Genomic DNA, 72089 nt, shown 5'->3' with positions numbered 1-72089 from the left:
TCTCTGAAAAAACAAATGTGTCAATTATTTACTCTTTGAGCCTCTTCTGATGAGAGTAAGATTCACACAATGATACTCCCCCTCACTAAATTCCCTCAGATATGGTGTATTTTCTATGCCTCTTCCTGGAATGTAGTTTCCCTCTTTTTATCATTCCTTCCCCTTTTTCTGAAATGACCTCCTTCCCTTTAGTACACCCCCCTTTTTTCTTTTATATCAGTAAAATCAAATTATTCATGAGTACTTTTTATATACCCACAACAGAGTTACAGTTCTCAAGGGTTCTGTGTACCTTTTTCTGTTTCTCTTCCGTCTTGTGGATGTAGATCAAATTTTTTGTTTAAGTCTGGTTTTTTTCTTAGAAACATATGGAATTCCTCTATTTCATTGATTGACCATCTTCTTCCATGGAAAAAGATGCTAAACTTAGCTGGGTAGTTCATTCTTGGTTGCAGTCCTTCATCTTTTGCCTTACTGAATATCAGGTTCCAGGCCCTTCTATCTTTTACTGTGGAAGCAGCCAGATCTTCTGTGACCCTTATTGTGGCACCTTCGTATTTAAATTGTTTTTTTCTAGCTGCTTGCAGGATTTTCTCCTTTGTGTGGTAATTCTGCAGCTTAGCCACAATATTCCGTGGTGTTCTTTTTTTAGGGTCTATTTCAGAAGGAGTTCGATGAATTCTTTCCACATCTACTTTCCCTTCTGTTTCTATTATCTCTGGACAGTTCTCTTTGATAATTTCCTGTAAAATAGAATCTAGGCTCTTTTTTTGGTCATAGTTTTCTGGAAGTCCAATGATCCGCAGATTATCTCTCCTAGATCTATTTTCCAGGTCTATAGATTTTCCCAGTAAGTATTTGACATTGTTCTCCAGCTTCTCATTTTTTTTTTTTTTTTTTGTTTTGTTTGACTGATTCTTGGGTTCTCAATGAATCATTCATTCTATTTGTTTCATCCTGACTTTTAAAGAGTTATTTTCCTTTTTCACAGTTTTTAGTTCTTTTTGTAAATGCCCAATTTCATTTTTAAATGAATTATTTTGCTCTATTGAATTTTTTTCCATTTCCCTAATTTTTTTCTGAGAATTATTTTCTTTTTCCAATTCAGAAATCCTATTTTCTTGAGACTTTTTTTATCTTCTCCAATTCAGAAATCCTACTTTCCTGTGATTTTTTAACCTTTTCTAATTCACTAATTTTGTTTCCCTGCATCTCCTGTGAATTCTTAATTTTTTCCAACTCCAATTTCATAGTTTCCCTTTCCTTTCCCCATTTTTCTTCAAACTTTCTTAACTTTTTAATAGTCTCTTCTAGGAGAGAGTTATGTGATGGGTGGCAGGAATCATTCCCCTTTAGGTTGTTATCTGCTGACTCTCTGCTGTTAACTTCCTCGGGGTTGAATACCCGCTCTTTCTCTGTGTAGAAGGAATCTATGGTTTTTCTGGGCTTTTTGCTCATACTTGAAAAATCTTTTGGGGTCTGTCCCTGGGATAGGATATTATTTATTTATTTATTTACCAGCTTCTTCCCAGACAGGATGGATGCAGCGGCTCCTGCGCCTGAGCTAAGAGAGAGCTCTGGGAGAGAGTTCCCCACCCCCTCCCTGGAAGTGCCTCATAGGTGACTAGCACTGCTGTGCCTTGAGGGCACTGTGTTCTAGCGGCTTCCCTGAGGTTTGAGATTGAACAGTAAAGATGGCACAAAGCCCAGCCTATGCTTCCCGGTGGGGTGTGGATGTCTGCAGCAGGTGACGTGAAAAGCCCCTGTGCTCAAACTGGAAGTGTCTGCCAGAAACTGTGGTCCCTAGTTCAAAGGGGCTGAGTCCTACACCCTCCAGCTGATCTAGGAAGTGTGTGTTGCCTTGGGCCGTATCTGCCCACTTCTCAATCTCTTAACTTGTCTCAGGTGGCAGCTAGGGGCCACACCCCTCAGTGCAGAGATCTGCTGAGTCACTTCTAGGATCCGGGAAAATCTAATCTATCTTTGAATTTTTAAAGTAGTTTAGATTTCTCTTCTGAACTTCTATATTATAAGCAGAGAAGAGCTAACAGCCTGTGCCAGATTCCTTTATCTCAGTGGCTTCTCTAATCCCAGAGCCCCTCCCTGCCTGATCAGCACAGTATGCTAGCACCCAGCCGTTTGTGCTGGCCTCTCTTCTTCCTCCCCTGGGAACTGACCTTTTCTGTTGAAACTCCAGATTCTCTTCAGCTGGTAAGTCGTGTTTCCAGTCCTTGTGGTATCTATCAGTCCAACACTATTTCTGAGGCTGATTTATCTAATTGGTTGTGAGGGAGTAAGGATGTTCATAGAGTCGTGTGTTTCTTCTCCGCCATCTTGGCTCCGCCCCCCAATTAAGCACTATTTTTGAGGCTAAATTCAAAAATTAGTAGTGAGGGCATGAGAGGAGCTTAAAGAGTGTGTGCCTTCTCTGCCATCTTGGCTCTGCCCCCAGCTCTATCTAGACTCTCTTTCCAAGCTTCCCTATCCTTTCCCCATTTTTCTTCTAGCTCTTTTGTGAGAGTCTTTTTAATTTCTTCTATGAGAGCCTTGTGTGTTGAAGACCAGATCATATCCCCCTTTGGGGAATTCATCTGGAGACAGTCTGTTTTTAGTCTCCTCAGGGTCTCTATCCATATAGAAGCTATCAATAGTTAGAGTCCATTTTAATTTTTTGCTCATTTTGTCAAAGAAGAATCAAAGAAAATAAACTAACAATAACCAAAAAAATGCAGTCTGCCTTTTTTTTTTTTGGGGGGGGGAGGCTGGATGGTATTACCAAGCTTCCTCTACAGAGTGCAGGCACAGCGTTGGGGTACTAGAAGGACAGTAATGTCTGTGCTGCATCTGTGCTCTGAGATTATGAGAGCATGCTGAGACACTCTGGGTGGGTGTAGCCAGGTCCTGAGAGACCCTAGCTTTTTGGGATTATAGTCTTTACCCCCTGTGTTTATAGCTTCTCTGCTGATCTACTGGCTTGCTTCTAGGGCAAAGTAACCACACTCTGATGAAGTTCTCCCCGCTAGATATGGCTGAGATCACATCCCATTCCCCCTCAGGTCTTCTCAATGTGAGCTGCCTGCCTTTCTCTCACTGTTTGATGTGCTGCTGCTGCCTGCCTTCAAGGCCTGCCCTCTAGCAAAAACAGACATTTTCTGGCAAATTTTGAGGATATCTTCTGTTGGTAATTATTTGTATATATTTTTTTCAGTCAAGCGCTAATTTCAAGGCCTTGTCATGAAATAAAGTATTCTGAGAGAAAAGATGGAGCTTAAATAGATGTGTGTGTCCTTTCCACCATCTTGGCTGGAAGTCTTTATGTAATTCTTTAAAGCCAATTGTATTAAGTTATATGTATAGAATGTTTCTTTAGGAATTGAATCAGGACATTATCATTGTAATATTCAATTAATTGCTCTCCTACTAGTTTCCACTTGTCTGCCTCTAATTCTTCTTCCTTAGAGAACCATGTAGAGGCGCAAAAGAACTATTACAAATAAGAGAAATGAGGGAGGAGGGTGAGCATTTTCTGAGGGTAGATCTCATCATTTTTCTTCAAAAAGGGAAAAAAACTTAATCATTCAATTGGATATAGAAATTGATTCTATCTTATAAAGAAATAGGCGGAGAAAGAAGATATTAAAAAAGGGGTTGGATAGAAGGGAGGGCAGGAAGTGGGTGAAGTTGGTTAAAAAACAAAACATTACTATGAATGGAAAGAGAAAACAAAACTATACATAGGGGAAAAAACTAGGATAGGGGGAAACACAGAGCTGATAATCATAACTGTGAATGTAAATGGAATGAACTCTCCCATATAGTGGAAGTTAATAGCAGAGTGGATTAAAAGACAGAAGCCTAAATGTATTGTTTACGAGAAATACATTAAATACTGATAATTACAGAGTAAAGGTAAAAGGCTGGAGCAAAATTTATTATGCTTCAATGGATGTAAAAAAAAAAAGAAATGAGCAGCCATTCTGACAAAGCAAATGTAAAAAATACCTCTAATTAAAAGAGATAAGAAAAAAAATCATATTTTTTTACCATAAATAATGAAGTAGTAATAATACTAAATGTATATGCACCATGTGGCAGAGCACCCAAATTCCTACAGAAGATATTAAGACTGTTAGAAGAAGAAACAAACTACAAAACTATATTACTGGGTGACCTCAACATTCCCTTCACAGAATCAAAGAAATCTAACCACAAAATAAACAAACCTGGGGAGATAATAGAATCCTAGGAAACCTAGATATGATAGATGGCTGGAGAAAATTGAATAGTGTAAGAAAGGAATACACCTTTTTCTCAGCAGTACATGGTACCTACCCAAAAACTGCCTGTGTATTAGGCCACAAAAATATCACAATTAAAGGAAGAAACAGTAAATGCTCCATTTTCAGATCATGATACAATAAAATTATATTCAATACAGGGTCATGGAAAGATAGATTAAAAACCAATTGCAAATTACATACTAAATAATGAGTGGGTCAAGCAACAATTCACAGAAACAATCCAATGACAATGAGACAATATATCAAAACCTATGGGATGCAGCCCACAGTTCTTAGGGGAAATCTTATAACTATATATGTTACATGAATAAATAGAGACAGAGGAGATCAATGAATTGGATGTACAACTGAAAATGTTAGAAAAATCAATTAAAAACCCTCAATTAAATGATAAAATAGAAATTTTGAAACTCAAAGGAGAGCAATAAAATTGAAACTAAGAAAACTGTTGAATTAATAAAACTAAGAATGGCTTTATGAATAAAAAAACAATATAGATGAGCCTTTGGTTAATTTGATTAGAAAAAAAAAAACATTACTAACATCAAAAGTGAAAGAGAAACTTGCCACCAATAAAAAAATTAATAATAAAGCAATACTTAGGAGCTATTTTGCCTAATTGTATGCCAGCAACTCTGATAATATAACTGATAGATGAATGTGTAGAAAAATGTAAGTTGCCCAGAATAACAGAAGAGTAAATTAATTACTTAGTCACAATTTAGAAAAATAAATTGAACAAGCTATCATTGTTCCTTCTAAGAAAAAATCTGCAAGATCAGATAGATATACAAGTAAATTCTACCAAACGTTTAAAGAACCATTAATTCCAATACTATATAAACTATGTAAAATTTTGGAAAAATTGTAAAGAAGGAGTCCTTCCAAATATGTTTGGACTCAAATATGTTTCTGATAAGTAAGCCAGGAAAAGCCAAAACAGAGGAGGGAAAGTACAGACTAATCTCCCTAGTGAATATTGATGCCAAAATTAAAAAAAAAAAATTCCAGTAAAAATTTTACAAAAATATATCAGTAGGACAGTACATTATGACCAAGTAGAATTTATATCAGGAATGCAGCACTGGTTGGATATCAGGAAAACTATTTCCATAATCGACCATCAATCAGAAAACCAACAGAAATCACATGATAATCTCAATAGATTCAGAAAAAAAAAGCTTTTGACAAAATACCATACCTATTCCTATTAAATACTCTAGAGAGAATAGAGTCAAAGGCAGTTTTCCTGAAAATATAAGTGGTAGCTATCAAAAACCAACAGCAAGCATCATTTGTAATGGAGAAAAGTTGTACGAATTTCAAATAAGATCACTGGTGAAACAATGATGCCTGTTTACACCACTGTGAGTCCACATTGTACTAGAAATGCTAGCTTTAGAAATGAGAAAGAAATTAAAAGAATTAGAAAAGGCAATGAAGAGATAAAACTATCACTCTTTGCAGATAACATGTTGATACAGTTAGAGAAATCTAGAAATATCACCCAAAAAACTATTTGAAACAATTAACAGCTTTAGTAAGATTGCAGAATATAAAATAAACCCACACAAATCATCAGCATTTCTATATATTATTGACAAAGACCAGCAGCAAGAGAGAGAAATTCTATTTAAAATAGCTGTAGACAAAATATTTGAGAAGATAGTTATAAGCAATGTCTAAGAGAGGTCAATCAATTTGATAATTGAGAGAATACCTTTGGAGGGGTAGTTGCAGTTCAATAATAAGTTTGAAAGCCAGGTTAAAGAGGCTTATGCTGAGATTGATGAGAGAATAAACAGAGGTAATGAGCATAGTGGCTTTTCCCCTGAGTTTAGTTGAGAAAAGGATGGGAAATAAAACAAAACTAGATGACAGTTGTGAGGACAATTAGATCAGTGAGGGATTTTAAAAGATGTGACCAACATAAAAATGTTTGCAAAAAAGGGAATATAGATAGTGAAAGACTAAAGTTTGGAAAGAGTGCAGATGATGGATGGGGAAACCTTCAGAAGAAGAAAAGTAGATCAAGGGAGCATTCTAGAAGGATAGATCTTGGCAAAGAGAAGTGTTTGCCTTATCATCCAAAATAGAAAAAGAGATAGTGGAAGAAGATTCTTGAGTAATGTGAAATAATAAAAGGGAGTAAAGGGAGTTTTAAGTTAATAACCTTAGGTTGTTTTTTTTTTTTCAATAAAGGTGAGTTCCTCGGAAGAGAGAGTGAGTATAATAGGGGATACTATAGAATTCTTGAGAAGAACAGAGAAATATCATTACAACTGGCTGTGATTATGAACAAGATACAAGTCGATTGATTGTCTTGTCATTGCTCCTAAGTGTTCTTTAATCTTCCAGGACAAAATTCCCCAAATCTTTGTGATCTCATTAGAGATGTAGCAGCAATTTCCAAAAATTCAGTGATCCTGGGTCTTAGCATCTTTGGGTTCCATTATTCTCTGGAGTCAAAATTTTTCAGTACCTTACAAATAACTTGGGATATATCAAATACATGATTACATGCAAAGCAGACATTATGTATATATTATATACACACATTAGCAACTTCTTCTGAGCATATATATAACTGTCATTCCTAATTTTTCTTAGGATGCTTTGTGAACCTGGTTCCTTTTGAATCTGTTCTTTTATAAACTACTAATCTTTCTGCCTATTTATCTAAATAGATTATTTTATAGGCTTGTTATCCTGATATAAACTGCTTATAAATATAATTTGATTCATGTTAGCCATTCTCTAGGATTTTCTGGTAGGAGATTTGTAGGGGGTTTCCAGACTCTTTCAAATGGCTTTAGTCCTCACAGATGGTATTCACTCCATTGTTGTATAGACAAGTCTCCTGTATCTTGGTTCAATTTGGTTATAAACTGTTGGATCAGCTTTTACAAAGAAATATTTACTTCAAATGTATAATAAAAAATAGACAAACTTACTCCAAAACATGTGTGTAGCCTAATGCTTCTCTTATACCACCTCACACTCTAGGATAGAGAAGAAGAGTAGGTTCATCCTTTAGCTCATTTCCTACAGGGTATGGTTTCAAATTGCAAGTGTAATCCCCACCTTAGATTTAAGTGTCAAGCATGTATTTCTTTGGACTTCTCTACTGGACTGGTTGGCTGCTATATTCCATTTTGTCATTGCTTAAACTCCTAGCTCTGTTGGGGACTTTATGACTTCTGCCTAGAAATCGAGTAAGCCAAATAAAACAGAATAGAAATGAGCAGCCCATTTCTTAAAGACAGAAGGTAAAAGGAAAGAGAGAGGCAGGTATCTCCCACCTTAGCTTGTAATGCCCACATGTGGGTCAATTGTTTGTGATCTTTACCCTTTGTGAGTATTGGTTTTTGAAGAGGCATCCTCTTCCAACATTGCAGCCAAATGTGGAGATACAATGCATTTGAAATTCACCTACTATTTTACACTTATGGCAGATAAATTTTGGATGTATTACTTCCATATTTGGCAACCTGTCATGCTCTTAATCTCTATTATAAGATCATCATCAGTATTTCTGGGCTTTATGAATTATTTTTAAATCTAATGATTGGGGCAGCTAGGTGGTACAGTGGATAGAGCACCAGCCCTGAAGTCAGGAGGACCTGAGTTCAAATCTGATCTCAGACACTTAATATTTCCCATCTGTCAGCTGTGTGGTCCTGAGCAAGTCACTTAATCCCAATTGCCTTAGCAAGAAAAACAACAACAACAAAACTAATGATCATAATAGTTGAGAATCTAGGAAGGGAAATTGCCTCTGGATTCAACCTCGATCTTTGGTGGGATGCTTTGCAGTCCTATGTAAAGTTATTAAATTAGGACCCACAATGATCTTCACTTGGGACAGTAATTATTAAGTTCTTATATGACTCCGGTAGTTTTGTAAGCAGATTATTGTTGCTGTTGTTTTCCCCTCTGAGTTTTAGTCAATTGTCATGCTTTTCTTTCTGTTTCCAGGAAGTTCAGTTATCTTTCCTTTGAAAAAAAGTTTCAAGGAATTGTCCTTATGGAACTTCTGGGACTATTCTATAAACTAGCAAATTATGTTGTTTTTGAACAATTTGTTGTGGAGTAGATTTTTTTCAAAACAAACATTAAAGGCCAAGTCAATAGGTAGGTCGGGATCATACCCAAACATTACCAAGTACATTATAAAACTTGTGGTTTAATTTCGTCTTGACTTTTATGCATATATTAATTTTCTACATATTTACTCCACTGAGATTTTTATTCAGGTCTCTGTATTCCCAATACAAAGTATTTTACTGATTTAATGGTTCAAATTATGAGAGAGGGAATGATTAAATTACTGATATCTTAGTTTCTAAATACCTTTTAAGATGTTTTGGTCATTTATATGCTAGGAATTATTCTTTTAAATTTATATCTAAATTTGTCAAAGCTTTTTGTGTTAGGTAAAATTCCTGTGAGCAATATCTTGATGAATTGCATTTTCAATCCATTTAATAACATTTTTATCTTTTAATTAGATATTATTGTTATATCCAACAACTGTTCGTTTTTGAAAGAAGGAAATATAGTTTTCATTTCACTAATATTATTTCTCTCTTTCTTACACACACATATCTTACATATCTCAAAACTATGACCACCACCACAATCACAACCACTAAATACAATTCCTATGTCTTACATTATTCACAATAATTTCACTCTTCTGGCCTTCTAGGCATTTTAAATAGGAGTAGTATTCTGTGATTTCCTCTTATCCTCACTCTTTACTCTTTGCCTTGTTTATTTTTATTTTTTGCTCATTTTTGATCACTTTGTCCCATAATCACCTTATTTCTCTGCTTCCTTCCTTGGTTCCCTCTATCATCCAATTATGAAGCAAACACTGTTAATTACCCCTATTATTTATCCCTATGCTAACTAATTAAAATATGGATTAGTTAATTGTAAGGTATAAGAAAAACAATGCTTTTGTTATTCATCTAGGGGTGATGCATCTTAGACTCTGAAATCTCATTGGTTTTGCTTTTTTTTTAATTTTTGAAATTATATTTTATTTGGTTTTCTATTTTAGAAACAGCCTTCAGGTTCTCTCTAGGTATCACAAATGATTAAAACTTGTGTGATTTCTCAAGTAGTGCTGTTTTTCTTGTTTCCAAAGGAATTTTTAATGTGGCTAGGTTACATATTTGGGTTCAAAGTATACAAATATTTGACTATTGGCTTACAATCAGGTATTTCCATTTTCCATTTCTGATTTTACCAAAAAACTTTATAGGATTATAGGTGGAAGTAGAAGATGCTTTAGGATCATTGAGTCTAACTCCATTTGAATACTTATGTTTTTTAAAAGACTTTTCTCCTAATTTTCCAATGATGTAAAATGGGAAAAATGTAATGATGTAAATGGGAAGATGTCTGAATATCATCAAATACTAAATTAAAAAGTACTAAATTAAAAAGTAGGAGTTTTAGATGCATTAGCCAATTTATTACTCTTACATCAGGGGGAAAATCTTTGCTTCTCTAAAATAAAAAAAAAGCAATATATGCACCATGCTTCAATGACATGACTTTCATCTCTTAGGAAATGAAAATATAAATATTCTAAATATGAGTGTTCTTCACTGTCTTAAACCAATTCATTTTGTTTTAAACTTCTTAACTTTTAACTCTTGTCTCAAAGTATCCATTGGTGAATGTGAGAATCCCAGGTTTGTTTTTGTTTTGTTTTGTTTTGTTTTGTTTTGTTTTGTTTTAATAAGATTCTAGTAAGAAGAGAAACAAAGGAAGGAAGAAAAAAGTAGGAAATCTAAGAACCATAAATTTGGTTCTAGCAGGATGGGGGTAAAACTATAAATTCTTACTAGGAAACCAGACTAAGGATGTCTGAATAAACAGAAGTAAATATATCAATTAGGTCTCCATGAGAGTCTTATCTTTTGGAATGTTTAGAGGGGGTTTCCTGCTGCCCTAATGGGCAGGAAAAAAGCCAGGGGTTTCATGCTGACTCAGGACAATAGGACAAGGGAGACATAATTTAGGGAAATTAATGCAGGAAAACTGAGGTAGAACAGTCCAAGTAGACTGTAACATAACAGAACTAAAGCTAATCATTTTGATAAACCGGTTTCAAAGGTTATGAAAAGCTAACTATAATGTCCCATAATATCTCAATTCAGATGTCTAATTTTAATTGTTACATTATATCTAGAATATTTTTTTCCGGGTTTATCTTGTTTTAACATTTCTCGTAATATATTATATAATACCAAGAAAATCATGAGACATATATGTTTGGAACACAATATGTAACTTTGGTTTATCTCTGGTAGACCTTTTCTTCTCTTCTTGGGAGAGGATGATGGTTTAAAGAGTCTGAGAGGCAGTTGCTGTTCTCTGACCTTCCCATTGAGGGGCCCTTGCATTATCGGACCTTTCTTCTCTTCCCTTCTGCCTTTAATTTATTTTCCCAGTCCACAAGCAGCACCTGTCTCAGTAAAGGCTGCTTTGCAACTTCTTCAGATGTTCACAGCTGTGGCGGCTCTCTGAGAATTGAACTACCCCTTACAATGCACTTACATATGGTCCTTCACATATAAATTTATCAGTATTTATTTACAAGTAATTAACCAATAGCCTTTAAAATTTCATGGGTTAGCTGCACAATATTTTTAATCAAAATAAATGATCTTATCTAAAATTAATATCTAGTTGATTTTTATCATTTTTATCATTCTCGTTTCTTTCATGTCAGGATTTTTACATTGAAAAATAATATATTTTACCTGCTGGAAATTCACATTTCTAATTTATCTCAATGAAAATAAATTTGAAATTCATTTCAAAATGCAAAATACTTTACAGGTGATATTATTTAAAGACCTACAGTTCTTTTTACATTCTCATTTTTATATTTATATATTTGCTTTCTTAAATGACTACATTCATTGATTAATTTTTCAATTCTCTCTTCTGCAAGAGATCTTGTTTTTCAGTATCAGCACAAAGGTTCATGGAGAGAGATCCCTAAACTCTACCAGGACATGATTTGATATCATTACTTTATTTATTTTTTATTTCCAGATGTTTTATTTTTGGACAATTTCTTATCTCCTAAAAAATGCTGACTCAAGAAAAGTAATTTTTTCCAGACCTCTGAAGGTACAGATAATTTTCAGAAATGCAGACAGTCATAAAATATTATTTTTTTAAATTTAATAGTTTTAATTTACCAGATATATGCATGGGTAATTTTGCAACATTGACAATTCCCAAACCTTTTGTTCTATTTTTCCCCTCCTTCTCTCCCCCCCCCTCGAAGATGACAAGTTGATCAATACATATTAATTATGTTAAAGTATAAATTAAATAAAATATATGTATACATGTCCAAACAGTTGTTTTGCTGTGCAAAAAGAATTGGATTTTGAAATAGTATACAATTAGTCTGTGAAGGAAATAACAAATGCAGGTGGACAAAAACAGAGGGACTGGGAATTCCATGTAGTGGTTCATAGTCATCCAGAGTTCTTTCACTGGGTGTAGCTGGTTCAGTTCATTACTGCTCAATTGGAACTGATTTGGTTCATCTTATTGTTGAAGATGTCCTCATCCATTAGAATTGATCATCATATAGTATTGTTGTTGAAGATACAACGATCTCCTGGTCCTGCTCATTTCACTCAGCATCAGATCATGTAAGTCTCTCCAGGCCTTTCTGAAATCATCCTATTGGCCATTTCTTACAGAACAATAATATTCCATAATATTTATATACCACAATTTATTCAACCATTCTCCAATTGATGGGCATCTACTTAGTTTCCAGTTTCTGGCCACTACAAAGAGGGCTGTCACAAACATTCTTGCACATACAGGTCCCTTTCCCTTCTTTAATATCTCTTTGGGATATAAGCCCAGTCATAACATTGCTGGGTCAAAAGGTATGCACAGTTGGATAACTTTTTGAACATAGTTCCAAATTGCTCTCCAGAATGGCTGGATGTATTCACAATTCCACCAACAATGTATCACTGTCCCTGTTTTCCCACATCCCCTCCAACATTGCACATTATCTTTCCCTGTCATTCTAGCCAATCTGAGAGGTATATAGTGATACCATTACTTTAAAGACACATTTATTTTCAGCATCTTCAAGCTATTGTCAAAGCAAATTTCACTGTTTTGGGGTTAAAGTCTCTTGCACGGACTCTTCTTTGAGAATAGATCTTTTCAGGTTTTTTTTTTTTTTTTTTTTTTTTTTTTTTTTTTTTTGCATTTGATATGTGCATTCAAATTCCTTTGCTTTATAATTGGTCTGGTTTAATTCTCTCTATAGTTTTTTTAGTTATTATCTTATCTCTCAGGGAATCATAATTGGTATAATTAATTTTCAGCTTTAGAAAGCTTTTCAGACAGGATGCCAATCTTATATATTGGTTTGTCCTTTAAAATAAGTCACTTATCTCATTCTTGCTGAAAGGTATGTGTCAGATCTAGTTTTGATGTCTGACTTTATTCAAGATCAAGAATACCAGAACTTACATGGAAATGTACCAAGACACCAAAGACAACTTTGTGTGGGCATCTACAAGCTGTTGTTGAGGTAACCTCTTCCCCTTGTTCATTACAAGCACACGACATTAGGTCAGTCTGTTCAGGAAGCTGAGGGCAATAGCCTCTAAACCCCAAGCAGATGTCCTGGATAAATGGGCCAGAATGGGGCTGATGGCCATTAATGCTCTTTACTCTGGGTTCTTGGCACTTTCTAATAAAGTACTAAGTTGACTAATTCCTCAGTTTCAGGCCGTGTGATGAAGTCTTGGGAGATGCCATCTTGAGGGTGAAGGAAGAGGAAAAGATCCTATATGCACAAAAATGTTTAGAGCAGATTTTCTTGGTAATGTCAAAGATTTGGAAAGTTAAGGAATGCTCATAAATTAGGGAATGGCTGAACAAGTTTGGTCAATAAATGTAACAAGTTTGTGATATTAAAAAAAATGGAAAAATGATTTGAAAATAACCTAGGGTGGTTTATATGTTACTGACAAGTTGTAGAACAATTTGTATTTTGTCAATAGCATTATTAAATAAAATGGTTTCAAAAATTAAAATGTTTTAAAAGCACAACATTTTGGAATGCTGAGACATTATATACATATTTACATATAATTTAATATTCACATTTATGTCACCATAAATTTTACAACTTTTTTTGGCAACAATCTGTTTAATACTATTACTTCTTGGTTTTCTTTTTTTATTATTATTTCTTGTTAGATTTATTTAACTCTAGGAGATTCATGACCAGTGGTAATGTATTATGGACAAAAACTCTGAAACAAGGATTCTTACAAGGTGCTAATTCAGTGAAATTGATGAGACAATGGTTATCTAGTTTAGCATGGTGATTAATAGTTCTCTAAATTCAGTATGATTGATTTTATCTTAAAACAAATAATGATTTCCTAGTGTTATGATTGGTTTATACTTAGTGTAGAGCATATAAGCTGGGACTCAGAGCCAGAGACAGACTCAGAAGGGACTCAAAGATTCACTCACTTCATCTCACAGCACTGTGGCTAACCTGGCCTCCTGCACTTCCCCCACTGAGACCAAGACTGGTCTGAATGGCTCTCTAGAAAGCTGATCTGGGTTATAGGCAAAAAAAAAAAAAAAAAAACCTAGATTGTTAAAGAGATAATTACTTTAACACCTGGCTATTCTTGTGGTGATTACTGAACTGAAATTAAGACTGTTCCAAGATCTCCAGAAAACCAAAAAGAACATTACAATTATTTACTTTGTATGACTCTGGAAAAAAGAGTAAGACAGATGACTTCGCACAGTTGTGCCTCACTCCAAATTTACTTGCTAGCCAACATGCCATTTTCCTGATGTCATTGCTCCTCTTTGAGAAAATGAGCAACTTTAATTACATTATATTGTTTTTGCACAAACAAAACCCACTGAAACAAGATTAAAAGGGACATACAAAGCTTTTAAAATGCCATAGCCAGTGTTTCTGATAAAGTTCTTATTTCTAAAATCTAAAAGGAGCCATGTCAAATTTATAAGAATACAAGTCATTTGCCAGTTGATAAATGATCAAAGGACATGAACAGATAAGATAATTTGTAAGAATTGGAAAATGAATAGATAAACATCAATTGGAGAATGTCTGAAAAAAAAAGTTCTGCTATATGAAGGTAGTGGAATATTATTCTTGTACAAAAAGTGAGGAACAAGATAATTTTAGAAAGGCCTAGAAAGAATTACATGAACTGATTCTGAGTAAAAGCAGCAGAACCAGGGATACATTGTACACAGTAACAGCAAGAATGTGCAATGATCAACTATGACAGACTTGATTCTTTTCAGAGGTTCAGTGATTCAAAAAAAAAATCCCAATAGGTTTTGAACAAAAAAATGTCATCTGCTTCCAGAAAAAAAAATGTTATGTTCCCTTCTTTTTTCTGTTGTTTTTTTAAAAATATATATTTCCCATGGCTTTTCCCTTTTGCTCTGATTTTTCTCTCCCATCATGATTCATAAAGCAATGTGTATTGAAGAAAATTCAATTTACAACAAAAAAGAATGTAATTGGGATGAACTCTCCAGTAAAATGTAAGCAGATAACAGAGTGGATTAAAAACCATACATTGTTTACAAAAAAACCATTTGAAACAGAACAATGGAGAACATGGGTATAAGGCTGGAGCAGAATATATTATGAAACAAAAAAAAAAAGTGGAGTAGCAATTAAGATCTCAGACAAAGTAAAAAGTTAAAGTAGATTTAATAAAAGAAATTAAACAGAAAGCTACATCTTGGTAAAATGTTCTAAAGCATAAAAATCTAACAAACAAATGCAGGAAAATAATAAATGCATCCTTTTCAGATAAAATGCAATAAAAATATATTTAACAAAAGTCCAGGGAAAGATAGACTAAAATATTGCAAATTAAATAATCCAATCCTAAAGAATGAGTGAATCAAATAAGAAATCATAGAAAAAAAGAGTTTCTTCATTACAATTCAAGAGAATGACAACAATGAGACAACATACAAAAACTTATAAGGTACAGCCAAGGCAGTTCATAGGGGAAAATTTATATCTCTAAATGTTTACATGAAAAAAAAAATGAGAAAGTGGATCATGTAAGTATAAGGGCTGGACAAAGAACAAATAAACAAAGCTCAAATATCAAATTGGAAATTCTAAAAATCAAGGGAGAGATGAAAATACAATTGGAAGGAAGAAAACTATTGAACTAATTTTTTTTGTTTCTTTTGTTATTTCAAGTTTTTTGTTTTATATTTATACCTTTTTTTGATAGTACATATGAGTGTATAATATTTTACAACACTATCCTTGCAGTCACTTCTGTTCCGATTTTTCCCTTCCTTCCCTCCACCCCTTTCCCTAGATGGCAGGCAGTCTTATACATGTTAGATATGTTATAGTATATCCTAGATACAATATATGTGTGCAAAACCGAATTTCTTGTTGCACAGGAAAGAATTGGATTCAGAAGGTAAAAATAACCTGGGAAGAAAAACAAAAATGCAAAAAGTTTACACTCATTTCTCAGTGTTCCTTCTCTGGGAACTGATTCTGTCCATCATTGATCAATTGCAATTGATTTAGATCTTCTCTTTGTTGAAGATATCCACTTCCATCAGAATACATCCTTATACAATATTGTTGTTGAAGTGTATAATGATCTCCTGGTGCTGCTAATTTCACTCAGCATCAGTTCATGCAAGTCTCTCCAGGCCTTTCTATATTCATTCTGCTGGTCATTTCTTACAGAACAATAATATTCCATGACATTCATATACCACAATTTACCCAACCATTCTCCAATTGATGGGCATCTATTCATTTTCCAGTTTCTAGCCACTACAAAAAGGGCTGCCACAAACATTTTGGCACATTCAGGTCCCTTTCCCTTCTTTATTATTTCTTTGGGATATAAGCCCAGTAGGAACACTACTAGAACAAAGGGTATGCACAGTTTGATAACTTTTTGGGAATAATTTCAGATTGCTCTCCAGAATGGTTGGATTCATTCAGAACTCCACCAACAACTATTGAAATAATTAATAAAATTAAGAGTTGGTTTTATGAAAAACCTAACAAAATTGATAAACATTATTGTTATTTTAATTACAAAAAGAAAAGAAAACCATGGTGGTATTCACCATGAAAAATGAAAAGTTTTAACTTACCCAAAGAAGAAACTAAAGCAATAATTGGGCTATATTCTGTCAAACTGTATGTCAACAAATCTGACAATGTAAAATGGTTGAACATTTACAAAATATTAAGTGCCCAGATTAACAGAAGACAAAATAAAATATTAGATATTCCCATTTAAAAATATAGAACAAGTCATTAGTGAACTCCCTAAAGAAAGAAAAATTCCCCAGATCCAGATGAATTTATAAATCAATTCTACCAAACATTTAAAAAACAATTCCAATATTATATAAACTATTGGAAGGATAGAGAAAGAAAGAGTCCTTCCAACTTTTATGACATAAATATGTTGCTGATACCTAAACAAGGGGAAGCCAAAACAGATAAAGAAAATTATAGACCAATTTCCTGAATATTTATTTATGCAAAAATTTAACTAAAATATTACCTAAAAGATTACAACAATTTATCAACAGGACAATACATTATAACCAAGTATGAAATATGCAAGGACTGCAGAACTGGTTCAATATAAAGAAAATTATTGCCATAATTAACCATATCAAGAAAAAAGCTAACAGAAATTATATAATAATCTCAATCAATGCGGGAAAAGCTTTGGATAGAATACAGCACCATATGAATAAATACAATTTATTTTAAAATGATATGCAGCATCTTCCTAAAACCATCAGCAAGCATTATTTGTAATGTAGAGAAACTAGATGCATTCCCAATTAGATCAGGAGTGAAAAAATGCCATTTATTATCATAATTATTCAATTTTGTACTAGAAATGTAGGTTCCAGCAATAAGAAAACAAAAAGAAAGAATTAGAGCAGGAAATGAAGAAAGAAAACTATCAATTTTTAGAGATAAAATGATGGTATACTTAGATAATCAACCAAAAAAGTATTTGACACAATTAACTTTAGCAAAGTTGAAAGATATAAAATAAACCCAAATAAATCATCAGTGTTTCTATATATTAGCAAAAATTATCAGTAACAAGAGATACAAAGAAAAATTCTATTTAATATAACTTTAGACACAATAAAATTTTGGACTGTTTATGTGCCAAAACAAACCCAGGAACTATATGAACAAAATTACCAATCAGTTTTCATTCAAACAAAAATCTAGACCATTGGGAAAATGTCAGTTGTTCTTTGTTAGACCAAGTTAATATAATAACAATGACGATTCTAGATAAATTAATCTATTTATCCATGGGTATACAAATCAAATTTCCCCAAAATTATTTTATAAAGCATGAAAAAATAACAAAATTGATCTCGAAAAAGAAAATTCAAGAATATTAAGGGAATTAATGGAGAAAAGTGGAAAGAATGGTGGGTTACCATTACCAGTCCTAAAAATCATTTATATAGGAGCAATCATCAAAACTATACAGTATTGCCTAAGAAATAGAGTGGTAGAGAAGCAGATTAGATTGGGTAGGAAAGACACAATAGTCAATGATTATAGTAAGATGCTGTTTGATTAAACCCAAAAACTCTAGCTTCTGGGATAAGAATTTACTCTTTGTCCAAAATTGCTGAGAACAGTGGAATATAATATGCTAAAAACTGGCACATACCTACATATCACACCTTGACCATCTTTATTTTTTTTTTGCATATCTATTTTTATATTGAGGCTTTTTTATTTTTGAAATATATGTCAGGATAATTTTTCGACATTGACGCTTGCAAAATCTTATATTCCAATGTTTCCCCCACTCCCCCCCACCCTCTCCCCTAGATGACAAGTAATGCAATATATGTTAAACATGGAAAAAAATGCGTTGAATCCAATATATGTATATTTTACACATATATATGCATGTACATATAATCATCTTGCTGCACAAGAAAAATCATATTAAAAAGAAAAAGAAAAAAAGGGGGAGAAAAAATAAAATGTGTCCATGCGGGGCCCTAGAGTGCTGCTCTTCAGGCTGGGCATCGCCTGTGAGTTCACAGAATGTTCACAGAGAGTAGTTTTAAAGGGCTGCAAGAGACTTGAAAGATTATCAAGTAGAATGTCTTCATTTTAGAAAAGAAACCGAATCCCATCATTAGAAAAGTAAGCAACAGAACAGGTGTCGAGATTCGAACGCGAGTCCTGTTGCTCACCCATGCTCTCTACCGCGAACTTTACACTGTGTGCTGACAGCTAAAGACCAGGCTCCCATGCACTAACCAATGTGTGACTTGACCTTTTATCACAGCCGCGTGAGCAGAGGACTTGATAAACGCACGCGCAGTTCAGTTTTTCTCTTCAGTTGCCAGGGTTGCAGTCAACTCTAGGACTAAATCGGTTATAACTGCTGCGGGCTCTCCGGCCTCAGGTTATTGATATTTCCCCTTTTAGTTCCGACCTTAATTTTCCCTTTAATTCCCCCCTTCCAGAAGGCTGGGGTGCCTGAGAGAAGTCTCTCCTGCGAGTTCTCTCTCCTGGTGGTGAAGCCTGCCTCCGAGATGAAGAAGATTTTCAACTTCGGCAAGAAGAAGGGGCAGTCTCCATCTCGCCCCTTCATCAGGCTGCCAAGTTACTTTGGGGTCCAAACACCCTATCCCACCGAAGGATATCAAATCCAGAGCAAGGACCTTGGGAAGATCCACAAAGCTGCCTTGCTCGGTGATGTGGCGAAGGTGCAGCAGCTGCTGCTGCTTGGAAAAAGCACCGTAAATGATCTGGATAAAATGAAGCGGTAAGAGCAAAGGTTGGCGGTGGGGGAGAGAAGGAAAAGCCCCCACTGGAGGATTCTGCCTAACATTCCCCCCATCCCTCCACGTGAGTCTGTGTATCCCATCCCCCATTAACGATTGGAAAATAAAACTCAGCATCTGGGACAGGGTCAGGGTCAGGTTTTGGCTTGTAGAGATTGGAAAGCAAGTCCCAAAAATTGGTTTCACCTCCCCGTCCTGCCTGTTCATTTTTGATGAATTGGAAACTCCTTCATTTTACTAATAGCTAGAGTCCAATTAACTTATTCTTTATCAATAAATAGTAACGTGGGAGCAAACACTACTTACTTCTGCTGAATTGTTGACATGTTTAAAACAACTGCGTCAGACAAGTTAGTGGAATGATTTGCCATTTCCTTCTTCAGTTCATTTTGACAGATGGGGAAATTGAGGCAAACAAGGTTAAGTAACCTGACCAGGATCACACAGTGGTAAGTATGTGATATCAGATTTGAATACACGAAGATAAGTCTTACACAAAGATAAGTCTTCCTGATTATAAGCCCAGAACTCTTATTCATTGTGCCACTTAGATGTCCCAGCCAGTGAAATATGGACATTATATTTGAAGTGTAAAAGTTTCAAGGCAGAAAATAAATTGCTACTTTAATTAAGATCTACTCTATGTTTCAGGCACAAGGCTAACAGCAACAGATACAAAGGAGTTAGAGAGCAAGGATTATCCCAATTCTAGGAGATTAATCTAGTAAGGGACTTAATAAGAAAGGGAGACTGAGAAGCAGAGGATCTGATACTGGAGAAGAGAACCAGGAGAGAAGAGGGTTACAAAACTTAAGAGAGAAAGGAATATTAAGGAGAAAATGGTTGCAGTTTCAAAGACTTCAGAGAGGTAAAAATAAATAAAGGATGAGAAAAGATTATTATATTTGGTAATTAAGAGGAGAGATGTGGGATGATATTGGCCATGAATTGAACAAGTGAAGTTTCTTTGGGGAATAGGGAAGAAGACATGGGGATGTTTGCAGGCAAGCAGGGAAATAGCCAGGATACAATGAAAGATGAATGTGAAGAATGATGGGTAAAATAGAATGGTATCACTTGTATATGTAAAGGCATTTTCATTTACAAGGAAAAGGGCTATCAATTCTTTTGAGATAGCTGAAGGAAAAATAGTGGGAGAAGACATTTAGATGAATTAGGTGAGAAGGAGGTTAGACGTGGGAGATCTCAGGGAATGGTCTTTTTTTTTTTTTTTTTTTTTTTTTTGTTTTGTTTTTGTTTGTTTGTGTGTTTGTTTTTTCCCTAGTAAAATATGAGCTGAGAATTTTTAACTGAAAAGATGCAGAAAGTGTATCATGGAAGGTTTGAGAAGGGATGAAAAGGTTTGAAAGAGCTGCTGTGCTAAGTGGCATGGTGAATTATTTAGGGAGGTAAAATATAAAAGGGTTGCCTAGGATCAGTGAGAGCCCAATTGAGGTTATGTGACATAAATTTGTAGTGGCTCTTGTAAGCACAGTTGCATGATTTTCTCCAGCCTTATTGGGCATCATGTGCATAGAAAGCCTGAGGCTTAGGACAACACTGTTGGCAATACAATTAAGAGGGCAATGGACTCAAGGGAAGACAATGTTGAGTTGAAAAACCACAGTGAATGATTCACCAAGGTATCAAGATTACACAAGGATGAGAACATCTACATATAAAGAAGATACATATAAGCTGAATTGGAGTAGTCTCAGAGGGATAGCACTAGTTTTAAGGAAGATGGAAAAAGCTTCTTGTAAAATGAAAGACTTTTGCTTAGACTTGAAGGAAGACAGGAGGTGGAAGTGAGGAGCATTACAGGTGTGGACATATCAGTCAAGTTACTTATTGTCAGATGATGGAGTGCTATGTGTGAGGAACTGTCAGTCAACAAATAATAAGTGTCTACTTTGTAACTTGACACTGCTAAGAGCTGAGAATACAGAGAATGGTAAAAGAGAGGCTCTGCTGTCAGAGCACTAACATTTCAATAGTGAACCAATATGAAAACAGCAAGTATAAACATGATACTACATACAGGATAAACTAGGAATAATGAACAGAGGAAGACATCAGTATTAAGGGAGATTGGGAAAACATTTTGCAGAAAGTAGGATTTTAGCTGGGACTTGAGCATGCCACGTAGGGCTAGAGGAAGAGGGGACAGAAATTATTCCATGAATGGAGAGGATATTTAATGAAAATGTCTGGAATCAAGAGGTAGAGGCAGGGGTGTCTTCTGATAGGAGGGGCAAACAGTGTCTAATTCACACTTAATCTCTCAACCAAACTACTGGACACAACAGGCTAAATCTATTGTACATAGCATAGAGCAGGAGATGCTAGTAATAAGAAAAAATGCAACTCAACATACAATTTGCTCAAAATATTTTATATTCAAAAGCTTATCATCTCTTCAATTTGTTTTTCTTTGAATAATTATAATAAGAATTCTCCTATAATTCAATTATCCTAATGCTTTGAAAATATTTTAATCTATTTGTTTAAGTTAAATAATTAGAACATGATTTCCATATAAAGGTAGGTAAACAAACATATATGAAGTTATAAGTATAATATAAGAAAACTGGTCTTTCATGTGTAGTTTATAGAATCAGTTTCATTACACTCTCAGCATACTTGATATGTCTATCTAATGAAAAGTGTATGTTGAGTTTCTCATGAGATAAAGTCTGGATGTGTGGTTGTATTAATAAGAGAGAATTCCCTTGACTACTGCAAGTAAGTATCTTCTCTGCAATTTCAAATTTTAGAAAATTGCTTTAGTCAGTGAAAGTTAAACTGATTTGCCCAGGGTCACATATAGCCAGTGTGTGTAAGAGGTAGTACTTGAACGTAGTAGATCTTGGAAACTTCTAGGCTAGCTTTCTGTCCACCAAACTGTGCTGCCTGACTTGATTTTAATAAACAATATATACAAGAATATCTTGAATGATGAGTGACAAAAATTATACATAGGGAAGTTAAATTTCATATGTATTTTTCTTTTTTTATTAATTTTATAATTATAATTTTTGACAGTACATATGCATGAGTAATTTCTTTTTTAACAACATTATCCCTTGTATTCATTTTTCCCATTTTCCCCTCTCTCCCTCTACTACCTCCCCTAGATGACAGGCAATCCCATACATCATAAATGTGTTACAGTATAACCTAGATACAATATATGTTTGTAAATCCAATTTTCTTGTTGCACGGTAAGAATTGGATTCTGAAAGTACAAGTAACCTAGGTAGAAAGACAGTAGTGCAAAAACATTACATTCAATTCCTGGTATTCCTTCACTGGGTGTAGTTGTTTCTGTCTATCATTGATCAACTAGAAGTGAGTTGGATCTTCTTTATGTTGAAGATATTCACTTCAATCAGAATATATCTTCATACAATATTGTTCTTGAAGTGTATAGTGATCTCCTTGTTCTGCTCATTTCACTCAGCATCAGTTCATGCAAGTCTCTCCAAACTTCTCTGTATTCATCCTGCTGGTCATTTCTTACAGAGCAATAATATTCCATAACATTCATATACCGTAATTTACCCAACCATTCTCCAGTTGATGGGCATCTATTCATTTTCCAGTTTCTAGCCACTACAAAAAGAGCTGCCACAAACATTTTGGCACATACAGGTCCCTTTCCCATCTTTAGTATTTCCTTGGGATATAAACCCAGTAGTAGCACTGCTAGATCAAATGGTATGCACAGTTTGATAACTTTTTGGGCATAGATCCAAATTGCTCTCCAGAATGGCTGGATTCTTTCACAACTCCACCAACAATGCATCAGTATCCCCGTTTTCCCACATCCCCTCCAACATTCATCATTATCTTTTCCTGCCATCTTAGGCAATCTGACAGGTGTGTAGTGGTATTTCAGAGTTGGCTTAATTTGCATTTCTCTGATCAGTAGTGATTTGAAACATTCTTTCATATGAGTGGAAATAGTTTCAATTTCATCATCTGAAAATTGTCTGTTTATATCCTTTGACCATTTATCAATTGGAGAATGGTTTGATTTCTTATAAATTAGGGTCAATTCTCTATATATTTTGGAAATGAGACATTTATCAGAACCTTTAACTGTAAAAATATTTTCCCAATCTGTTGCTTCCCTTCTAATCTTGTTTGCATTAATTTTGTTTGCACAAAAGCTTTTTGATTTGATGTAATCAAAATCTTCTATTTTGTGATAAATAATGATCTCTAGTTATCTTTTGGTCATAAATTCCTTCCTCCTCCTCCACAGGTCTGAGAAGTAGACTATCCTCTGTTCCTCTAATCTATTTATGATCTCATTATTTATGCCTAAATCATGGACCTATTTTGATCTTATCTTGGTGTATGGTGTTAAGTGTCGGTCCATATCTAATTTCTGCCATACTAATTTCCAGTTTTCCCAGCAGTTTTTATTCAAATAATGAATTCTTATCCCAAATGTTGTTATCTTTGGGTTTGTCAAACACTAGATTGCTATAGTTGTACCCTTTTTTGTCCTGTGTACCTAATCTGTTCCACTGATCGACTAGTCTATTTCTTAGCCAATACCAAATGGTTTTGGTGACTGCTGCTTTATAATATAGCTTTAAACCAGGAACAGCTAGACCACCTTCATCTGACATTTTTTCATTAATTCTCTTGAAATTCTCGGCTTTTTATTCTTCCGTATGAATTTTGTTGTTATTTTTCTAGGTCATTAAAACAGTTTCTTGGGAGTCTGAAATAGATTAGTTTGGGGAGTATTATCACCTTTATTGGATTTGCTCGGCCTATCCAAGAGCAATTAATGTCTTTCCAATTATTTAAATCTGACTTTATTTTTGTGGCAAGTGTTTTGTAATTTTGCTCATATAATTCCTGACTTTTCCTTGGTAGATGTATTCCCAAATATTTTATACTCTCAACATTTGTTTGGAATGGAATTTCTCTTTGTATCTCTTGCTGTTGCATTTTGTTGGTGATGTATAAAAATGCTGAGGATTTATGTGGATTTATTTTGTATCCAGCAACTTTGCTAAAGTTGTAAATTATTTCTAATAACTTTTTATTAGAATCTCTGGGATTCTCTAAGTATATAATCATATTATCTGCCAAGAATGATAGTTTGATTTCCTCATTACCTACTCTTATTCCTTTAATCTTTTTCTAGACTCTTATTGCCAAGGCTAGTATTTCTAATACAATATTGAATAGTAATTCTGATAGTGGGCAACCTGGTTTCACTCCTGATCTTACTGGGAAAAGGTTCCAGTTTATCTCCATTACATATTATGCTTACTGACAGTCTTGCATATATGCTGCTGACTATTTTAAGGAATAGTCCATTTATTCTTATTCTCTCAAGTGTTTTTAATAGGAATGGATGTTGTATTTTATCAAATGCTTTTTTCTGCATCTATTGAAATGATCATATGTTTTTTTTAATTTTATTATTAATATGGTCAATTATACTAATAGTTTTCCTAATATTAAGCCAGCCCTGCATTTCTGATATAAATCCTACTTGATCATAGTACATTATCCTGGGGATGATTTTCTAAAATCTTTTTGCTAATATCTCATTTAAGATTTTAGCATCAATATTTATTAAGGATATTAGCCTATAGTTTTCTTTCTGAGTTTTCAACCTAGGTATCAGTACCATGTTTGTGTTATAAAAGGAGTTTTGTAGGACTCCTTCATCCCCTAGTTTTTTTCAAATACTTTATATAACATTGGGGCTAATTGTCCTTTAAATGTTTGGTGGAATTCACATGTAAATCCATCTGGTCCTGGGGATTTTTTCCTAGGGAGTTGATTAATAGCTTGTTCTATTTCTTTTTCTGAAATGGGACTATTTAAGCAGTATACCTCCTCCTCTGTTAATCTCAGAAGCCTATATTTTTGGAGGTAGTCATCCATTTCACTTAAGCTATCAAATTAAGTGCCATAAAGTTGGGCAAAGTAACTCTTTATTATTTCTCTTAATTCCTCCTCATTGGTGGAAAAATCCCCCTTTTCATTTTTAAGACTCACAATTTGATTTTCCTCTTTCCTTTTTCTGATCAGATTTACCAAAGTTTTATCTATTTTACTGGTTTTTTTCATAAAACCAGCTCTTAGGTTTATTTATTAATTCAAAATTTTTTTTAACTTTCAATATTATTGATTTATCCTTTTAATTTTAGAATTCCAAGTTTAGTTTTTGGTTAAGGGTTTTTAATTTGGTCTTTTTCTAACTTTTTAAGTTGCAGTCCCAATTCATTGATCTTCTCTTTCTCTATTTTATTCAAGTAAGCCTCTAAAGATATAAAATTTACCCTTATTACCGCTTTATCTGCATCCCACAAATTTTGGTATGATGTTTCATCGTTGTCATTATCTTGGGTGAAATCATTAATTCTTTCTATAATTTTCTGTTTCACCCAGTCATTTTTTAAGAGGAGATTATTTAGTTTCCAATTACTTTTTGGTCTATTTACCCCTAACTTCTTGTTGAATGTAGTTTTTATTGCATTGTGATCTGAAAAGAAGGCATTTACTATTTCTGCCTTCCTGCATCTGATTTTGAGATCTTTGTGTCCCAATATATGGTCAATTTTTGTATAGGTTCCATGAACTGCTGAGAAGAAAGTATACTCCTTTCTATCACCATTCAATTTTCTCCAAAGGTCTATCATACCTAGTTTTTCTAATGTTCTATTTACCTCTTTGACTTCTTTCTTATTTATTTTGTGGTTTGATTTATCTAATTCTGAGAGTGCAAGGTTGAGATCTCCCAGTATTATAGTTTTGCTGTCTATTTCTTCTTGAAGCTCTCTTAATTTCTCTTTTAAGAATTTAGATGCTGCACCACTTGGTGAGTATATGTTTAGTATTGATATGGCTTCATTGTCTATGCTACTTTTTAGCAGGATATAGTTTCCTTCCTTATCTATTTTAATTAGATCAATTTCTGCTTTTGATTGATCTCAGATTAGGATGGCTACCTCTGGTTTTTTGGCTTCACCTGAAGCATAATAGGTTCTGCTCCAACCTTTTACCTTTATTCTGTATGTATCATCACAATATCATTGGAACACACCTGAGTCATATCTTTGTTGAAAAGACTCATGTCCATTAGAATTGATCATCATATAATCTTGTTATTTCCATGTACAATGATCCCCTGGGTTGACTCATTTCACATAGCATCAATTCATGTAAGTCTCTGCAAGTGTTCCTAAAATCATCCTGTGGGTCATTTTTTACAGTTCAATAATATTCCATAATATTCATATACCTTAGCTTATTCAGCCATTATCCACCTGAAAGTCATTCCCTCAGTTTCCAGTTTCTTGCCAGTACAAAAAGGGCTGCCACAAACATTTTTGCACATTGTGGGCCCTTTTCCCTCTTTTAACATCTCTTTGGGATATAAGCCCAGTAAAAATACTGCTGAATCAAAGGGCATGCACAGTTTTATAATCCTTTGGGCATAGTTCAAAATTATTGTCCAGAATGATAGGGTCCATTCACAATTCCACCAACAATGTATTAGTATCCCCTTTTTCCCACATCCCCTCCAACATTTATTTATCTTTTTTTTTTCTGGCATCTTCCCCAATCTGGGAGATGTGTAATGGTACCTTACAGTTGTCTTTTAATTTACATCTTGAGTTCTATTAATTCTCTCTGGGCAAGGTGCCGTTTTATGCTACTCCTTGGGGTTAGAAGCTTTTTTCTAGATGAACTTTATTATTATTTTTTATAGATCTGTTAAAAAAAATTCTTGGCACTGAATAATTAGATTAATTTAGGTAGAATTGTCTGTCATTTTTTATTATGTTCGCTTGGCCTCACACGTATTTGCTATTTTTCCAGTTGATTAGATTTGACTTTATCTGTATGGGAAGTGTTTTTTGTTGTGTTCATAAAATTCCTGACTTTGACAGATAGACTCCCAAATATTTTATATTATCAACAGTTATTTTAAATGGAATTTTTCTTTGTATTTCTGGCAGCTGGATTTTGTAGATAATATATAAAAGTGCTGTTGATTTATGCAAATTTATTTTGGATATTGCAACACTGCTCAAGTTGTAAATTGTTTCTAGTAGTTTTTTAGTTGTTTCTCTCAAGTTCCCCAAGTATGCCATCATATCATCTGCAAAAAGTGATTATTTGATTTCATTATCTGCTCTTAATTCCTTTAATCTCTTTTTTCTTTTCTTATTGCCAAAGCTAACATTTCTAATACAATTTTGTTTGTATCTTGTTTTCATCCCTAATCTTATTTGGGAATAGTTCTAGTTTATCACCATTACATATGATGTTTGCTGATAGTTTTAAAAAATTGCTATCAATCCTTAAAGAAAAGGGCATCTAGTCCTATATTCTCTAGTGTTTTTAATAGGAAATGGGTATGGGACTTTATCAAATGCTTTTTTAATGCATCTATTGAGATAATCTTAAGATTTTTCTTAGTATGATTATTGATTTATAGTCAATTATGCCAATAGTTTCCTAATATTGAACCAGCCCTGCATTCTTATTATATATCCTGTTTTTGGTCACAGTGTATTATCCTGGGGATTACTTTCTGTAATCTATTTGCTAATATTCTAAGATTGTTGCATCAATATTCATTAGGGAAATTGGTTTACAATTTTCTTTAGGTATCAGTACCATATCTGTGTGATAAAAGGAAATTTGTAGGATTTCTTTTCCTTATCTTTCAAATAATTTGCATACTATGGGAATTATTTGTTCTTTAAATGTTGGGTAGAATTCACAAATAAATCCATCTGGCCCTAGAGATTTTTTCTTAGGGAATTAAGTAACAGCTTGGGACTATTGAAATAAATTTATTCCTCTTCTGTTAACTTGTGTAATCTATATTTTGTAGATATTCCTCATTTCATTTAGGTTATCAACTTTATTGACCTGTAATTGAACAAAATAACTCATAATGATTGCTCTGATTTCCTTTTTCATTGGTGGAAAGGTTTCCCTTTTAATTTTTGAGACTAACAATTTTATTTTCTTCTTTCCTTTTTCTAATCAAATTAACTAAAAGCTTGTCTATTTTGTTGGGTTTTTTCATAAAACCAATTCTCAGTTTTATTTATTAATTCAATAGTTTTCTTTACATTTTATTAATTTTCCCTTTTTTTCAGAATTTCAAATTTAGTATATAATTGGGAGGGTTGGTTAATTCCTTGCCTAGCTTTTTCAGATGCAAGCCCAATTCATTGATCTTCTCTTTCTCTATTTTGTGCAAATAAGCATCTAGAGATATAAAATTTCCCCTAATAACTGCTTTGGCTGCATCCCACAAATTTTTGTATGTTGTATCATTATTGTAATTCTCTAGGATAAAATGATGTATTATGTCTGTGTTTTGTTGCTTCACCCATTCATTCTTTGGATTAGATTATGTAGTTTCCAATTAATTTTTGGTAATTTTTACTTGTCCTTTTATTGGGCATAATTTTTAGTGTGTTATGATCTGAAAAAAGGCATGAACTATTTATTACTTTCTGTATTTGATTTTGAGGTTTTTGTGCCCCAATACATGATCAATTTTTACAAAAGTTCCATGAATCAATGAGAAAAAAGTATATTACTTTGTCTCCATTCAATTTTCTCCAAAGATCTATAATACCTAACTTTTCTAAAACTAGGTTTATCTCTTTAACTTCTTTATTATTTATTGTGGCTCAATTTATCTAGTTCTAAGAGAGCAAGGGGCAAGGGTGTGATCCCCCACTAGAATTGTTTAGCTATCTCTTCTTGCAACTCTCAATTAATTCTCTAGAAATTTGAATGCTATATCATTTGAAGCATATATGTTTAATATTGATATTAGTTAATTATCCATGATACCCTTAAGCAACATATAGTTTTCTTCCTTATAATCTTTTAATTAGATCTATTATTTTCCTTTTGCTTAATTTGAGATCAGGTGCTACCCCTGCTCTTTGTTTTTCTTTACTTCACCTGAAGCATAATACATTCTGCTCCAATCTTTTACCTTTGTTCTGTATATATCATTCTGCTTTAGATCTGTGTCTTGTAAACATTGTATTATAGGGTTCTGGCTTTTAATTCAGTCTGCTCTCCACTTCTGTTTTATGGGAGAGTTTATCCCATTCACATTCACTGTGTAAATGACTACTTCTGTGTTTCCCCATATCTTATTTATCCCATGTTATGCTTTTCTTTTTACTTTGCCCTTTCCCCTACTTCTTCCCTATAAGAGAAGTTTCTCTGTGAAACCAAATATGTCTGATATTATCTCAGCCAAATCTTGTGAAATAAGATTCACACTGTTCATTTCCCTCCATTTTCCCTCAATTATAATAGGTTTTCTTTGCCTCTGCCTGAGATGCATTTTTCCTCCATTTTCCTTTTTTTCCAGTAGAATCTCCTTCCCACCTCCAGTTTCTTTTTCATTATCACAATAAAAATCAAACTATTCCTGAATTCCTAAGTATACCAGAGATATAGTTCTCAAGAATTCTTTCTTTTGTCTCTTTTTATGCTTTTCTTGACTTCTGTATTTGGAGATCAAAATTTTTGTTCAAATATAGTCTTTTCATCAGAAATAAATGAAATTCACTTTTATCTTTGAGTGTCTATCATTTTCCCTGAAAGATAATGCTCAATTTAGCTGGATAGTTGATTATTGGGCTGCAATCCAAATATATTTACCTTTCAGGATATCAGACTACAGAACCTTTGATCCTTTAATGTGGAAGCTGCTAGGTCCTAGGTAATCCCGATTGTGGCTCCTAGATATTTGAATTGTTTCTTTCTGGCGGCTTACAATATTTTTTCATTGATCTGATAATTCTGAAATTAACTACAATATTCCTCAGAATTTTAATTTTGGGTTCTCTTTCAGGAGGTGATCAGTGAATTCTTTCAATGGTTATTTAACCATTAATGGTTCTAGGACATCAGGGCACTTTTCCTTGATGATTTCCTGAAAGATGATGTCTAGGCTCTTTTTTTTCTTTTTTTTTTTTTTCATCATGGTTTTCGTGAAGTGCAATAATCCTTAACTTGTCTCTCCTAGATCTATTTTCCAGGTAAGTTGTTTTTCAAAAAAAAATTCAAATGTTCTTCATTTTTTTGGTTTTGTTTAACTGATTCTTGAGGTCTCATTGATTCATTCATTTCCATTTGTTCAATTCTAATTTTTAGTGAATTGTTTTCTTCAGTTAGCTATTTTATCTCCTTTTGCATTTGGCCAATTGAACTTTTATATGAAGTGTTTCCACTTCAGACAGGTTAATCCCAGCCTGGGGTCTTTCCTCAGATTTTGTTTCCTAGTATCAGGAGGACCCTATTCCAAGTCCTCTTGTTTTTTCACCAGGCTGTGTTTTCCCACATACAAAAATGTGTTCTATTTGTGGAGAAAATAGGGAGAGAGTAAAATTTACCAACCTGTTCCACCATTTTCCCAGTATCCTCCCCCCACCAAAAGTTTTCTTAGAAAAAATAAAATCCTGCCCCTAAGGTAGACATATCATTTCCAATATCAGTCCTTCATTAGATTTCAAAATTAAAAATGACAAGTGTAATATTTTTCCTTATCCCAAAAGCCAAGAAATAAAGACATTGGCAAGGTACTTGTGTAGATAAGGACCATATATCAGCGTACCTGTCTTAACATTTACAAAACCAAAATGAGAACAACCCCATAGGTCAGAGAAACTAAGGTATGAGCTCACTGAAATGATTGAAGCCAAAGGTTTTTATAGTTGGCTGACTATCCTTACTTATCTTCTTTTGGTAGACTGACTGACCAATTTGCAATTTAATTAGGTTCAGAGTATACAACTAAGTAAATGTGTATGTGTGTGTGTGTGTGTGTGTGTGTGTTTGATATGTTTATTCATTTAAATTATAGTGATGGTAATGAAAATGAGTGTAGGTAACCATAGGTTTAAAATAGAAATATTTTCTAAAACCAAAGAAAAATGAAAATCCTATAATCATTCAGTATGATAGTTTAAAGAAAATGTTAGGCCCTTTTCAAGGCTGAGATACTTTTAAATGTGATCAGAGAATCCCTTCCAATTGAGCCTAAACAGAGTATCACTCTTTATTATTTACCAATTTTAAGTTTGACTACACTTAATATATAGTCATACTCAAAATGATAGACATTGTATCTGTAAGCATCAGCTACTTAGTGAACTCACTGAAAACTCTCGCAGATTATTTTCCTCTCCCCTCTACTTTTATGTTTAATATTCTCTCCTAAAATGCAGAGCAACCAAGTTGCTCTAGGAACTTGTTACCACTCAGCATGATGGCTTACCATGTATATTTTAACCCTATTTTCCTCTAATATAAACATTTGACACAGCTTTGTTTTCTTTCTTTCACTAGTCATAAGTTAATTTCCTGCTTAAACAATTTCATAAATAAACCCCTTTTAAAATTTTTCCCATTTTCTGAAAAAATATTTCCCCCCCAAATCATGATTTTACCATGTCTTCCTTTAATTTTGCTTATCCCTTTTCTGAGCAAAAAAGCATACCTGTATATCATAGCTAATAAGCAATGAGAACACCTGGATTAAGAAAGATAAAATTAGTGGTGTAAATTGAATTTACTAATCTCATTTTTAAGGTTTCCTTCATAATCTCAATAAAAGGCTTTAGCTCATCTCCTCTTTTTCTAATTAAACTTTAAAAATTAAGTTAATTCTTGAGATGCAAAATTCTTATTGAATTGTTTTTTTATTTTGTTTAATTATTAAATTAACTAGTCATTTGAACGAGTTACTCCAAAAGACCTGAATTCATATTCAACCTCATATACTTTCTAGTTGTGTGACCCTGAACAAATGTGTTTCTCAATTTCCTCAAGTATGAAATGAGGATAATACCCACTTCCCAGGGTTATTACAAAGACCAAATGAGGGAATATTTTTAAAGTGCTGAACACAGTGTCTGGGACCTAGTAGACACATAATAGATGCTAGTTTTCCTCCTTATCAAGTTACATCTAATCATCTCAATAATTGCAGTTGGGAGAATGGGGAAGGAGGAAATCTCTTCCCCTTTACCTACCTTAGACACTCTGGAAGAAGGAATAAGGAAAAAAAAAGGAAAAGGGGTAGTCCTAAAAAAACAAGAAAAAAACTAAAATATACATATATGAATATTTATATACACATCCATTTCTTCAATAGTACATGATTTGGTGTAATAGATATTTCCTCTATCAATTCATAACATTACCTCTTTACAACTTGGTAGATGGTCAGCTATGGACTTCAAGGTTTTCAGTGGATAGAATGCTGGGCCTCGAATGAGGAAGACTCATCTTTGTGAATTCAAGTTTGGCCTCAGATACTAGCAGCATGTCTCTGGGCAAGTCACTCAATCTTGTTTCTCTCCTTTCCTCATCTGTAAAATGAGCTAGAGAAGGAAATGGCAAACCATTCCAATATCTTTACCAAGAATAGCCAACATGAGGTGACAGTTGAACAGAAATGAAATGACTAAACCAAAAAGGTGGACTTTGAAATGCACTATCAATAAAAAAAATAAATAAATCATCTTCCTTTAACCAAATTGGTGATATCTTTATGACGTTAGGTTGGTCCATGGACATACCAAGCTCTTACTGAAAACCTTTCTAGAATGGTAGAACTATGAAAACACAGTACTAGAATAGCCTGTAGCAGCACAGAACTACTTCAACCGTATAATGCTGCATTTCAGTGAGCTTTAGTGCAGAATGCACACACTTGTCTATGTATATGTACAAAGGTACAATATACAAATATGTAAGGGTTTTTTTCCCCTGAGGCAGCTGCTTTGCTAAATATTTTGTAATTGTGGATGGATATTTTTATTGGGAAAAGTTATTAGATTTGACAACCAGGCAGGGTGAAGCCCATCTGTAATCCCGGTTACCAGGGAGGCTGTGGCTGACATCTCTTGAACTCATGAGTTCTGAGCTGCAGTGGGTCAGGCCAGTAAGAACTCTGCTCTGTTTGACATCAGTATGGTTAGTCCCAAGGTATAATTGCCTCAGGAGAAGTGAATTAGCTGAGGTTAGAAACTGAGAGAAGTTCCCTTGCTAATCTCTAGTAAAATCTAAATCTACCTACTGGATATATTCATTCTCCTCTCCCCCACTCCTGGTGATTTTGTCTATCATATCAGTTTTGTATTTCTTTAGGTAGTCATTTATTTTGGAAGTGATTTACAGTTAAGGGATAAGAATTATAATGCATGTTATAATTACAATTATCCTAAGAATATTACATTTTTGATTGTTGTAGTACATTATCAAACAGTCACATTACTCTCTCATTTCTGTAGAACACCTCTTCACTTGGCTTGTGCTAATGGATATGCAGATGTTGTGTCTCTCTTAGTAGAGAGAAAATGCGAACTAAACTTGTTAGATAATGACAGTCGAACACCTTTAATGAAGGTATGCATTAGTTAACTACGCTGTTCAATGAAATGTATTTTTATTTCTTTCGTTGATTAAGAAAATTTAAAGTTAATAAGCCTTACTAACTTATTTAAATATCACTAATGATACTGGGATATACTAAATTCTATATTACATTATTATTTCTTTGTATTTATTATACTGACAGGCAATAGAGTGTCAGCAGGAGGAGTGTGCAACAATCCTGCTAGAAAATGGTGCAGACCCTAATCTTGGGGATAGCAAGAACAACAATGCACTTCACTATATTACCTCTGGTCGGACCAAATTCATGGCAGAAAAACTGATTAAGCACAAAATTGATATTGAAGCAAAAAACAAGGTAGAAACTAGCCTCTTGTATAATAAAGCAAATTATCACCTAAAAATAATATAGTGTACAATTCATATATTTTTATTCATATATTTATTTTTTTAATAGAAATAACAAAATCATTTCATACTCAAAAGTTTATTAGCCTTCAGGATTTTCTAAAGCAGAATGGAGGGGTGAGGGACATGGTAAATGGGCATGACACTGGAAGAGATTGCTTTCAAATGAATTCACATTCATATTCATTTGTATTCATTCTATTCATTTAAAAAAAATTCCCTCTACTGATTTAGACAAGCACTTGCTTTGTGTTTTAAATTACAGCATGGATTCTTTAGAATTTTTAAAAGGACTGTAATAAGTGTATAATTACTTAATGTAATTGGTTTTGCTTGCTTTCTACATATTTTAGGCATTTAAAAGCATTACTCTGAAAAGGGATCCATGACACAAAAAAGTTAAGAAATCTTGTGTTAGGGAGAGTCCTGGAGTACTGCTGGGTCACCAAGTCAGTATATATGTGTCAGCAGCAGGCCCTGAGTCTAGATCTCACTGACTTTGAAGCTAGCTATTTCATCACATCTGTCTTTCCAGAATCATCTTTGAGGGATGTATTATGTCTGCTCTCCAGAATGCAATAATTCCACCAGATATTGTGCATAATGCTTTTTCTACATTTAAACCTTTATAATATGAATTTGACATGAATAAATGTCATAATATTTTAGGAAAAAAAATTTTGAAATTTGTTCCTACTAGGTATAACTACATAGAGAAAGCATTTTCACAAAAACAAATTGTTAAGTACATGTGTCTTTATCCTAATGACTACTCATTTAAAATCATTTTCTCTATAACTACTGAGTGATTCTTGATTTTTTTTGAGTTAAAGTTTAATTCCTAGTCATTGGCACTTGAGAAAAAAACAAAGAACATATTATTAATATTATTTATCCATGGAATATTAGGAAGGTTGGTAAGAGAGGGAAAAATGCTAGGTGAATGACTTTCTTCCAGGTTTAAACCTCTCAAGGAAATTTTTTTTTTAATTATTTGTTGTAGTTTTGGTTGTGGTTGCTTTGAGTTTATATACCCCAAAGGGATGGGCAAAGATAACTAGTCAACCTCAAACCCAGCTAATATATAATTTTATTTTAGGAGAATTCTGAGAAAATAAGTTTGGCTGCATTTGCACAACAATTGATTATTAAAATGAAAATGGCAAGAAAGGAAGACACCTATAATACAAAATGGTCTGTTACAAATTCTGGATTTCTATCTTCTTATTATATATTAATAGCTAGAAGGAATCCCAAAAGTATCTACTTTCATTATATCATTTTAGATGTAAGAAAATTTAGGTCCAAGAGAGGTGAAATAATTTGCTTAATGATCACACAGGAATTAACTAATAGATGCAGGATTTATGCTTTGGTCCTCTAACTCTAATGATCCATTGTGCCATACTTCGTTAACAAATTCATAAGATGTTCACAAAATGTCATAAGCTTAATTCCAATACATATAGAATGCTTGCTTAATATAATACTATCTTTTTTTTTTTTCCTTTGCAGGAAGGCCTTACACCGCTCTTGCTTGCAATTACAACAATGAACACTGAAATGGCAGATTTTCTCTTAAAGAATGGAGCAAATGTGAATGCATTGGATAGCTGTAAAAGGTACAATAATTATACCTTAATTTTTTTTAAAGTAACATTTCTAGAGGAATAAGTTAAATCATGGAACACTTAGCGAACAACAGTAATTGAAATTGAATGTCATTGCAAAAATATGAAAAATGTCAACAAATATCAGCTACCAAAAGAAAACCTCTTATGATTCTGCAAGAGAAAAGACTCCATGTGGGCATATTAATCAATCTTTATTGGTGATTGTTATTTGAAGTTTCTTTATTGATTTTAAATTAAGATTATTCCGTAGAAATTTTGAAATCTCATGAATCAGTTGATTCTCTTTATGAAATAATCTTAGTCACCCATGAGGATTGTAGCATGTATTTTCTGCTCCTCCTTGTTTCAGTTTCCCTTAAGAATATGATACATTGACAAATGCAAATAAATAAAAGAATGATATGAAATACTTTGATGGATCCTTGCTCTTATTGTGAATACATATGACACTGATTCTTATTTTAATCCTACTATCCAATCTCCTCCTATAGGACTTTTGTCATTGTTCATAAAGAATCCAGGAAACATGATGAATTATTCCCTTGGTTCTTTTAGTACTTGTGGACCAGTGTAAGCTTTTATTTTCAATACAAGATTAGCCCACCTCTTTTCCTGTTCATGCATGTTTTTGACATCACTTACTATATCAAAAATTATTATTGCCTACTTTCATTCATCACACATATGTCCATGGATCATTGTGATAAGGTACAATTTTGATTCTTCTAAGATTATATGTTTGTGTTTGAGATTTTAAAAATTTATTGTAGCCAAATATCATTCCTGAAAGAATATTAATGTTTAAAATGAATTTTTGTGGCAGTGTCATCATTAGAAGTGTTCTGTAGTTTCTCAAATGAAATCCAATTGGATCTCCTTTCCCCAAAAGTGCATTTTGAGACCAGTGAACTGTTGTTGTTCAGTGTCTATGAAGGATTTGGTGAGTGTTCTGTAGTTTCTCAAATGAGATCCAATTGGATCTCCTTTCCCCAAAAGTGCATTTTGAGACCAGTGAACTGTTGTTGTTCAGTGTCTATGAAGGATTTGGTGTACGCATGCATGTCTATGCATATATCCACTTCTACAAAGACATAAATACACCAATTGGATGTAGCTGCCCATTAAACTACATAGAATCTGCAAAATACTCACTTTTCATCTACTTTTTCAGTGTGGAGTCTTTGCCCGACCTCTTTTTACCAAATGTGGGCCGTTTTCATGTTCCTCCAAGGCTTGATGCAGAAGAATTTGGAAATAATTTCCATCATCTACAAATCTATTCTAGTTGGATGTTGTGTAGAACATCCTACAGAATACTGGCAAACATTTTAAATGAGCATATACCTCAATATTTACACCTAGCTTAATACTAATAGTTACAGAAAAAAGTATTCCTTTGAATGGAATTTGTTGGATCTTGTATGATTTTAACATTTGCATGAAAGAAAAAATTTTGATATCACCAAAAACAAAAACAAAAACAAAAAACAACCACAATCCAAACTCAAACATAAAACTGACATTATCCTAACAGACAAAAATGACTCATTACCATTGTTGGCATAATTTCAGAATTATTTTTATTTTCATTCAGATCTTGGTTGGCCAGAGTTAAAGTGCGAATTAATGCAAATGAGGAGAAAGCCTAAATATGAAACAGACAGTGATTATAACAATTATAATCTGCTGTGATTAAATAAGGTATCAACTCAACAAAATGGGAAATACTAAACCATTGTCCAAAAGAGGAGGCCAAAATAGCCCCAAAACTGCATCAAAATGGAAAAATCATCTCTGTCAAAAAGAGAAATGTTGTGGATAATATTAACTGAAGGTTAGAATATGTCATTTGTAAAAAAACAAATTGAAGATAGATGATGAAGACTAGTATTGCTTCACAATGAAATGAAAAGCCATTAAGGAGAGAACAATCCTGTAAGTTCATTTACATGAAAAAAATAGTCAGATCATCTTGTGAGCATTTGTCTATGAAACAGAGAGAGTGACAATGAATAAATATGAAATCGAACAGAAGTATCAGTTATAATTAATAATTCAAAAGTTTGATTCAGGAAGAGTGGCTAGATCAGAATTAGATAAGCTTACAGAAAAAAAATACATAACAGAGAAAGAAAAAAAATATTTTTAAAGTATTTGAAAGAAGGGAAGATTCCAAAATAATGGGAAAGATAATGAAATAAAAATGTACAAATATTGAAGTTTAATAGATCAGATATTCATTTAGCTGAAATTTCAAAAGATGTTTATAATGTATTTTTGAGGCTTTATTCTGAATATATTAACTTTATTTTAATAGGATTTTATGTTTTACCAAATACATGTCAAGAAAATTTTAGCATTCACTTTTACAAAATTTTGAGTTTCAAATTTTTTCTCCTTCCTTGCAAGATGATATAGGTTCTAATATCATAGAAAACTTATTTTCACACTAGGCACATTCATTTTCAAACAGGTCAAAAGGAAAAATAACAAAAATTACAAAGAATTGAAGTAAATGAAAAAGTATGCTCCAGTCTCCAGAGTCCATCTGTTATTTGGATGTGAACAGTGTTTTCCTTCCTGAGTTCATTCTATTTCTCTTGGACAATTGTGTTGCTGAGAAGAGTTGTGTCATATAGTTTGTCATCACACAGTGTTTTTTCTATTGTGTACAATATTTTCCTTTTTTCTCATTTCACTTTGCTTAAGTTTATATAAGTCTTCCCATGTTTGTATGAAGTCTGCCCTTTCAACATTTCTTATTGCTCAATAGTATCCCATTATTACATTCATGTAACAGTTAGTCCAACCAATCTCCAGCTGCAGGGCATTTGTTCAGTTTTCAATTATTTTGTGCCACAAAAAGAGCTGCTATAAATATTTCTATCCATGGAGGTCCTTTTCCTTTTTTAATACTCATGTGGAGTACACACTTAATAGTGCTGATATTCAGTTTTCTTATTCTTTGGGCATAGTTCCAAATGGCTCTCCAAAATAATTGGATCAGTTCACAACTCCACCAACAGTGCATTAATGTCCCAATTTTCCTATATGATCTTTAATTTTTATTATATTTCTTTTATAGTCTATAATTTTCTTTCTCTGTGTAGCTTTGACTTAGGTATAGCACCATATTTATGCCATAAAAGGAATTTAGTAAGACTACTATTTCATCTATTTATACAAACAATTTATATAGCATTTAAATGAAGTTTTTTTTTTTTGAATGTTTATTAGAATTCTCAAATGAATCCGTCTGGCACTGGAGATTTTTTTTTCTTAAGGAGTTTAATAATGGCTTACTCAATTTATTTTTCTAAGATGCAGTTATTTAATTAGACGTACTATGTCCTGATCTGTTAATCTGGATAATTCATATTTTCTTAAATATTCATTGATTTCCTCATATGGTCAGATTTAATGGCATATAATTGGGCAAAATATTTCCCAATAATTGATTTAATTTCTTCATTGGTGATAATTTCACTCTTTTATTTTTTGATAGTGGACATTTCGTTTTCACCATTTTAAAAAATCTAACTAATGGCTTCTCATTGCTGTTTTGTTAAAGAGCTATTAGATTTATTTACATTTTTTCTTATACTTTAAATCTTTTGAATGTCATATTTGATTGTGAGGATTTCCAAGTTGGTCGTGAATTGATGATTTCTGAATTTATTCTCTTACTAGGTTGTTTTGCTTTGTTTTGTTTTTAGTTTTAGTTTCAGGTCTAGTTCATTGTTCTGTTCTTTTCCTATTTCAATAATAGAAGAATTTAGAGAAGCAAATTTTACCTTAAGTACTGTTTTGACTGCTTCTCACAAATTTTGGTATGTTATCTCATTGTTATCATTCTCTTTTATGTGCATTTATTTTATAGCCTGCAGCTTTGCCCAAGTTAATTATTTCTAGTTTGGTTTTATTGCTGCTGTTGTTATAAACATCATAGCATCAGCAAAGAGGGATAGTTTTGTTTTCTCATTACCTACTCTTTATTCCTTCAATTTCTTTTTTTACTTGTATTGCTAAAGTTAACATTTGTAATACAATATTAAATAGTAGTGGGGATGAGGGGCAACCTCATTCCACCCCTGATCTTATTGGCAATGCTTCTATATTTCTTATTCTCACTGTGTATAAAGTTTGATAATGGTTTAAGATAGATGGCATTTATCATTTTAAGGAAAACTTACTTTATTTTAAAACTTTATTCCTATGCAATGTTGTTGGTGGAGTTTTTTTTTTTTTTGTTTTGTTTTGTTTTTTTTGCTAATAGAAATGGGTATTGTATTTTGTCAAATGCTTTTTTCTTCATCTATTGAGATAATTATATAATTTCTATTAGTTTGGTTATTGATAAAGTCAATTATGCTGATTGTTTTTCTGATATTGAGCCGGCCCTGTATTTTCATATAAATACCACTTGGCCATTTTGTATTATCCTGGTTATAAGTTCCTATAATTTCTCTTTTTTAAAATTTAGTTATCATTATTTGCCAATTACATTTTAAAATTTACATTTCTTTTTAAAAGTTTTGAATTCCTAATTTATAAAAATACAAGCCATTTGCCAGTTGATTAGTGGTCAAATAATATAAACAGACAATTTTCAGATGAAGAAATTAAAACCATTTCTAGTCATATGAAAAAAATGATCTAAATCACTATTGGTCAGAGAAATGCAAATTAAGACAACTCTGACTTACCACTCATTACATACCTCTCAGATTGGCCAAGATGAAAAGAAAAATTATTGATGAATGTTGGAGGGAATTCGTGAAAACTGGGAGACTAATATATTAAGGGTGCAGTTGTGAACTGATACAACCATTCTGGAGAGAAATATGGAACTATGCTCAAAAAGCTATCAAACTGTGCATACCCTTTGAACCAGTAGGATTTCTAGTCACTTATATCACAAAAAAGATGCATAAAAAAGGGAAAAGGATTGACCCACACTTAACACTCTCTACCATGACAAAGTCAAATGGCTTCATGATTTAGGCATAAAGAATGATACTATTAGCAAATTAGAAGAGCAAAGGATAATCTATCAGATCTATGGAGAAGAAAAATGTATGGCCAAAGAACAACTAGAGTACATTGTGGAATACAAAATAGATATTTTTGATTACATTAAGTTAAAAAGTTTCTGAATAAATAAAACCAATAAATATAAGATTAACAGAGGAAAAAAATTACATCCAAAGGTCCTGATAAAGGCCTAATTTCTAAAATACATAGGCAATTAATTCAAATTTATTAGAATATAAAGTTATTCTCCAGTTGACAAATGGTAAAAGGAGATGAACACATAAATTACAGATAAAGAAATTGTAACCATTTCTAGCCTATAACTTATTATTGGTCAGAGACATGCCAATTAAGACAACTCTGAGATACAACTATATACCTCTCAGATTGGCTGGGATGACAGGAAATGACAATGATGAATATTGGAGAGGATGTTGGTGGAGTTGTAAACTGATCCTACCATTCTGGAGAACAATATCAAACTAGGCCCAACGAGCTATGACACTCTGCATACCTTTTGAAATAGCAAGATCTCTATTGGGCCTGTATCCCAAAGAGATCACAAAAAAGAGAAAAGGATCTGTGCGTACAAAAATATTTGTAGCAGCTCTTTTTGTAGTATCAAAGAAGTGAAAATTGAATGAATGCCCATCAGTTGGAAAATAGCTGAATTAGTTATGGTATATGAAAGTTATGGAATATTATTGTTGTATAATAAAGCATTATTAGGATGATTTCAGAGCAGTTTTGAGAGACTTGCTTGAACTGATGTTAAGTGAAGTGAGCAAAATAATATCACATTGTACACAGCAACAAGCAACAAGATTATATGATGATCAATTCTGACAGACATGGCTCTTTTCAATAGTGAAAAGTCAGTTCCAATGGAAAGAGCTATTTGCCCCCAGGCAGAGGACCATGGCAATAGGGTATTGATTACAACATAGTATTTTCCTTTTTATTGTTGTTTACTTTATTTTCTTTCTATTTTTTTTTCCTTTTTGATCTGGTTTTCTTTTACAGCATGATAATTGTGCAAATATGTATAGAAGAATTGATGTTTAATATGTATTGGATTACTGCTGTGTGGGGAGGGAATGAGGAGAAGGGTAGGAAAAAATTGAAACAAGATTTTGCAAGGGAGAATGTTGAAACTATCTATGTATATGTTTTAACAATAAAAATAAAAATAAAAAACTTTTAAAATAAATTTAATTCAATTCAATTTAAGTTAATTAAAAATAAAACAAAAAAATTGACTTCTAGATTCTCTCCCTTGTTCCTAATCACAGCTTCCATTAGGAAACCACATGTGAAGTTATGCAAAACATTTCCATAAGAGACATGTCGAGAAAGAAAATATATCTCTCCTATCATTAAAAAAAACAACAAAAAACAAAATAACAAGCAACTTTAAAGAAATATAAATTTAAAAGAAAAAAGAGTAACATTGGAAGAAAGATGAGAAAGAGAGATGAGAAAAGAAGAAGATAGAGAGAAAACTTCATTCTTTATTCAAATATATCAAACCAGTTTCTTATAAATCCTTCAGAGTATACATGAATCATTATACTACTGAGAATAGCAAAGTGATTTACAGCTGATCATTGCAAACCATGTATGTTAATTTGTATATCTACAATACATTTCATGGAGGACTTTCAAAGTTTATTTATGAGAGCATCCTGCCCAACATTTCATAATATTCCATGACAAATAACATGCCACAATTTAAACAGCCCTCCCCCAACTGATAGACACCTATTTTTTTTTTTTTTGTGAGATTTTGTGCCTTTTTTCCCAATTGGTCAATATTCCTTTTTAATGCATTCTCCTCATTAGCTTTTTTTATTTTGTATTTTATTTTGCATTCCTTCCTTTTTACACCATTATTTTTTATTTTCCCTATTTTTATTCTTTTTCAATTTTAAAGATCCCCCAATTTAAATTTTTCTTGGAAGCTTTGGATATAGGGCCTTTGATAGTTATCTTCTTCTGAGTATGTGTTTTGATTCTCTTTGTCACCATTTTATTATTTATGGTCAGAAACTATTTTTGCTCTCTGCTCATGTCCTCATTTTCCTATTACTCAGGTTTTAACTCTTTGTTAGAATAGGAGTCTTTTTCCAGGGTAAAGGGTGTATTGCCCCAAGTTTCACTATTTGTCTTGTGTGGTTGTGTTCAAGGTATCACAGTTTATCTGCTATTCCACTGATTTCAAAACCAGAACAGAGTCCAAAACTGCTGTATTTTGTATCCCTGTGAATGGGACCTCTGGCCTGGGGCTCCCTGTACCCCCTGACTATTGAGACAAACCTTCCCTGAAGTCCCTCCAAAATAACTTCTACTTGAAATTTGTTATATTCAAAATATTTATAATTTCTGTCACTCCTAAACCCATTCAGAGGCTTAATCTGATCTTGATTCTGAGGGAAGCCAGGAATAGCTCAGGCAAAGATCTGTCTATTGTCTGCCATTGTTGCTCTACCCTCCATCATTTCCTTTCTTTTCTCTTTTAATTGGATCAATTTTTGCTTCTATTTGATTTGAGATCAGAATTGCTATGCCTGCTTTTTTTTCCTCTTAATCAGGAGTATATTATATTCTGTTCTAGCATTTTCCCTTTAACATGTATTTATCTCTCTGCTTCAGAAGTGTTTCTTGTTAACAACATATTGTAGTATTCTGGCTTTGTCCTTTCATTTTATGAGAGAATTCACTCCATTCACATTCACAATTAAGGTTACTAACTCTTGTTTTTCTGCCATAAGCAGGAAAAAAGTGTAACTTTTCCATATTCACCTCCATAAAAACATAAAATAGTTTCCAAATCAAATTTGGGTACTGTACAATTATGAAAAAGACAGGAGAGAAAATCTGTGAGCCCAAGAAACTTGAAAAATTAGGAACAAATATGTGAGATAAAAGGGGAGCCCAATACTAGGCAGGAAACAAACAAACAGCAAACTCCACCTCAGCAGCCTAGGGAGAAACTGAAAACCAATATGGTGGAGTAGGCAAATACCAACATTTAGATCTCTCAAATACTTTAGTATTGTCACATGCTTCAGTGTACCCCTGGTAAACAAGTAGGCCTTAAAACTTCAGGTGCCTAAGAAAACAGGCGGCTGCCAGTGACTGGATCACTGAGTCCTTCAGTGTATTGAGGGTGAATGCAGAAACATCTCAAGAGCCTCAACACACACCAGATCCCACCACTAACAAACAGCATAACTTAGTACCAAGTAAGCTATTAGATTCTGAAGGGTTCCAGTAATGCCAAAGGATGAGCAAAAAAAAAAATAGAAGATTCACAAAATTGAAAAAAAGAAAACAACTTAATAAAGAAAAGTAAGAATTGGCTTTATTGTTTTCTTAATAAGATTTTTTTATTAATTTTATAATTATAACATTTTTGACAGTACATATGCATGGGTAATTTTTTACAACATTATCCCTTGTACTCACTTCTGTTCCAAATTTTCCCTTCTTCCCTCCACCCTGTCCCCAGACATTCTCATACATTTTAAATATGTTATAGTATATCCTAGATACAATATATGTTTGCAAAACTGATTTTTTTTTGTTGAACAGGAAGAATTGGATTCAGAAGGTAAAAATAACCTGGGAAGAAAAACAAAAATGCAAACAGTTTACACTCATTCCCCAGTTTTCCTACTCTGAGTGTAGCTGATTCAATCTATCGTTGATCAATTGGATCTGAATTAGATCTTCTCTTTGTTGAAGATATCCACTTCCATCAGAATACATCCTCATACAGTATTATTGTTGAAGTATATAATGATCTCCTGGTTTTGCTCATTTCACTCAGCATCAGTTCATATAAGTCTTTCCAAGTCTCTCTGTATTCACCCTACTGGTCCTTTCTTACAGAACAATAATATTCCATAACATTCATATACCATAGTTTACCCAACCATTCCCCAATTGATGGGCATCCATTCATTTTCCAGTTTCTAGCCACTACAAAAAGGGCTGCCACAAACATTTTGGCACATACAGGTCCCTTTACCTTCTTTAGTATAGCTTTGGGATATGAGCCCAGTAGTAGTGCTGATGGATCAAAGAGTATGCACAGTTTGTTAACTTTTGGGCATAGTTCCAGATTGCTCTCCAGAATGGTTGGATTCTTTCACAACTCCACCAACAATGCATCATTATGTGTCCCAGTTTTTCCCACAAACCCTCCAGTATTCATCATTATTGTTTCCTGTCATCTTAGCCAATCTGACAGGTGTGTAGTGGTATCTCAGAGTTGTCTTAATTTGCATTTCTCTGCTCAATAGTGATTTGGAACATTTTCACATGATTTGAAATAGTTTCAATTTCATTATCTGAAAATTGTTCATATCCTTTGACCATTTATCAATTGGAGAATGTCTTGATTTCTTATAAATTAGTCAATTTTCTAGATATTTTGGAGATGATGCCTTTATCAGAATCTTTAACTGTAAAAACGTTTTCCCAGTTTGTTACTTCCCTTCTAATCTTGTTTGCATTAGTTTTGGTTGTACAAAAGCTTTATAATTTGATGTAATCAAAATTTTTTATTTTGTGTCAATAATGATCTCTACTTCTCCTTTGGTCACAAATTCCTTCCTCCTCCACAAGTCTGAGAGGTAAACTATCCTATGTTCCTCTAATTTATTTATGATCTCATTTTTATGCCTAAATCATGGACCCATTTTGATTTTATCTTGGTATGGGGTGTTAAGTTTGGGTCCATGCCTAATTTCTGCCATAATAATTTCCACTTCCCCCAGCAGTTTTTCTCAAATAATGAATTCTTATCCCAAAAGTTGGGATCTTTGGGTGTGTCAAACACTAGATTGCTATAATTATTCACTATATTTTCCTGTGAACCTAACCTATTCCACTGATCAACTAGCCTATTTCTTAGCCAATATCAAATGGTGTGGTGACTGCTGCTTTAAAATATAGTTTTAGATCAGGTACATCTAGGCCTTCATGTGATTTTTTTTCATAAATTCCCTTGAAATTCTCCACCTTTTGTTCTTCCACATGAATATTGTTGTTATGTTTTCTAGGTCATTAAAATAATTTCTTGAGAGTATTGTCATCTTTATTATATTCGCTCATCCTATCCAAGAGTATTTAATGTTTTTCCAATTATTTAAATCTGACTTTATTTTTGTGGCAAGAGTTTTGTAATTTTGCTCATATAATTACTGACTTTACTTCGGTAGATAAATTCTCAAATATTTTATATGATTGACAGTTATTCTGAATGGAATTTCTCTTTGTATCTCTTGCTGTTGGATGCTGGTAATGTATAAAAGTGCTGAGGATTTATGTGGATTTATTTTGTATCTTGCAACTATACTAAAGTTGTGAATTATTTCTAATACCTTTTTAGTAGAATCTCTGGGGTTCTCTAAGTATACTTTCATATCATCTGCAAAGAGTGATAAGTTGGTTTCCTCATTACCTACTCTCATTCCTTTAACCTCTTTCTCTTTCTTATTGCCGAGGCTAGCATTTCTAATACAATATTGAATTATAAGTGTGATATTGGGCAACCTTGTTTCACTCCTGATCTTACAGGGAAAGGTACTAGTTTTTTTGCCATTACATATGATGTTTACTGAAGGTTTTAAATATATGCTCATTATTATTTTAAGGAATAGTCCATTTATTCCTCTACTCTCAAGAGTTTTTAGTAGGAATGCATGTTGGGTTTTATCAAATGCTTTTTCTGCATCTATTGAGATGATCATATGGTTTTTCTTAATTTGATTATTAATATGGTCAATTATACTAATAGTTTTCCTAACATTAAACCAGCCCTGCATTCCTGGTATAAATCCCACTTGGTCATAGTGTATTATCTTGGGGATGAATTTCTGAAGTCTTTTTGCTAATATCTTATTTAAGATTTTAGCATCAATATTCATTAAAGAAATTGGTCTATAGTTTTCTTTCTCAGTTTTTGAACTACCTGGTTTAGGTATCAGTACCATTTCTGTTTCATAAAAGGAATTTGGTAGGATTCCTTCAATCTCTATTTTTTCAAATAGTTTATATGACATTGGAGCTAGTTGTTCTTTAAATGTTTGGTAGAATTCACATGTGAATCCATCTGGTCCTGGGGATTTTTTCCTGGGGAGTTGATTAATAGCTTGTTCTATTTCTTTTTCTGAAATGGGACTATTTAGACTACCTACTTCTTCCTCTGTTAATGTGGACAGACTATATTTTTGAAGGTATTTTTCCATTTCATTTAAGTTATCGAATTTATTGGCATGAAGTTGAGCAAAGTAGCTCCCAACTATTGTCCTAATTTCCTCTTCATTAGTGGTGAGTTCTCCGTTTTCATTTTCAAGACTAACAATTTGCTTTTTCTCTTTCCTTTTTTTTAAATCAGGTTTACTAAGGTTTGTCTATTTTTTTGTTTTTTTCATAGAACCAACTCTGTTTTATTAATTAATTCAATAGTTTTTTTTTTACTTTCAATTTTATTAATCTTACCTTTTATTTTTTTGAATTTCAAGTTTTTTGTTTGTCTGGGGGTTTTTAATTTGTTCCTTTTCTAGCAATTTTAGTTGTAAGCCCAATTTGTTGGCCCTCTCTTTCTCTATTTTATGCAAGTAGTCCTGTAGAGATATAAAACTTACCCTTATTACTGCTTTGGCTGTATCCCACACATTTTGGTATGATGTCTCATTATTGTCATTTTCTTGGTTGAAGTTATTAATTATGTCTATGATTTGCTGTTTTACCCAATCATTTTTTAGTACAAGATTATTTAATTTCCAATTATTTTTTGGTCTATTTTCCCCTGGCTTTTTATTAAATGTAATTTTGATTGCATTGTGGTCTGACAAGGATGCATTCACTATTTCTGCCTTACTGCATTTGATTTTGAGGTTTTTATGCCCTAGTATATGATCAATTTTTGTATAGGTTCCATGAACTGCTGAGAAGGAAAATCTATCATATCAAACTTTTCTAGTATTCTATTTACCTCTTTGACTTCTTTCTTATTTATTTTGTTTTTTGATTTATCTAATTCTGAGAGTCCCATTATTATAGTTTTGCTGTATATTTCTTCTTGCAGCTCTCTTAATATCTCTTTTAAGAATTTAGATGCTGCACCACTTGTTGTATATATGTTTAATATTGATACTGCTTCCTTATTGATGCTACTCTTTAGCAGGATATAATGCCCTTCCTTATCTCTTTTAATTAGATCAATTTTTGTTTTTGCTTGATCTGAGATGAGGATGGCTACCTCTGCTTTTTTGGCTTTGCCTGAAGCATCATAGATTCTGCTCCATCCTTTTACTTTTAGTTTGAATGTATCACCCTGTTTCAGGTGTGTTTCCTGTAAACAACATATAGTAGGATTCTGACTTTTAATCCTGTCTGTTAACTGCTTCCTCTTTATGAGGCAGTTTGCCCCATTCACATTTATGGTTAGAATGACTAATTCTATATTGCTTGCCATCCTATTGACCCTTTTTCCCTTTCCTTCCCTCTTACTCCCCTACCCAGTATTAAACTTTTGAACACCACTTGCTTTTCACAGCCCTCCCTTTTTAGTATCTCTCCCCCACCTTAAAGTTCCTCCCATTATTTTACCCCTTTTCCTCACAATTTCTGTATTGCCTTCCCCTTAGCTTACTCTTTCCCTCTCACTTTTCAATGAAGTGGAAAAAGTTTCACCATAAATCAAATATGTCTATTGATACACACTATGTTCATCTCCCTCCTTTCTTTCTCTCAGATATAATAGGTTACCTTCGCCTCTTTATGAGATGTAGTACCACCACTTTACACTTTTTTATGATATAATTTCCATGTCACCTCCAGTTTCTAGGACAAATTATACATATGTTCTTTACATATTTTTATGGCAGAAGTATAGTTCTCAAGATTTCTTTTTACCTTTTTAGAAATCTCTTGAGTTCTGTATTTGAAGATCAAACATTTTATGTAAGTCTGGTTTTTTCATCAAGAATAGATGGAATTCATTTATTTTGTTCAATGTCCATCTTCTTCCCTGCGAAACAATGCTCATTTTTGCTGGGTAAGTTATTCTTGGCTGCATCCCAAGTTCCTTAGCCTAAATTTTGTTTTTCAATGATTTGATTTCTTTATCCACTCTGTCTTTAAATGCATGCGATGACTTCTCCAGACTCCCTTCCCAAGCTTCCCTTTCCTTTTCCCATTTCTCTTCTAGCTCTCTTGTGAGACCCTTTTTGATTTCTTTTATGAAAGTTTTGTATATTGAGCAGCAGATCATATCCCCCTTGGGGATTCCTCTGGAGACAGTCTGTTTTTAATCTCCTCAGGGTTTGAAGTCTGCTCTCTATCCATATCGAAGCTATCACTGGTTAGAGTCCTGTTAAATTTTTTGTTCATTTTGTCAGAGCAGAATCAAAGAAAACAAACTAACAAGAAAAACAAATGGTGTGCTTTTTTTTTGGGGGAATGGATGGTGTTACCAGGCTTTCTCTACAGACTGGCAGGGGGACAACAGTGAGGCACTAGCAGGACAGCAATGGCTGTCCTGCTTCTGTGATCTGAGACTCTTAAGGGTCTAAGAACGTGCTGAGTCACTCTGGGTAGGGGTAGGGGTGGTTAGGTCCTGAGAGATGCTAGCTTTTGGGGTTTCATTCTTTACCTCCTGTGTTTTCAGCTTCTCTGGTGATCCTGGCTTGCTGCCAAGACAGAGTATCCACACTGGGGTAAAGGTCGTTATGCAGAAACAGCAGAGATCACACCCCTCCCCCCTCCAGTCTTCACAGTGTGAGCTGCTTGCCCGATCTGTTCGTCCCCTCCCCCAAGCAAAAATAGACCTTTTCTGGCAAATTTTGAGGATGTCTTCTGTTGGTAATTATTTATGGTTTTTTATCCAGTCAAGAATTAATTCTGAGGCTTGTCATGAAATTAATTCTGAGAGAAAACATGGAGCTTAAGCAGATGTGTGCCTTCTCTCTACCATATTGGCTGGAAATCCAATTGTCAAGAATTGGCTTTATGAAAAAAAAATAGATAAACCTTTCATCAGTTTGATTAGAAAAGGGAAAGAAGAAAATCAAACTGTTAGTCTCAAAGGGACAAATTTCCAACAATGAAGAGGAAATTAGAGCAATAATTAGGAATGCTTTTGCCCAGTTTTGTGCCAATAAATTTGACAACTTACATACAAAAATATAAGTTGCCAGGTTAACAGAAGAGGAAATACATAGTTTAAATAGTGCCATTTTAAAAGAAGAAATAGGACAAGCTATTAATCAACTCCCTAAGAAAAAAAATGTCCATGACCAGATTAATTCCAATACTATGCAAATTATTTGAAAAAATAGGGAAAGGAATCATACCAAATTCCTTTTATGACACAGATATGGTGATGATAGCCAAATCAGGTAGGGTGAAAACAAGAGAAAGAAAATTAGAGACCAATTTCCCTAATAAATATTGATGCAAGAATCTTAAATAAAATATTACCAAAGAATTTACAGAAAGTCATCACCAAGATAATACACTATGGACAAGTAAGAGTTATACCAGGAATACAGGGCTGGTTCAATGTTAGAAAAATATTTACATAATTCATTATATCAGTAATTAAACTCACAAAAAATAAATGATTATCTCAATAAATGCAGAAAAAGCTTTTGATAAAAATCCAAAACCCATTCCTATTAAAAACACTATAGAATATAGAAATAAATGGACTTGGATACTTCCAACCAAAATGGTGGAGAGGATACACACATCTATCTAAACTCATCCTTGCTGTCAAGATACTTTTTTTTTTTTTTCCACGACAAGGCCTCAGAATTATTGACTGAAAAAAACCCATGAATACATTACCAACAGAAAATATCTTTGAAATTCACCAGAAAAGATCTATTTTTGCTTGTGGGTGGTGACTGTTAGATCAATCCCAGACTGCATGCAGGCAGTCAGTGAGAGCATTGCAGGCAGGAAGAGCAGGAAAGGCAGCTCACACTGAGCAGACTTTAGGGAGATGGGGTGTGATCTCAGCCATTCCTCTTTGGAGAACTTCACCACAGTGTAGCTACTTTGTCCTGGCAGCAAACCAGAGAAGCTATTAACACAGGGGGTAAAGACCCGAAAAGCTAGGGTCTCAGGAGACCAGGCCACACCCACCTGGAGTGACTCATCATTCTCTCAGAATCTCAAGAGTGCAGACACAGAACAGCTATTGTGTCTTGCTAGTACCTCACTGCTGCCCTTTGTAGTCTGTAGAAGAAGCTTGGTAATACTATCCAATTCCCCGCCTCCAAAAAAAAAAAAAAAAAAAAAGCAGACTGCATTTGCTTTTTTTGTTAGTTTTCTTTGATTCTTCTTTGACAAAATGAGAAAAAATTTAAAGTGAGCTCTATATGGATAGAAGCAGACTTTTCACCATGAGATGACTAAAAACACTGTCTCCAGATGAATTCCCAAAGGGGGAATATGATCAGATCCTAAAAACATTAGGCTCTCATAGAAGAAATTGAAAAGGCTTTTACAAGAGAAGAAAAATGGACAAAGGAAAGGGAAGCTTGGCAAGAGGATCTGGATAAGTCATCCCGTTCATTTAAAGATAGAAGGGGTAAAGAAATCAAATCCTTAAAAAGCAGAATTAGTGAATTAGAAAAAAAGAAAATAGCTCTCTAAAAATAACATTGGTGAAAAAGTTATATACAGCAAAACAATTCACTTAAAAACTCAATTGGACAATTAGAAAAATACATAAAAAAGTGAGTGAAGAAAATAATCCATTAAAAATCAGAATTGAACAAATGGAATTGAATGACTTAAGGAAACAACCAAGAATCAAGTGAAGCAAAACCAAAAAAAAAAAAAAAAGAAAAAAAAAAGAAACAATGGGAAAAAATGTCAAAAGAGCAGACCTGGAAAATAGTATATAGGATTGGACTTCCTAAAAATTATGATGAAAAAAACAGTCTGGGCACTATTTTCCAGAAAATTATCTAAGAGAACTGCCCAGAGGTTATAGAAACAGAGGGTAGAATAGACATGCAAAGAATTAATTAATCATCTACTGAAAGAGACCCCAAAATCAAAACTCCAAGAAATATTGTGGCTAAATTCCAGAACTATCAGACCAAGGGAAAATATAAGCAGCTAGAAAAAAAAAAATTCAAATGTAGAGGAGTCACAATAAGGATTACTCAGGATCTAGCAGCACCCACATGAAAGGATCAAAGGGTCTGGAATATGATATTCTGAAAGGCAAAGGAACTTGGTATGAAGCTAAGAATAAATTACCCAGCCAAAATGAGCATTTTTTTTCCCTAGGGAAGAAAATGGACATTCAATGAAATAGGTGAATTTTATGTATTTCAGATGAAAAAAAAAAAATCAGAAGTAAACAAAAAGTTTGATTTCAAAATATAAGACTCAAGAGAGACATGAAAAGATAAAAAATAAATCTTAGGGACTATATTTCTCTTATAAAGTTACATAAAGAACAGCAGTATAATTTGTTTTAGAAACTAGAGGTGGAAAGGAAATTGTAACAGAAAAAGGGTAAAATGGGGGTAATACATCTCATGAAGAGGCAAAGGAAAGCTATTATATCTAAGAGAAAGAAGGGAAAGGGGATGAACATAGTGTGTATCTTATTCTCATCAGAATTGATTAAAGAGAAAAATATTACACATATTTGATTTACAGAGAAACTTCTCCCACCCACCTCATTGAAAAGTGGGAGGGGAAAAGTGAAAATGGAACGAGTAATCTAACCCAGAAGGGAATACAGAAATTATGAGAAAAAGACATGAGAAAGGAGGAGGAACTCTAAAGTGGGAGGAGGAATCCTAAAAAGAGAGGGCTGGGAGAAGCAAGTAGTGCTCACAAGTTCAATACTGGGGAGAAGGATAAGGAGGAAGGAAAAGAGAAAAGCATAAACAGAGGTTAACAAGATGGCAAATAATACAGACATGTGAATAGGGTAAACTCCCCTATAAAGAGGAAGTGGTTAGCAGACTGGATTAAAAGCCAGAATCCTACAAGGAAATACACTTGAACCAAGGTGAGTAAAGGCAAAAGGCTAGAGCAGAATCTAGTATGCTTCAGGCAAAGTCAAAAAAGCAGTGATAGTAGCCTTTCTTATCTCAGATCAAGCAAAAGCAAAAATTGATCTAATTAAAAGAGTTAAGTAAGGACACTATATCTTGCTAAAGGGTAGCATAGATACTGAAGCACTATCAATATTAAACATGTATGCACCAAGTAGTGTAGCATCTAAATTCTTAAAAGAGAAATTAAGAGAGCTGCAAGAAGAAATAGACAGCCAAACCATAATCATGGGAGATCTCAACCTTGCATTGCCAGAATTAGACAAATCAAACCACAAAATAAACAAGAAAGAAGTCAAAGAGGTAAATAGAATACCAGAAAAGTTATGTATGATAAATCTCTGGAGAAAACTAAATGGAGACAGAAAGGAATACAATTTCTTCTCAGCAGTTCATGGAACCTGTACAAAAATTGACCATGTATTAAAACATAAAAATCTCAAATTCAAATCTAGCAAGGTAGAAAGAGTAAATGCATTCTGTTCAGATTATAATGCAATGAAAATGACATTCCATAAAAAGCCAGGGCAAAATAGACCAAAAATAATTGTTAACTAAATAATCTCATACTAAAGAATGATTGGGTGAAACAGCAAATCATAGACATAATAACTTCCACGTAAGAAAATGACAATGATGAGACATCATACAAAAATATGTGGGATGCAGCCAAAGTGGTAATAAAGGGAAATTTTATATCTCTAGAGGCCTATTTGCATAAAATAGAGAAAAAGGTCAAGGTATTGGGCTCATAACTAAAATGCTAGAAAAGGAACAAATTAAACATTACATCAAACAATAAATTTGAAATTCTAAAAATAAAAGGAGAGATTAACAAAATTGAAAATAAAAAAAAACTATTGAAATAATAAATCAAATTAAGAGTTGGTTCTATGAAAAAAACAACAAAATAGATAAAGGAAAGAGGAAAATCAAATTGTTAGTCTTAAAAATGAAAAGGGAGAACTCACCACTAAGAAGATTAAATTAGAGGAATAATTAGATGTTAAGTTGCCCCACTTTATGCCAAGAAATTTAATAAATAAAATGAAATGGAAGATTACCTTCAAAAGTATTCCTTGCCCAGATTAACAGAGGAAGAAGTAAATTGGTTAAACAGTCCCATCTTACAAAAAGAAATAGAACAAGCTATTAATCAACTCTGTAAGAAAAAATCCCCAGGACCAGATGGATTTACATATGCATTATGCCAAACATTTAAAGAACAATTAACTCCAATGTTACATAAACTATTTCAAAAAATAGGGATTGAAGGAGTCCTACCAAATTCTTTTTATGGCATAGACATGGTACTGATACCTAAACCAGGTAGGTTGAAAACAGAGAAAGAAAATTATAGACCAGTCTCCATAATAAGTATTGATGCTAAAATCTTAAATAAAATATTAGCAAAAAGATTAGAGAAAATCATCCCCAGGATAATAAACCATCACCAAGTGGGATTTATACCAGGAATGCAGGGCTGGTTTAATATTAGGAAAAATATTAGCACAATTGACTATATCAATAACCAAATTAACAAAAACCATATGATCATCTCAATAGATGTAGGAAAAGCATTAGATAAAATTCTACATCCATTCCTAACAAAAACACTTGAGAGTATAGGAATAAAAGTACTTTTCATTAAAATACTCAGGAGCATATACTTAAAAATCAGTAAGCATCATGGGTAATGGGGATGAACTGGAACCATTCCCATTAAGATAAGGAGTGAAACAAGGTTGCCCAATTTCACCCTTATAATTCAATATTGTATTAGAAATGCTAGCCTTGGCAATAAGAATTGAGAAAGAGATTAAAGGAATTAGAATAGGTAATGAGGACATTGGATTATCACTTTTTGCAGATGATATGAAGGTATATTTAGAGAACCCCAGAGTCACAACTTTAGCATAGTTTCAAGATACAAAATAAATCTAAATAAATCCTCAGCATTTTTATACATTACCAACACAATCCAACAGCAAGAGATACAAAGAGAAATTCCATTCAAAATAACTGTTGATAGCACAAAATATTTGGGAATCTATCTACCAAAGAAAAGTCAGCAATTATATGAGCAAAATTACAAAACACTTTCCACACAAATAAAGTCAGATTTAAATAATTGTAAAAATATTAAGTGCTCTTGGATAGGCTGAGTGGATAATAAAGAAAACAATACTACCTAGACTAATTTCTTTATTTAATGCTATACCAATTAGACTCCCAAGGAACGTTTTTGATGACCAAGAAAAAAAAATAACAGAATTCATTTGGAAGAATAAAAGGTCGAGAATTCAAGGGAACTAATGGGGAAAAAAACAAAACAAAAAAAAAAAACCAAAAAAAAATGGAAGGTGGCCTAGTTGTACCTGATCTAAAACTCTGTTATAAAGCAACAGTCAGCAAAACCATTTGGTATTGGCTAAGAAATAGATTAATTGATCAGTGGAATAGGTTAGATTCACAGGACAAAATAGTCAATAACTATAGTAATCTAGCATTTGACAAACCCAAAGATCCCAACTTCTGGGATAAGAATTCACTTTTTGACAAAAACTGCTGGGAAAACTTGGAAATTAGTATGGCAAGAATTAGGCATGGTCCCACAATTAATACCATACACCAAGATAAGATTAAAATGGTTCCATGATTTAGGCATAAAGAATGAGATTATTTTAAAAAAAATAGAGGAACATAGGATAGTTTACCTCTCAGACATGGAGGAGGAAGGTATTTGTTACCAAAAAGAACTAGAGATCATTATTGATCACAAAATAGAAAATTTTGATTATATCAAATTAAAAAGCCTTTGTACAAACAAAACTAATGCAAACAAGATTAGAAGGGAAGCAATAAACTGGGGAAAATATTTTTACAGTTAAAGGTTTCAATAAAGGCCTCATTTCCAAAATATATGTAGAATTGACTCTATAAGAAATCAAGCCATTCTCCAATTGATAAATGGTCAAAAGATATGAACAGATAATTTTCAGATAATGAAATTGAAACTATTTCTACTCCTAGGAAAGGATGTTCCAAATCACTGTTGATCAGAGAAATGCAAATTAGGACAACTTTGAGATACCACTACACACCTGTCAGATTGGCTAAGATGACAGGAAAAAATAATGATGAATGTTGGAGGGGATGCGGGAAAACTGGGACACATTTGCAGTGCTGGAGTTGTGAACGAATACAATCATTCTGGAGAGCCATTCTGGAATTATGCCCAAAATGTTATCAAACTGTTCATACCCTTTGTTCCAGCAGTGCTACTACAATGGAAAGGGAATGGAAACATGTGCCAAAATGTTTATGGCAGCCCTTTTTGTAGTGGCTAAAAACTAGAAAATGAATGGATGCCCATCAATTGGAGAATGGTTGGGTAAATTGTGGTATATGAATATTATGGAATATTATTATTCTGTAAGAAATGACCAGCAGCAGGAATACAGAGGCTTGGAGAGACTTACATCAACTGATGCTGAGTGAAACGAGCAGAACCAGGAGATCACTATATACTTCAACAACAATATTATATGAGGATGTGTTCTGAAGGAAGTGGATATCTTCAGCAAAGAGAAGATCTAATTAAATTCCAATTGAGAAATTATTGGCAAAATCAGCTACACCCAGAGAAGGAACACTGGGAAATGAATGTGGACTACTTGCATTTTTGTTTTTCTTCTCAGGTTATTTTTATTTTCTTAATCCACTTCTTCTTGTGCAACAAGAGAACTGTATGTATAGGATATACTATAGCATATTTAACATGTATAAGACTGTCTGCCATCCAGTTGAGGGGGTGGAGGGAAGGGAAAAATCGGAACAGAAGTGAGTGCAAGGGACAATGTTGTAAAAATTACCCATGCATATGCTCTGTCAATAAAATTTTATGATTAAAAAAAGAAAAAGATGTACATGGACTTTTCCTTACATTATCAGTAGATCTATTTACAACCATCAGCAAGCACCATATGTAATGGGGATAACTAGCATCATTCCCAATAAGATCAGTGAAATAAGATTGCCCGTTATCACAACTGTTTTTTTTTAATATTGTATTAGAAATGTCAGCTTTGACAATAAGAGAAGAAAAAGAGATTAAAGAAATTAGAATAGGTAATGAGGAAATTAAATTATCACTTTTCGCAAATGATTTGATGATATACTGAGAAAACCCTAGAGAATTAAATAAAAAATATTAGAAATAATCCCCAACTTTAGCAAAGTTGAAGGATACAAAATCCACATAAATCATCAGCATTTTTATAGTACCAACAAAGTAAGAAACTAAGAAAAGGAAAACTTTACAAGAGGGTTTGGAAAAGGCAACACAAAATAGACTTAGTGGAATACAAAAAGCATATAACTCATTAAAGATAAATTTGATAAAATGGAAAAAGAAAGCAACTCCCCGAAAACAGAATTTGTGAAACAGCATTTTTTGAAGTACCAACAAAGTCCTGCAATAAGATATGAAAAGAGAATTTCCATTCGAAATAACCTGTCAAGGGACTTCCCAGGGCAGAGGTAAGATGGAGGAGACTACACATGTTTTTCTCTGAGCTTCTTTACAATCCTCACAATAATTATGAAATCCAGCCTCTGAATTAGCTCTGGACTGGCAGAACCCACAAATATTGGGAGTGCAACAAATTATCAGCAGAAGATAATTTCAAAGATCACAAGAAAAAAGGTCTGTTTCAACTTGAAATGGGAGGGAGGCAGCCTAACACAAACAACTGCCCTCAAAAGCCAGTGTAGACAGCACAGAGTCCTGCAGCATTGGAGACTCTGCTGGCATGTTGACTCCACATGGCAGAGAGATATCTACAGATATCTACTTTAGTGTTGGACACACTGCCCTGGTTGCAAGCCAATAGATCAGCAGAGAAGTTATAAAACATCCAACACAAATGCAAAAGATTAATAATGAAACCCAAAACACCAGAATCTCAGGGATCTAGCCACTCCCAACCAGCACTGGGAGTGAATCAGCACTGACCCAGCGTAACTGAGGTGGCTCTCCTGACCTAAAGGTAGACCTTAACTTTAAAGAAAGAGGACCCTTAACAATTGACAGCTTTTATGGTGAAACAGAACAGATTTCAAACCTGAGAAGAATAAAGGCAGATTGTCTCCAGATGAAGCTCCAAAAGATGATATAACCTGGTCCCCATCACACAAGACTCTCCTAGAAGAAATTAAAAAGGATCTTAAAAGAGAACTTAGAAGAAAAATGGGGAAAGAAAATGAAAACTTTGCAAGAGGGTTTGGAAAAGGCAACACAAAATAGGCTTAGGGAAATGGAAAAAGCATATAACTAATTAAAGATAGATTTGATAAAAATGGAAAAAGAAAGCAACTTCCAGAAAAACAGAATTTGTGAAACAGAAAAAAATAACTTGTTAAAAACAGAATTTGTGAAATGGAAAAAGAAATTTTATAGAACAAAACTCATTTAAAAATTCAATTGGACAAATACAAAAGTAAAAAAAAAAGTAAAGGAAGAAAATGCACAAGAATTCAGAATTGAACAAATGGAAATTAATGACTCAAGACAAGAATCAGTCAAGCAAAACAAAAAAAAATAAATAAAATAGAAAAAAAATGTAAAAAACCTAACTGGGGTAACAACTGACCTGGAAAATAGATTTAGGAGAGATAATCTAAGAATTATTGGACTCCCTAAAATATATAATGAAAAAAATAGCCTAGACACTACATTTCAGGAAATCATCAAAAGAAAAAAAATTTTCCAGATATCTTAGAAACAGAAGGTAAAATAACCATTGAAAGAATTCACCAAACACCTCCTAAAGGAGACTCCAAAATTAAAAACCCAAGGAATATTGAGACTAAATTTGAGAATTGAGAATTCAAGGAAAATTGAAGGCAAGGGAAAATATCATGAGCAGTCAGAAAGAAACAATTCAAATACGAAGGAGTTACAATAAGGATTACCCAGGACCTAGCAGTTTCCACTTTAAAGGATCAAAGTTCCTTGAATCTGATATTCTGAAAGGCGAAGGATCTTGGAAGGCAGCCAAGAATAAATTACCCTGCTAAATTGAGCATTTTCTTTCAGGGAAGAAGATGGACATTCAATGACACTGGTGAATTCCATGTATTTTTGATGAAAAGACCAGAGCTAAACAAAAAAATTGACCTCCAAACATAGAACTCAAGAGAATCATAAAAAGGTAAAAAGAAAAAAAAAACTCTTGAGAACTGTATTTCTGTTATGGGTATACATTGACAATACATGTATAATCAGATTTTATTGTTATATAGTATAGATGTGGAAAGTGGATTGCAATAGAAAAAATAGAGGAAAGTGGAGGTAAAAATGAGGAAAATTACATCTCAGGAAGAAGCAAAGAAAACATTATTATAGAGGGAAAGAAGGGAAAGTGATGAATATTGTATGAATCTTACTCTAATCAGATTTGATCTAAAGAAAGAATATTATATATATTTGGTTTCACCAAGAAACATCTCATTTTTTTAATTTATAATTTTTTTCCACAGTATATATGCATGAGTATTTTTTTTATGAAACATCTCTCATTTTATAGAAAAGTGGGAGGGGAAAAGGGAAGAAGTAGGCTAAATAGAAGGGAAAAAAGAAATAGTACAGGAAAATATAAGAAAAGGTGAGAGACACTAAAGGGGGAGAACTGTATGAGGTAAGTAGTGCTCATTAATAAAATACTGGGGAAAAGAGGGGAAAAGGAAAGAGAAAAGTATAATTTTGGGTTAATAAGATGGCAGAAAATACATATTTAGAAGCTTTAACTGTAAATGTGAATGGAGTGAACTCTCCCATAAAACATAAGCAGATAGCAGACTGTATTAAAAGTCAGAATCCTACAATATGCTGTTTACAAAAAACATATTTAAAGCAGGGTGATAAATACAGAGTAAAGGAAAAAAAGACTGTAATAGAATATGAAGCTAAAAAATAGCAGAGGTAACCATCTTTCATCTCAGATCAAGCAAAAGCAAAAATTAATCTTATTAAAAGAGATAAGGAAATTAAATCTTGCTAAAGGGTACCATAAATAATGAAGCAATATCAATATTAAACATATATGCACCAAGTGATGAGGCAATTAAATTCCTAAAGGAGAAGTTATGAGAGTAGACAGCAAAACTATAATAGTGGGAGATCTCAAACTTGGTTTCTCAGAATTAGATAAATCAAACCACAAATAAGAAGATAAAATAAGAGGTAAATAGAATACTAGAAAAACTCGGTATGATAGAACTTTGGAAAAATTGAATGGAGACAGAAAGGAATACACTTTCTTCTTGGCAGTACATGGAACCTATACAGAAAATTGACCATATATTAGGACATAAATATCTCAAAATCAAAAGCAGAAAGACAGAAATAGTAAATGCATTTTTTCAGATCATGATGAAATAAAATTACATTCAATAAAGGGCCTGGGAAAAATAGGCCAAAAAGAAATTGGAAACTTAATAATCTTATCCTAAAGAATGAATGGGTGAAACATCAAATCATAGACACAATCAGTAATATCATCCAAGAGAGTAACAATGATGAGATAACAGCAAATTTTGTGGGATGCAGCCAATACAGTAATAAGAGGAAATTTTATATCTCTAGAGGTTTACTTGCATACTAGCTAAAGACTTGATCATTAAATTGGACTTGTAACTAAAAGAGCTACAAAAATAATAAATTAAAAAACTCCTATTAAATATCAAACTTGAAATTCTAAAAATAAAAGAAGAGATCAATAAAATTTAAATTAAAAAAAAACTATTGAATTAATAAAACAGAGTTGGTTTTATGAAAAAAAAAATCAGCAAAATAGATAAAACTTTAGTTAATTTAATTAGAAAAATGAAAGAGGAAAATCAAATTTGTTAGTCTCAAGAATGAAAAGGGAGAACTATCCACTAATGAAGAGGAAACTAGAACAATTATAAGGAGTTAATTTGCCCAACTTTATGTCAATAAATTTAACAACTTAAGTGAAATGGAGGAATACCTACAACAATATAGATTGCCCAGATTAACAGAAGAGGAATTAACTTACTTAAAAAGTGCTTTTTAGAAAAAAAAATACAACAATCAGCACCCTAAGAAAAAAAAATCTCCAGGAACAAATGGATTTACATTATGAATTCTACCAAACATTTAAAAAACAATTAACTCCAATTCTGTGTAAACTATCTGAAAAAAGGGGGAATGAAGGACTCCTACCAAATTATTTTTATGACACAGATATGGTACTGATACCTAAACCAGATAGGAAAAACAGAGAAAAAAAATAAAAAATATTGATGCAAAAATCTTAAACATAATATTAGCAAAGCAATAATCACCCCTAGGATAATGCATCATGACTAAATAGTATTTATACCAGGAATGCAGGGCTAGCTCAATATTAGGAAAAAATATTAGCATAATTGACTATATCAATAACCAAATTAACAAAAACCAGATGATTGTCTCAATGGATACAGAAAAAAAAAAAAAAAAAAAACTGATAAAATCCAGCACCCATTCCTATTAAAACACTAGAGCATATAGGAATAAATGGACTTTTAACTTAAAATATTCAGTAGCATCAGCATGTCACTCATATGTAATGAGTGTAAGCTAGTACCATAGCTGTTCAATATTGTATTAGAAATGTTAGCTTTGGCAATAAGAGAAGAAAAAGAGATTAAAGGAATTAGAGTAGGTAATGAGGAAACCAAATTGTCTCTCTTTGCAAAGTTACAAAATAAATGCACATAAATCATCAGCATTCTTATACATCACTAACAAAATCCAACAGCAAGAGATACAAAGAGAAATTCCATTTAAACTAATTGTTGAAATAATATACACTGATCAATTCTGATGGACATGGCTGTCTTCAACAAGGAGATGATTCAAACCAGTTCCAACTGTTCAGTATTGAAGAGAAACAGCTACATCCAGAGAGAGAAGTATGGGAAATGAGTGTAGACCCGAACATAACATTTCCACTGTTTTTGTTGTTTGCTTGCATTTTTGTTTTCCCCCTCAGGTTGTTTTTTACTTTCTTTCTAGATCCAATTTTTCCTGTGCAGCAAGATAAATGTATAAATATGTAGAATGTATTTTATTTAACATATACTTTTAACATATTTAACATGTATTAGTCTACCTGCAATCTAGGGGAGGGGATAGAAGGAAGGAAGGGAAAAGTTGCAAAAGAAGGTTTTGCAAGGATCTATGTTAAAAAATTTACCATGCATATGTTTTGAAAATAAAAAGCTATAATAAAAATAAAATAACTGTTGATAATATAAAATATTTGGGAATTTATCTTCCAAGGCAAAGTCAGAAATTCTATAAGCAAAATTATGAAACACTTTCCACATAAATGAAGTCAGATTTAAATAATTGGAAAAAGATTAAGTGCTCTTGGATAGGCTGAGTGAATGTAATAAAGAGGACAATACTCCTTAAACTAATCTATTTATTTAGTGCTATACCAATCAAACTCCCAAGAAACTATTTTACTGAACTAGAAGAAATAACCAAATTCATCTGGAAGAACAAAAGGTCAAGAATTTTATAAGAATTAATGAAGAGAAAAGCAAATGAAGGTGGCCTACCTCTATCAGATGTAAAACTATATTATAAAGCAGGGATCATCAAGACCATTTGGTACTGGCCAAGAAATAAGATTAGTTGATCAGTAGAATAGGTTAAGGTCACAGAACAAAATAGCCAATGACTATAACAATCTAACATTTGACAACGTGAAAAGCCCCACCTTTTAAGATAAGAATTTACTATTTCACAAAAACTTCTGGGAAAATTGAAAACTAATATGACAGGTGTAGATCCACATCTAACACCGTATACCAAGATAAGGTTGAAATGGGTTCATAATCTAGAGATGAAGATTGATACTATAAAAATTAGAAGAACATAGGATAGTTTACCTTTCATATTTGTGGAGGAGGAAGGAATTTGTGACCAAAGAAAAAGTAGGGATCATTACTGATCATAAATAGAAAATTTTGATTATATTAAGTTTAAAATGTTTTGTATAAACAAAACTAATGCAGACGAGATTAGAAGGGAACCAATAAGTTCGGAAAATATTGTTACATCCAAAAGATTTGATAAAGTTCTCATTTCTAAAATATATAGGGAATTGACTCAAATTTATAATAGTTCAAGCCATTCTCCCATTGGTAAATGGTCAAATGATACAATTTTCATATGAAAAAATTGAAATTATTTGTAGCCACATGAAAATATGCTCCAAATAACTTTTGATCAGAGAAATGGAAATTAAGACAGCTCAGAGATATCACTACACACCTGTCAGATTGGCTAAGATGACCGAAAAAGATAATGCTGGATTTGGAGTGGATGTGGGAAAACTGAGACAATAATACATTGCTGGTGAAGTTGTGAATAGATCCAGCCATTCTGGAGAGCAGTTTGGAGCTATGCTCAAAAAGTTATCAAACTGTGCATACCCTTTGATCCAGTAGTGTTTCTACTGGCATTATATCCCAAAGAGATCTTAAAAGAGGGAAAGGGACCAACATATGCAAAAATGTTTGTGGCAATCTTCTTTGTAGTGGTAAGAAACTGGAAACTGACTGGATGCCCATTAATTGGAGAATGGCTCAATAAATTATGGTATATGAATGCTATGGATTATTATTATTCTATAAGAAATGACCAGCAGGATGGTTACAGTAAGGCTTGGAAAGACCTACATGAACTGATGCAAAGTGAAATAAGCAGAACCAGGAGATTATTACACATGACAACAATGACTATATGACAGATGTGTGTCTCTTTAACATTGAGATTATTCAAACCAGTTCCACTTGTGCAGCGATGAAGAGAACATCTATACCCAGAGAGACAACCATGAGAACAGAGGGTGGAACACAACATAACATTCTCACTCTCTCTGTTGTTACTTGCTCGAATTTCATTTAGGTTTTTTCAGTTTTTCTTTTTCTTCTTCTTGACCTGATTTTTCTTGTGCAACCAGATACCTGTATAAATATGTATACACATATTGTATTTGATGTGTATTTCAACATATTTAACATGTATTGGACTACCTGCCTGATTGGGGAAGAGATAGGGGAAGGAAGGAGAAATTTTGAAATAAAAGGTTATGCTAGGGTCAATGTTGGAAAAAATTACACATGCATATGCTTTGTAAATAAAAAGTTTTAATAAAAATATAACTGTCAAAAATGTAAAATTTTTGGAAATCTGCCAAGGGAAAGAGGCAGAACTGTATGAATGCAACTATAAGACAGTTTCCCCAAAAATAAAGTCAGATCTTAACAATTGGTAAAATAACAAGTGCTCATGGATAGGCCAAGTTAATATAATAGAAATGACAATACTACCTAAATTAATCTACCTACTTAGTCCCATACTAATCAAACTCCCAAGAAATTATTTTATAGACCTAGAAAAAATAACAATTCACCTGGAAGAACAAAAGTTCAAAAATTTCAATGGAATTAGTGAAAAAAAAATCAAGGCAGCCTTGCTGTGCCAGACTTAAAACTATAGTATAAAGCAGCAGTCATTAAAATTATTCGGTATTGGCTAGGAAATGAGTAGTTGATCAATGGAATTGATTAGATTCCTAGGACAAAATAGTCTATAAATATAGCAATGAAATGTTTGACAAACTCAGACACTCCAGCTTTTGGGATAAGAACTCAATTTCTGACAAAAATGCTGGGAAAATTCGAATCTAGTATGTCAGAAACTAGGCAGTAACCCACACCTAACACCTTATACCAAGATAAGGTCAAATTGGAGTCATGATTTAGGCATTATAAGCAAATTAGAAGAACATATGATAGTTTGCCTCTCAGATCTGTGGAAAAGGAAGGAATTTGTGACCAAAGAAAAATTGGAGCTCATAACTGAACACCAAATAAATACTTATGATTATATTTAAAAACCTAATGCAAACAAATTTATAATGGAAAGAATAAATTGAGAAAACATTTTTTACATTTCAAGTCTGAGAAAGGTCTCATTTCATTTCTAAAATATACAAATAGACTCAAATTTATGAGAATTCAAGCCATTCTCCAGTTGATAAGTGGTCAAAGGATATAAACAGACAATTTTCAGATGAAGAAATTGAAACCCTGTCTAGTCATATGAAAAGCTGTTCTAAATCACTATTGATTAGAGAAATTCATATTAAGACAACTCTGAAATACCACTACACACCTCTGAGATTGTCTAAGATGACAAGAAAAGATAATGATGAATGTTGGCGGGAATGCTGGAAAACTGGGACACTGATGCCATTGTTGGTGGAACTGTGAATGGATTCAACCATTCTGGAAAGCAATTTAGAGCTATGCTCGAAAGGCTATAGATGTGGAAAAACTAGACACTAATATATTGTTGGTGGACTTGTGAATATATCCAACCATTCTTTACAGCAATTTGGAACTATGCCCAAAGAATTATCAAACTTTGCATATTCTTTGGCTCTTAGGTATGAAATTAGAGTGTATCAATGTAAAATGTATGAGATTGCCTGTCATCTAGGGGAGGGAGTAGAGGGAGGGAGGGGAAAATCTGGAAAAATGAATACAAGGTATAATGATATGAAAATTATTCATGCATATATACTGTCAAAATATATAATTATAAAATTAATTTTAAAAATTAGAGTGTATCACGAAAAAAAGGTTTATAGAGAATGTTTATATGTGCCAGAAAGAGCTTATGATTTCATCAGTGAGGATACTCGTCACACTAACTGAAGTGTTAACAGATTCAAGCTGTTTATCACTTATAAATAATCAAGTGGTAGTAGACCTCACCATTATATCAGTGATATTACTTCAATACTAGCTTAGGCAAAAATCCCATGCATCATTCAGCATACAATAAACTCAGAACTTCAGTTTTCATCAATATGGATATTCCTTCTACTTCTTTAGTTCCTGAGGAATCTGATTCTTAATAAACTGCCTTTGTGAGTTAACAATCTTATTCCAAATCAACAGTGTTATCTTTCTGATGATTAATTCTTTTAAATTTACATAAGTTTTTCCTTAAACAAGAAAGTTCATTGCTGTATTTATGTTCAAAGACTTTCAGAAAGTTTAAGACATAAAATAGCTTGTTCTATTTTGACTTTAGACAACCAGTGGTCACCTCTACCTTATGATGGGGCATTGGAATAAGAATTTAATCGAGTTGCTGATTATTTCTAATTATTTTCAAAGAACTTTCCCCTTGTAAAACCAGTAAACAAGGTGATTTCTCAATTGTTTCATACAAGAAACATTGAAATATTCTCTTTTTTCTGTTATGTTAAATTTGGCAAGTCCTACTATAATTGAAAGGGGTCAAAAAAGTTGTCTTTTCCATCTCTCTGGTCTTCCTTGATGTTTTTAATACTGCACTTGAACAATCAAAGTACTCCTCTTCATCACTGTGTCTTCATGTTGCACATATGCATTAAGATTAAAGAATATGAGACATTCTCTTATTTAAGGATATCCAGAAAATATGATTAAATATGACTAGTTTACATTTTTGAAAATGAATTGCTGCTTTGTTATTCTAGAACGGCCCTTATGATTGCTGTCAGTGTGGAATCTATAGCCCTGGTCACTCTTCTTCTTCAAAACAATGCTGATTACACTCTCCAAGATATAGCTGGATGGACAGCTCAAACATATGCTGAGCGGTATGGTTATCCTCTGTAAGTGCTAACATAATTCTAATTATTTTTGTATCTTGGCATCTAAAAGAATTTTCCTTGAGAAAGGAATAAATATTATATATACCATATGTATATACATATATATATATACATATGTATATATGTAATATAATATAATAACTTGCTGACATATACCCTGGCAAACTCCAGCTCTGAAAACTGCCACATGCTTGGGAATAGCCCCAGGCAAACAGGAAACCTGTAGAGGAAGAAGTAAATTGGTTAAACAGTCCTAAGAAAAAATCCCCAGGACCAGATGGATTTACATGTGAATTCTACCAAACATTTAAAGAACAATTAATTCCAATGTTAAACTATTTGAAAAAATAGTCCTGCCAAATTCCTTTTATGACACACATTGGTACTGATATTTAAAACAGGTAGGTTGAACATGGAGAAAGGAAATTAATAGACCAATCTCCCTAATGAATATTGATGTTAAAATTTTAAATAAAATATTAGCAAAAAGGTTACAGAAAATCATCCCAGTATAATACACTATAACCAAGTAGGATTTATACCAGGAAAGTAGGGCTGGTTCAATATTAGGGCAACTATTACCACAAATGACTATATCAATAACCAAATTAACAAAAAACATATGATCATCTCAGTAAATACAGAAAAAGCATTTGATAAAATCCAACATCCATTCCTAATAAAAACACTTGAAGAATGTAGGAAAAAATGGACTCTTCCTTAAAATAGTCATGAGCATATATTTAAATCCATCAGAAAGTATCATATGTAATGGAGATAAACTGGAACCATTCCCAGTAAGATCATGAGTGAAGCAACGTTGACCATTATCACCATTATTATTCAATATGGTATTAGAAATGTTAGCCTCACCAATAATAGTCAAGAAAGAGATTAAAGGAATTAGAGTAGGTAAGGAGGAACCAAAATTATCACTCTTTGAAGATGACATGACGGTATACTTAGAGAACCCCAGAGATTCTATTAAAAAGCTAGTAGAAATAATTTACAACTTTAGCATAGTTTCAGGGTACAAAATAAATCCACATAAATCCTTAGAATTTTTGTACCTCACCAACAAAATCCAATAACAAGAGATACAGAATATAAGCTGAGCAAATATAACAAAGTTGACAATACTACCTAGACTAATCTATTTATTTAATGCTATACCAATCAGACTCCCAAGAAACTTACTTTAATGACCTAGAAAAAAATAACAAAATTCATATGGAAGAACAAAAGGTCAAGATATTCAAGGGAACTAATAAAAAACAATAAATGAAGACGGCCTAGTTGTACCTGATCTAAAACTATATTATAAAGCAGCAGTCACCAAAACCATGTGGTATTGGCTAAGAAATAGATTAGTTGATCAGTGGAATAGGTTAGATTCACAGGACAAAAATAGTCAATAACTATAGAAATCTAGTGTTTGACAAACCCAAAGATTCCAACTTTTAGGATAAGAATTCACTATTTGGCAAAAACTGCTGGGAAAACTTGAAATTAGTATGAAACTAGGCATGTATCCACACTCAACACCTTACACCAAGATAAGATAAATGGGTCCGTGATTTAGGCATAAAGAATGAGATTATAAATAAATTAGAAGAACATAGAATAGTTTACCTCTCAGACTTGTGGAGGAGGAAAGAATTTGTGACCAAAGAAGAACTAGAGATCATTATTGATCACAAATAGAAAATTTTGATTTTATCAAATTAAAAAGCCTTTATGCAAACAAAACTAATGCAGACAAGATTAGAAGAGAAGCAGTAAACTGGGAAAGCATTTTTACAGTTAAAAATTCTAATAAAGGCCTAATTTCCAAAATATGTAGATTGATTCTATAAGAATTTAAGCCATTCTCCAGTTAATAAATGGTCAAAGGATATGAACAGACAATTTTCAGATAATGAAATTGAAACTCTTTCTACTCCTCTGAAAGTGTGTTCCAAATCACTATTAATTAGAGAAATGCAAATTAAGACAACTCTGAGATACCACTACACACCTGTCAGATTGGCTAAGATGACAGGAAAATATAATGATGAATGTTGGAGAGGATGCAGGAAAACTGGGACATTGTTGCTTTGTTGGTGGAGTTGTGAACAGATCCAACCATTCTGGACAGCTATTTGGAATTATGCTCAAAAAGTTTTCAAACTGTAGTGTTACTGGGCTTAGCTCCCAAAGAGATACTAAAGAAGGGAAAGGGTTATGTGCCAAAATATTTGTGGCAGCCCTTTTTGTAGTGGCTAGAAACTAGAAATTGAATGAATGCCCATAAATTGGACAATGGTTGGGTAAATTATGGTATATGAATGTTATAGAATAGTATTCTTCTGTAAGAAATGACCAACAGGAAGAATACTGAGAGGCTTGGAGAGACTTACATGAACTAAGTGAAATGATTAGAACCAGGAGATCATTGTACACTTCAATAACAATAGTGTGTGAGTGTATATTCTGATGGAAGGGGCTACCTTTGAAAAAGAGAAGATCCAATTCAGTTCCAGTTGATCAATGATGAACAGAACTAGCTACACCCAGAGAAGGATAGTGCTGTTTTAATAGGTTTTTAAAGGTTTTACAACCTTTTATTTGACCTTCACAGAAGTTATATAATTTGATAATAATAATGCACATTTATACAGGCAGTGGTTTGCATTGTTGTTTGGTTCTATTTTAATGTCTTGCTGTCTTGCTGACACTTCTCAATTGTAAGAGACCTAAAGTTTTAGTTTTAGAGAAAATCCCCTAATGTCTTGGATTCCTTGTGAACAAAAAATAATCATAAATTTTAATAGTCAACATTAGAATTCACAGAGAGGCAATTTGCAGGGGAAGAGATATTCAACGTGGAGTCCTGGGGAGAGATCATGCTCTCAGGCTATGTGTGAACTTGGACAACTGTAACCTTTCTGGAATTTAGTTATTTAATTGATAAAATAAAGAGATTAATGTTAATGTCCCAAATAATCCTTATCAGTTTTAAGTCTACCATTCTATATTACTTGACTCTGAAGACAAGTGTATTATATCTAAATTAAAAATTAATTTTGCTCTCAAAATATTATTAAACAATAAGAAAAGAAATATTTAAAATCTAATTAAGATTTGAGATACACAAAGATATGTAACATATAGTTTTTATCTTGGATGATACAAATTTATTGTTTTACTTTTTATTTTAGACATATTTATCACAAACAAATTGAAAAACAGAAGGAACTTCAAAATGCCTGTTCACCCCATATCAGCTGTTTAGAAAATCCTTTTGATACTGGATTTGCTTTGGGTGCACCATCCCTGGACAAAAAAGGTAGAACTGATAGACAAAATAAATAGTTAATTTTAACAATATTGGAGAACAATCTTAAAATTAATTAAGTTCTCTGGTGTTTCTATTTTAATTTTACATTTCAAAGCAAGAGGAACTGTTTTATATTTAGTTAATGATTTAGTTACCCTTGAAGGTCTATTACCCTGAAACTTCAAAAACTGTGTTTGTGTTGTTGTTTGCTTTACTGAAAAATAAAATCAAACTACTTATCTGTTTTCTGACTTCTAAATTACTCTGAATATGTTTAACTAAATCACATTGAAACTTTTTTTTTCAATTTCTTGCCAAATTCTAAAATGCATATTTTTTATTTAGAATTTTTTTCCACAGTATATATGAATGAGCAATTTTTAATAACATTATCCCTTGTATTCATTTTTCCAAATTATCCCTCCTCCCTCCACTCCCTCCCCCTGATGACAGGCAATCCCATACATTTTACATGGGTTACAATATAACCTAGATACAATATATGTGTGTAAATATCATTTTCTTGTTGCACATTAAGTATTAGATTCCAAAGGTATAAGTAACCTGGGTAGATAGACAGTAGTGCTAACAATTTACATTCACTTCCCAGTGTTCCTTCTCTGGGTGTAGTTATTTCTGTCCATCATTGATCAACTGGAAGTGAGTTGGATCTTCTTTATGTTGAAGATATCCACTTCCATCAGAATACCTCTTCATACAGCATTGAAGTGTACAGCGATCTTCTGGTTCTATTCATTTCACTCAGAATCAGTTGATGTAAGTCTTTCCAAGCCTCTCTGTATTCCTCCAGTTGGTGATTTCTTACAGAGCAATAATATTCCATAACCTTAATATACCATAATTTATCCAACCATTCTCCAAATGATGGACATCCATTCATCTTCCAGTTTCTAGCTACAACAAAAAGAGCTGCCACAAACATTTTGGCACATACAGGTCCCTTTCCCCTCTTTAGTATTTCTTTGGGATATAAGCCCAATAACAGCAATGTTGGGTCAAAGGGTATGCACAGTTTGATAACTTTTTGGGCATAGTTCCAAATTGCTCTCCAGAATGGCTGGATTCTTTCACAACTCCACCAACAATGTATCAGTGACCCAGTTTTCCCACACCCCCTCCAACATTCATCATTATTTGCTCCTGTCATCTTAGCCAATCTGAGAGGTGTGCAGTGATATCTCAGAGTTGTCTTAATTTGCATTTCTCTGATCAGTAGTGATTTGGAACACTCTTTCATATGAGTGGATATAGTTTCAATTTCATCATCTGATAATTGTCTGTTCATATCCCTTGACCATTTATCAATTGGAGAATGGTTTGATTTCTTATAAATTAGGGCCAGTTCTCTATATATTTTGGAAATGAGACCTTTGTCAGAACCTTTCTTTTTAAAAATATTTTCCCAATTTGTTACTTCCCTTCTAATCTTGTTTGCATTAGTATTGTTTGTACAGAAACTTTTTAGTTTGATGTAATCAAAATCTTCTATTTTGTGATCAATAATGATCTTTAGTTCTCCTCTGGTCATAAATTCCTTCCTCCTCCACAAGTCTGAGAGGTAGACTATTTCCTGTTTCTCTAATCTATTTATGATCTCATTCTTTATGCCTAAATCATGGACCCATTTAGATCTTATCCTGGTATATAGTGTTAAGTGTGGATCCATATCTAATTTCTGCCATATTAATTTCTAGTTTTCCCAACAGTTTTTTCCAAATAATGAATTTTTATCCCTAATGTTGGTATCTTTGGTTTTGTCAAAGATTAGATTGCTATAGATGTAACCTTTTTTGTCCTTTGTATCTAATCTGTTCCATTGATCTACCGGTCTATTTCTTAGCCAATACCAAATGGTTTTGGTGACTGCTGCTATATAATATAGCTTTAGATCAGGTACACTTAGACCATCTTCCTCTGAGTTTTTTTTCATTAGTTCCCTTGCAATTCTCGACCTTTTATTCTTCCATATGAATTTTGTTGTTATTTTTTCTAGGTCATGAAAATAGTTTCTTGGGAGTCTGATTGGTATAGCTCTAAATAAATAGATTAGTTTGGGGAGTATTGTCTTCTTTATTATATTCGCTCGGCCTATCCAAGAGCACTGAATGTCTTTCCAATTATTTAAATCTGACTTT

At 33.1% G+C, this 72089-nt stretch overlaps 1 protein-coding gene across 1 annotated transcript; it reads left to right on the top strand.

The window, feature by feature from the left end:
• The first annotated feature begins 18804 nt into the window (after nt 1-18804).
• On the top strand, nt 18805-69968 carry LOC141543991 (uncharacterized). The gene is made up of 6 exons (XM_074269640.1): nt 18805-19219; nt 33572-33686; nt 33859-34032; nt 35598-35704; nt 66477-66614; nt 69815-69968. Exons 1-6 carry the CDS (start codon nt 18987-18989, stop codon nt 69966-69968), a joined length of 921 nt encoding a protein of 306 aa, XP_074125741.1. The 5' UTR covers nt 18805-18986.
• Nucleotides 69969-72089: the final 2121 nt, after the last annotated feature.

This window comes from Sminthopsis crassicaudata, chromosome 5, assembly GCF_048593235.1.
Source record: "Sminthopsis crassicaudata isolate SCR6 chromosome 5, ASM4859323v1, whole genome shotgun sequence".
In the NCBI taxonomy this organism is placed as follows: Eukaryota; Metazoa; Chordata; class Mammalia; order Dasyuromorphia; family Dasyuridae; genus Sminthopsis; species Sminthopsis crassicaudata.
This window is presented reverse-complemented; position numbering and strand designations above follow the sequence as displayed.

Excerpts from the sequence above, each read along its gene's own strand:
- LOC141543991 (XM_074269640.1), top strand. The coding sequence starts at position 18,987 with ATGAAGAAGATTTTCAACTTCGGCAAGAAGAAGGGGCAGTCTCCATCT. Across the intron at positions 33,687-33,858 it reads GTCGAACACCTTTAATGAAG|GCAATAGAGTGTCAGCAGGA; the intron begins GTATGCATTAGT and ends TTATACTGACAG. Across the intron at positions 35,705-66,476 it reads GCATTGGATAGCTGTAAAAG|AACGGCCCTTATGATTGCTG; the intron begins GTACAATAATTA and ends TTGTTATTCTAG.